At 56.4% G+C, this 64,317-nt stretch overlaps 2 protein-coding genes and 1 long non-coding RNA gene across 3 annotated transcripts; 1 reads left to right on the forward strand and 2 right to left on the reverse strand.

Moving 5' to 3' along the window:
• The first annotated feature begins 8,155 nt into the window (after positions 1-8,155).
• LOC143828213 (uncharacterized) lies at positions 8,156-8,889 on the forward strand. The gene is made up of 2 exons (XR_013227562.1): positions 8,156-8,311; positions 8,437-8,889. It is a non-coding gene; the product is annotated as an uncharacterized LOC143828213 (long non-coding RNA).
• Positions 8,437-18,093, reverse strand: ZFP36 (ZFP36 ring finger protein). Its single transcript, XM_077318482.1, has 2 exons — positions 17,931-18,093; positions 8,437-11,291 (listed from the first exon to the last, which is right to left on the reverse strand). Exons 1-2 carry the CDS (start codon positions 17,964-17,966, stop codon positions 10,311-10,313), a joined length of 1,017 nt encoding a protein of 338 aa, XP_077174597.1. The 5' UTR covers positions 17,967-18,093; the 3' UTR covers positions 8,437-10,310.
• A 23,917-nt stretch (positions 18,094-42,010) lies between these two features.
• Positions 42,011-53,501, reverse strand: LOC143828244 (uncharacterized). The gene is made up of 4 exons (XM_077318522.1): positions 53,425-53,501; positions 44,007-45,923; positions 42,536-42,624; positions 42,011-42,297 (listed from the first exon to the last, which is right to left on the reverse strand). The coding sequence occupies exons 1-2, from the start codon at positions 53,499-53,501 to the stop codon at positions 44,447-44,449; spliced, it is 1,554 nt and encodes a 517-aa protein (XP_077174637.1). The 3' UTR covers positions 42,011-42,297; positions 42,536-42,624; positions 44,007-44,446.
• Positions 53,502-64,317: the final 10,816 nt, after the last annotated feature.

The raw sequence follows: 64,317 nt of genomic DNA on the forward strand, positions 1-64,317 counted from the left end.
CGCTGGGCTCAGGCTTGCTCCAGGCCTCTGTTCTGTGACTTGTTTGCAGGAACCCAAGTGCTTCTACCCGGTGCTAGATCCGTGGGTCCAGAGGCCGGGGCATGGGGAGATCATTCCAGCTCTTTATTGGGACCGCAGCAGGATGGCCCAAAGAGGCAAAAACTGAACCAAAACTGAACTCAAAAAGCCCAACTTTTAGAACATGGTATAGGTCAGTCAGTGTCGCTTTCACCTGGCTGGGTCAGGCTGTTGGACCGCCCTGGTAAATTGCAGTGTAGGATTAGGATCCTGCCTCTGACCTCACGCAGGCCAACAGACCCAGAATCAGCACCCAGCAGAATTAAATTTTGTTCTATAACTTGGTGTGCCTGCCCAGGAAAGGTGCTCCTGGGATCAAACTTTGTCCCGTACCCCTGTGTTTATGCACCCAAAAGCTCCTCTCCAGAATTAAGCTGTGCCAGACTTTGAGGTGCCCCAGGACTCAGACTTGGTTCTGCGGCTCCAGCCAAACACGGTCACCACCTGAACCTTTCTTCATGGAAGAAGGTTATTTAGTCACTTCATTGCACCCCCTCCTTTCTTTTCAGTGGGGACCCAGAGCAGTTTAAGTCATTCTCCTCTGGCTCGTTCTCACAACAACCCTGTAAGGCAGGCTAGGCTGAGAGAAGGGGGACTGGCCCAAGGTCACCCAGCTGGGTCTCTCGATTCATGCTCCGGGGCTCAAAGAGCAAGGCCATGCTGGCTCAGGGTTCCAGCTCTGGATCTGGGAGTCCGAAACACACAACACGGAGCTGAGCAAGGAGAACAAAACAGGACAAAACAGGACAATTGCAGGTAACTGCACTCCTTTACCTGTTGCATAGCACACCTTCACAAAAGTTTCTTTGTAACAAACCATGTTTAAATGGAGACACGATGATCCCACTCATTTAATCCATGGAGGGCAGACTCTGGGAAAGAGAGGGGCCTCCGTGGGGTACGATGCCATAAAGCACATCTTCCAGTTTGGTGTAGTGGTTAGGAGTGCAGACTTCTAATCTGGCGAGCTGGGTTTGAATCTGCATTCCCCGACATGCAGCCTGCTGGGTGACCCTGGGCTCGCCACGGCACTGATAGAGCTGTTCTGACTGAGCAGGAATATCGGGGCTCTCTCAGCCTCACCCACCCCACAGGGTGTCTGTTGTGGGGAGAGGAATGGGAAGGCGATTGGAACCATTTGGAGACTCCTTCGGGTAGAGAAAAGCAGCATATAAGAATCAACTCTTCTCCTTCAGTAATCTCAGGGCTCTCTCAGCCTCACCCACCCCACAGGGTGTCTGTTGTGGGGAAAGGAATGAGAAGGCGACTGGAAGCCACTTTGAGACTCCTTCGGGGAGAGAAAAGCGGCATATAAGAACCAACTCTTTTTCTTCTTCTTCCTCCTCCTCCTCCCCAGCAGCCGTCCTCTCCAGGGGAGCTGATCTGGACTGGCAAGGCAGCAAGAATGACAAGGGAGAGAAAATTGCTCAAGCTCACAGGCCAACTTTGATGGGCTTCAGCTGATGTTATTGCCCCAAGGAGGACGTGGGCCATGTGGGCAAGAGGGCAAAGTGTCCAGCAGTTTTTTGGAAACACAGTTGAATAAGCGGGACTGTTGATAAGGGGGTGGGGTGAGGGGAACTATTTTTCAGAAGCTCATTTTTGCCAAGTCTACAGAAAGCCGCAAGTGCAGGATATATTTATACCTGACATCATGTGCTTATACGGATATAAAGGAAGGTTGGATGCGAGGTCTGAAAGAAATCCTCACGCGTCTAAAAGTTGTTTGTCACATTATAAAAAAGGTTTTCGCTAGCAAGTTCTCGAGCCTGCCACCGAGATCCCTTTTATTGCAGGAAATTCTAATTCTGCAGTAACCATCTCTGTCAACTGGAGATCAGCCGAAATTCTGGGGGATCTCCAGGCACTGACAGAAGGTTGGCAACCTACTCCAGCAGAGAGAGAGAGAGACACACACACACACATAACCTCGTTCATACAATGCAAGGTGCCCATGCTGCAACATTCCCACACAAAACTCACAAAGATGCCTGGGCACCACAGCAGAAAGGGGAGAGGCCCTATTGTTTTAAAGGTCAGACTCAGGGTCAAAACCACCCCCCACCCCAGCAATGTGGCTGGTGAAAGCAATTAGGCCTTACTCTGAGGAGCTCTGTATGCCTGAGGGAGGGGGTTTAATTACGGGGGGGGGGGAGAGAAGAGACTCTGATTGTCCACATTTTAAATCAGGGGTAGTCAAACTGCGGCCCTCCAGATGTCCATGGACTACAATTCCCAGGAGCCCCCTGCCAGCGAACGCTGGCAGGGGGCTCCTGGGAATTGTAGTCCATGGACATCTGGAGTTCCGCAGTTTGACTACCCCTGATTTAAATCATAGCTGTCAGTCCCATTCTCCCATCTGGTAACTCAGGTACATTTTTTGCAAAACCCCAGGTGGGCGGAGTGAGCATAGAGAAAGTGCCTGTAAGAAACCTGGAAAGCCAACTGTGTGTGTGTGTGTACTTTATCCTGTCCTCCTTCCTTCTCCCCAGAAAACAAAAGATGCAGGTTTGAGTGTGTGTGTGTGCAGAAATAGGTCGCTTGGGTCCACTGGTTGCAAACCACTTACCCTCCCCCCCCCGTTTATCCTCACAACAACCTTGTGAGGGAGGTCAGGTGGAGAAAACAAATGAGTGGTCGTCGAGGAGAGAGGAGCAAGAATTCGAACTCGAGTCTCCCCAATACAAGCCTAACCTCTAGTCACTCCAGCATGGCAGGTCTCCTGTGATGCCATTGATGGTCAGACTCACAGCGGGCTCATAAGGCTGTGTGGGTGAGGAACGGGCAGAGCTGTGGGGCTGGCATCAGCGACCGGGGTCTCCCTGGGTAGTCCCAAGCCCATTTCTCAGATTCACTCGGCCGCCCTCAGGTAGTCAGCTGGCCCAGCAAGATGAACTCATCCAGCCTTTTATGACAGGAGCGAAGTTTCCGCGGAGGCAGAAATCCTCTGCCCAGATCTGAGAGCTAAACAGGCGATGAAAAGCACGGCGGCCTTGGCCAGCTGAATCCTAGAATCCTAGAGCTGGAAGGGACCTCCTGGGTCATCTAGTCCAACCCCCTGCACTATGCAGGACACTCCCAAACCCTCTCGCTCATCCACTGTCACCTGCCACCCCCTTGAGCCTTCACAGAATCAGCCTCTCTGTCAGATGGCTCTCCAGCCTCTGCTTAAAAATCTCCAAAGAAGGAGAACCCACCACCTCCAGAGGAAACCTGTTCCACTGAGAAACCACTCTGACTGTCAGGAACTTCTTCCGGATGTTTAGATGGAATTTCTTTTGAATTAATTTCATCCCATTCATTCTGGTCTGTCCCTTTGGGGCAAGAGAGAACAATTCTGCTCCATCCTCCATATGGCAGCCTTTTAAATACTTGAAGATGGTTCTCAGATCCCCTCTCAGTCGTCTCCTCTCTCGGCTAAACAGACCAAGCTCCCCAACCTTTCTTCATGAACTGTTGGCTGCTTCCACCAGCCTCTTCGGAGGCCTGCTTTGCCCTTCTCAGGCGTCCACAGAGAGTGTCCGAAATTGACTCTGTGTGTCTGCAGGCTGTGGGGAGCCTCTTCCTGCAGGCAGGCTGGTGCCTGAGAGCCCCACGGATTCCTCCACCGGCACGGTCCCCCCTCCCCGACCGCCCTTTCCGTCTGGACAGCTGACACATTTCCTCCCCGTGATGCAATCTGCTTTGTGGCAAACAGCTTCCGCCCACAGCGAGATAAGGGCTCGATTGCACCCTTCCCCTAGCAATAAAGGGAAGATTGGTACAGGCCCACCCGGAAGGGCTGTTGTTAGGCCATGGCAGAGTCATTTTGAAGACGCTCTGTTTTATCAAATGTGGCAATCATGATGAGCTAAGCCAGGGGGAGTCAACCTGTGGTCCTCCAGATGTCCATGGACTACAATTCCCATGAGCCCCTGCCAGCAAACGCTGGCAGGGGCTCATGGGGATTGTAGTCCATGGACATCTGGAGGACCACGGGTTGACTACCACTGATCTAAGCCATATTCCCACCCCCTCCCTGCATTATCCCCCTCCCCTGGCTGTTCAGTTCCTGTTTAACGATGGGAAGTCAGCGTTCCCCACAACCAGCTGTTCTAAGAAAGGGGATTGCCGCCTCTGGTTCCCTCTGGCCTTTGGGAGAAGCAGAACAAGGGAAGGTTTGTCATTTGCAAGGCCCTAGAGTAGCCCCTTTTGGGGGAGCCGTTCGGGGATGGGGGGTCTGGCCTGCTGGACTAAACGCGGGGATTTGGCTGCCTTGTTCAGCCATCCAGCTCGATGCTCAGCCAATTCCGGTCAGGCTGGATTTCTGAGAGCGCTTTGGAGACAGAGGCCCTTTCAAGGAACAGGGAAGGAGCTCAAGGGGAGGGGGGGGGACAGTCCTTGTCAGGGGCCCTTGACCTTCTTGAGCCTATGAGCACCTCCGGCATTTGGACCCAGGGGGATGGGAGGAAGAGTTGGCCACAACCGCAGCAAAAGCCCAAGCGCAGAGGACAGGAAAGGAACATATTTTAAAAATACCCTGAGAAAGATGAGTCAGAGAGAGAATAAAACCCTCCCTGTAATGTCAGCCGTTGGCAGAGCCAAACAGACACACACAAACAACCGGGGGAACTTCAGCCTGGACAGAAAGAATGAGGAGATACTGGGAAGAATGCCAGGGGTGTCCCTCCTAGCCACGTGATGGGGCAGAGCCTGTGGGACTGCCTGGCATTAGGGCTAAGGAGAAGGGCAAACCGCCATGGACGTGTATCCCTACGTGGTGTGCCTTTTGTTCCCAAGTGTCTGACACCTCAGTAGAGCATCTCCCTATTGTTGAGGGCAAAGGGCTTCTGAACATATGGTGAGACCTTGAGCTGCGCTACCCCTCCACTGAAATGATTATTGTGGGTGATTTTAATGCTAGGATAGGCAAAGATGACTTTGCACTGACGACGGCACTTAATTTGGATCCTGATGAATCTTTACCAAATTTCTTCTCATTTGAGAGGCACTCGAAAGACTTAAATATAAATTATGCAGGCATTCTATTTTCAAAGTATTGCATGCAACATGACAGGTTAATAATGAATGGCCTTCCTTATTATGACCCTTTAGGTGAGTTTACCTTTATTTCTTTAAGAGGTAATAGTGTTATAGACTATATATTAATTTCTCCTTCCCTGAAGAATAATGTAGTGGATTTTCGTGTTGGTGGCCGGACAGATAGTGACCATCTACCACTCCTATTAACCATCAATATTGAATGCCAACATAAATTGACCAAACCACTATTAATCTCAGAAGAAGATACAGTTACTTTACCCAGAATCCCATGGTCCCATAATATTAATCAAAAAGCTGGCAACCTTTTAGCATCAGACCTGTTTAGCAAGATATGGTGAGTATTTTCCCTTCTGAAATAGCACCGTCCAGCCTAATACAATTTGTGTCAGGGGAGAAGCTTGCATGAGAGATGGATTGCTTCTTCCGATGCAACTAGGAAATGAGTCCATCTGCCTTTCTATCTTGGGGGGTGGGATCTCAGGAACTGAATAGCAGGCAAATGACAACAGCCGTAAATGACAGTCGCAGAGGTGATTGGATTGGGCGTGATATGCAGATGGTTGGCAGGTGTGGAGAAATCAACATTGTTATTGAGACAGGAAACCTACGTCTTGATTAAGTCCAGGAAGGTGCATCATCTCGAGCTTCGTTATGAGTTGCAGTTCAGCAGTCTCTCTTGCTAATCTCCCTTTGAAATGCCTTTGCAAAGGAACTGCACCTCTTAGGTCAGCAACTGAATGCCCTGGAAGGTTAAAATGTTCCCCTACTGGTTTGGGGAGGTTGTGGTCAGATTCCTTCTCAGGGATCCTTTGAAAGGAATGAGTCTCTGGCAGAGCCTCTCAGTTTAGCACTCCACAGCCACAGTCCTCCAGATGGAGAGTTGTCCTGTGACCACACAAAATAGGCTTGGCCCATGACAACCCTGCCAAGAACTTCGGAAGGTCTCTGTCAGAGCCTTCCCTTTGTGTCTCCAGAGGTGGAGCGGCTTTTGCACCCAAGACAGAGCTGTTTACCAAAGGCAGGGTCGAGCCAGAGGGACCAGCAACCCACCCAGCAGGTTCTTCCAGTCTGGGCAGAGTCGGGGTGATTAAACGGGCGTTCCCTGTGCAGGTGCCAGTGGCTGGTGGAATGCTTGGGCAGCGCCCTGTGCCGCGTCAGCATGACGCAGGTCCAAATCGTACACCACCAGGTGTTCTCGGATGGCTCCGAAGGACGGAGGGACGCAGGGCAGGTGTTCCGGCCCTCTGGTGTGCAAAAAGGCATGCGCAAACCCCAGTCGCATGGAGACCTCGGATCCAAGAACCTGCCCAGGTGAACCCCAGCCAAAGAGCAAGCCAAAAAAGGATGGGAAGGGAGGACCTCATAGCCACACGCAACATGCTGGCTGCTGTCAGATCAGCTCCTTGGTCCATCAATGCCGGTATTGCCTGTGCAGAATGGCAGCTCTTCCCCAGGTGATGCATCCAAAGTCTTTCACATCACCTCCTGCCAAACCTTTTAACCAGAGCTGGGGATTGAACCTGGGACCTTCTGCGTATAAAGCAGCTGTTCTTCCACTGCGCCATTATCCCCCAATGAATCACTCACTCGGCACCAGTGTGGAAAGATCTACAGAAATACGAAGGATGTTAAATGTTAAGGGATGATCTAGCCCAGGGGTAGTCAAACTGTGGCCCTCCAGATGTCCATGGACTACAATTCCCAGAAGCCCCTGCCAGCGAATGCTGGACATCTGGAGGGCCGCAGTTTGACTACCCCTGATCTAGCCCATGGCTATTTCCCAAACGACCGGGTCCTTGTGGTCTTGACCCTGGAAAGACCCACCCACCCACTTGCGGTCCATTGCAGAAGGGAACTTTTGTCATGCATTTCCTCTGACCTCTTAAAGATACACAAAAACAGGAACAAAGTGTCACAAGAGAGCAAGGACAGGTTCCTCTTTTGGGGAGCCGCGCAGGGCAGCTGGGCAAGGACGGATGGGGTGTTTTTGTGAACTCCCTCTCAGCCTTAGACGTTCATTACAATCTGGGGGGGGGGGGAAATCACTGTATGGTCCTACCTTATAAGGACGTTGCAAAGATGACAAGTGTACCTGCGAATTTTGAAACTTGACAGCCCTGTATAAAGGCTGAGGGAGATGTGTACAGCGTTGAGTCTAATTTGTGCCGTAAAAGCAGAAATTAGCTTTGTGCACTCCCTCCTCCTCGCCCACGGTGAAAATCCTGACCAATCATGAAGTTGTCACATAGTCTGCATTCTGTTCCTAAAGCTGCCAGTGTCTCTATGCAAAAGACCCTGAAGTTTTTAAATTTCAGATGCTACAGAAATAGTGGAATTAGTCTCTCAGTGTGTGCAGGGGAAAATGGAGCACCAGTGAACAGAAGAGAAAAATCAATCACAATTAGAACCAAGCCATCTGATCTCTGACATTTCTTTATTTTAATAAAAATTATCAGTCGAACCATTAATAGGATTTGTTTTTCTGAGATTCAGAACAGAAATACTATAACAAAGAAAATAGCAAACGTCTTTTAAAAAAAACAATTTTAGCACAGGTGTTGTTTTTTTTGCAATTTTTCCCAACACGAGAAAAATATATATATTATATATTATTTTGGAATATTACAAAAAAAGATAAATATCATATAAAATTCTGTTTTGAATAAATAAGAGTCTATAAATAGTTTTCTGCTTTTTTGGTTTGCATTATTACAAGGTAAACGTTGAGGGCCTCTTTGAAAAAACACACACACACACACACCACAATCAACACAACAGGACAGTTAAATGCAGGTGGTTAGCATAAAGGTTGATTTAGGAAAGTGATCTGCCCCAGACCCCATTTTCTCTCATCTACCCCCCCTCTCCCCAGATTCTCTCTGTTAGTCACCATCTTTACCACTGCGTGAAACAGCAAAGCACACCACAATTGACCCCTGCAGACTTTGGATGAATTTTAGCAAATAACACGAGAGAGTTTCGGCATTTTTTAAGTCGCAGTTGGGCCTCTGGCTGTGGGCACCAAGAATCAACACCCCTCTTTAAAAAACTGAACAAAAAAATCGCAGATCCTGCTCTGTCTGTGGAATCAGGGCGTTTCGATTTTAATTTCCGACTTTGCCATGGTGTCGATAGCCCCTCTCTCATACAGTTGGGCCTTTGATTAACTCCCCAATGGTGTAAACCAGGGGTAGTCAAACTGCGGCCCTCCAGATGTCCATGGACAGCGAATGCTGGCAGGGGCTCATGGGAATTGTAGTCCATGGACATCTGGAGGGCCGCAGTTTGACTACCCCTGGTGTAAACAAACCAGAGTCCAAAGAGATGATGAGAACTGATCCTGCCAAATAAGTCTTGGGAGAAACAAAAGAGGATTATTCAGTCTTGGACTTTCGAGCCATACCAGAGTCCAGCTCCAACCAAATCCCTTCCGAGCCAAGTCCACCGGGGACCTTTAGCTGGTTTGGGCCAAGATTGTCTCGATTCTCCCCCTGGAAAGTTTCAGAACCAGAGCTTCCCTGTCGGTCTACTTAAAGCCACTCCGTGTGGGAAACTGAGGAAAGAAGAGGCCAGAAAGCGGGTTCTCCCATGGAGGAAAGCCGAGTCAGACCGTGGACTGTTTCAATTTTTAAAAAGATGTTCGGCATCGTTTCATGGGATAATGATCTCAGATGCCACCAATCGATCCTGCCTTCATGGAGAAATTAACCCAGCCTTTAGAATAGTCGAGGGCAGCGTGGGAATCAAGGAAAACGCCGCCCGCACGCCCACCAGAAGGATCGGCCTCTTCTTTCCCCGGGGGTATTTCACAGTATTGAGTCAAGAAACGAGATGGTCTTCGATGGGAAAGGGAGACATTAAATAAAACGGCAACCCAGCTCTCAGTCAAGCCTGTCCTGTGTGTCCCACCCCACCAAAAAAGATTCCTCTGCTACAAGAATTGCCCATCTCCCACCCTCAGAGGCCTCTGCAACTAAGGACAGGTTGGTGGCGAAGGTCGAGGCATGGGATGGTCGCTCTCCCACCAAAAGAGGCAACAGGTTTGCCCCCCGCCCAGACATGACTGAAGACTTTGGTGAAATGGGGAGCGGGGGTGGAGGGGCAGATAGGGGCCCTGCCCCTAGACACTCCTCTGGGAAGCCCATCCCAGGAAGCAGCAGGTGCCTTTAATACTGGTGGGCTTGTCTCGAGGGAAGGAACCTGGCTGGGTGCCTCTCGACGCTTGGCTTACGGGGAGGAGACGGAGGGTGGATGGTTCAGCCTTGCTGGTGTCTGGGGGTTTCGTCTCCACTCAGCCTAAAATGGCACTCCTGATAACAAGGCATGGCCTTCTCTTTCTTCACCTCGGGGTGACATGATGTAAGGCAAGAGACCCCGGGGCAGGTTGCTAGCCGAACCCGCCTTATAAAGTGACCGTGGCTACCGAACTCCCCCCCTCTCCCCTTCCCCAAACCTCTTCTATCCCTGTCTCCACCCGCTTCGGCCCTCCACACACACTCAGTTTGTGACAGAGAAGAAGGTTATCGGCCTGCAGTCCTCCTCCGGCTTCCAACTTTTCACTGAAGAGAACAAGAAGCTATCGGATCCGTGTCTCCGTTCCGGGGTCTTGCCCGGATGGAGGGGGAAGGAGGCAGGGAGCTCACGTCCAGCCGGGTTTGGGGCAGAGGGACACGCACACGAGATGCTGGCAAAGGGAATTCGAACTCTCTGGAAACCTTGTTGGTCTTTAAGGTGCTACTGGACTTGAATCCGGGTCTTCTCCGGCCCACAATCTACACGAGGAAGCCCAGAGAGTCTTGGGTTATTGTCCCAGTGTAAAAGCACCCCTCGGTCACCCTACTTTTCTCCCTGCTGACCGCACAAATTCTGTTCGTCCTTAACGGTGGGCCCCTTTCCAGGGCGTTGTGGTGGAGGGGGCCCAGTAACAAACTGGAATAAAATTTGGGTTCTCGGGAAGCGACCGCTTCAGGCACAGTCGGGTGGAATAAGGCAGAAACGAGGTGGGGGGGAGAAGGAGTCCTCTGCCCCGTTGGGCTCATCTGCACCTCGGGAGGAGACCGTCCAGGCTGCCCCTGCTTGGAAGAGCCAGGCCTTAGGTCAGTGGGTGCATTAGCCCCTCCCCACACCGTAGGGCCGTCTTACAGACAGACGTTGAGAAATCCCCCCCCCCTGTTCCGAGTCCCCGCTGCTCAGTCAGAGACAGAAAGCCGGTTGAAGATGGGCAGCCTGTGGGCGCTCCCCCCGGTCCCGCCATGGGGGGGCACCTCGAAGACAGGCGAGTCAGAGCCGCTGGAACTCCCCAGGTCGGAGAGGGAGCTGTCGGAGGGGGTCCGGGGCAGAGCAGAGGAGACCGGAGTCCCGGGGGCAGCGGAGAAGTAGAACGGGCTGACCAGGGCCGAGGATTGTCCGCAGCGGCAAGACAGGCACACGCGGGGGCCGGACGTGGCCTCGCTCAGGGCGGAATTGCGATGGACGGGCTCCGAGTTCAGGCGGCCGAAAGTCGGGGAAAGGAGGTCGGGGGGCGGCGAGGTGGACGGCGCCCTGGCAAAGGAGGCCGGGTCGGGGAAACTGGGCAAGGGCGATGTCCGGCGGGCAGCCGGCCCCTCGGAATAGCTGAGGCTCTGCCGCAGGAGCTGGGGCGAGGAGCCGGCCGAGTGGAAGCGGGCCTCGTCCGGGTAGTGGATGAAGTGGCACCGGGACCCGTAGGGGCAGTCCCCGTGCTGGAAGAACTTGTGGCACAGCACCGTCTTGTACTTGGGGTGGCGCGTCACGGTGCGCAGCTCCGTGGGGCCGTGGGCGAACTGGCACTTGGCCCCGTACTTGCACTTGCCCGTCTCGCTGAAGGTGCGGCACAGCTCCGTCTTGTAGCGCGAGGACAGGGCCTGCGCCTGGGCGCTCGGCTTGAGGGGCGGGAAGCCCGGCGGAGGGGGGGGCAGGGCCTTGCCCTCAATGAGGCTGACCGAGCGGTCGGGGCGCAGAGGGGGGCGCCGGGACTCCTCGGCCATGGGCAGCAGCTGTTCGGCGCTGGGGCTCCAGGGGCCGCGCAGGGGCCAGAGCAGAGAGGAGTCCCCGCTGCTGTAGGGCGTGTCGGAGGAGCAGGCCGAATGCCGCCGGGAGAGGTGCGGTCCACAGGCATCGTGCTCTTCGCTCAGCGATAGGTTGAGCAGGTTCTGGGGGAAAGAAGACAGAAAAGACGGGTTTAGCCACAAGATGCGAAAAAACCCCGGAACGAGCGGCCGTCTCTCTCGTCCACTCCGGACACAAACAGCCGGTAGGGGCACAGAGAGCCCATTCACACACACACAAACACACAGAAGTAAGCCGGTTTGTGTGTGTGAATCAGCATGCCCGAGATTATCCAAAATATATCTGGACCGTAGGAGTAGCATCGACCGTCCTGATCGCTCAGTCTCTTTCTCTGGGGGGGGGAGGTTGTTGTCCCCCTCTTCTTTGCCCTGTTGAGGTTCTGATCTTGCGGGTCAGGCCTTCGGATGGGCAGGAAACGAAGGAGGAAACGGAGCGGCTCAAAAAGCAAACCAGGCGTTGCTGCCCAGCTGAGGGGTGACGTCAGGGTGTTTGAGACGCTCTCAGGAGGTGGGGCCTGAGCTATTTTTAAAACAAATTGGGGCTGCGCCAGAGGGAAGCAGCTGCTATGCGACAGTAGAGGGGGGAGGACTGGGGGGCATCACTGTTGGCATCCGTAACACCCCCTCCCCATCCCCTTTGCAGCTCTTTTGATGCAAAAAATTTTTGCATCATATTCCACACAATCACAGCTCCGAAGGGCCAGGCTGCTGAGAAATTTTTTACCCAACCCTCACGAGAACCCGTCCTTTGTAATCATTCCTATTTGCCTCCTCTGGGCCAGGGAACTTTCCGGCCTGCTCCCAAACTTTTCGTGGTCCGTAATCATTCAGTATCCCCGCCTCTCTGACACGGTTTGATCACTTAGATGCAAACCAATCGCTCGCCTTTCCTAACTGCAAAAGACGCACACAGAAAATACACCTGAAGCAGCGAATAAACTCCACAATGGCCTCCTTGCAGTCCTTGGAGCCAGGCGGCCTACCTGGGCGATTTCTCGCTTTGCAAAATTAAGAATTATGGAGCAAGGTTGAAGGCAGGATGGAAAGCTGCCTTGGTTTCCCTCTCTTGCAAGCGCTTCTGAGCACGGAGCAGGACCAAGGGCCAAGGGCCAAGGCCTCTGCCCCGGAACTTATTGGTCAAGGAGACATATTGGCTAAGACAGGTCGGGAGAGGAATCCAGAGGAGCCGGAAAGGGACCAAGTAGGCAGAGGAGATGTCAGCACAATGGAGCAAAGGGGGGGGGGGGTCAAGGGCAGGCTAACAAAAGGAGGGGCTTAATTTGGGGCGAATGAGTGGCAAGCCAGGGGAGGAGAGGGAGGGAGGTGGGAGAGAGCTGGCCGCCTGTTTGCGTGCTCCCTTTGGGCCCTGCCCTTCCTGCCACGGACGCTGGGCGCCAGGTGCAACGTTCCCCTCCCCCGCCGTCTCCTTGCCCAACAACCCTGCGAGGCAGATGAGACGGGAAGATAAAAAGGCGAGCCGCCTGTGGGCCGGGTCCTCCCCAGCCCCGCTCCGAAACTCTGGCCAGCAGACTGGGCTTTCGGAAGGTGGAGGACCAGGAACTTGGGAAACAAAGCCAATCGGGAAATTACCGCCCAGAGATTGGGGAACCACCATCAAGATGCTTCCCGACCCATTCAGAGCAGAGTTCCCCCCTCCTAGCCCCACTGACTACAAGGGGGGGGGTTGCCAGATCCAGCCTGGGGAACTGCTGCAGATTTGGGGAAAGAGGTTGTGGGGGACAGGGACCTCAGTGGGGCACAATGCCACCCTCCAAAGCAGGGGTAGTCAAACTGCAGGCCTCCAGATGTCCATGGACTACAATTCCCATGAGCCCCTGCCAGCGAATGCTGGCAGGGGCTCATGGGAATTGTAGTCCATGGACATCTGGAGGCCTGCAGTTTGACTACCCCTGCTCCAAAGCATACGTTTCCTACAGGGGAACTGGGTTTTGTAGTCTGGAGAGGAGGTGGAATTCCAGGCTGGCACCCCTGAACCTCAGAGGGGCCCAATGGCACAGAGTCCCCCTCCCTCCCAAGCAGCCTTCTCCTCCAGGGGAGCTGACCTCTGTTGTCTGGAGATGACAGACAACTTCACACCCTCCCTCCCAGGTTTCATTAATTTTTTTTCTGCAAACCCAGTTCTTTTTGGCAACACCTCACCCGGGCAAGCCTCAGCCACAGATCCAGGGGTTGCATGCAAACCCCCCCCTCTCCCCAACCCCGTGGTTTTCAAAGGCGATGAGGAAGGAGGGGCCTGGGGGGTCCCAGGGTTTGAGACTTCATCACCCGGGCAAGAGAGATGCCTTTCCCCCCCATTTGCACAAACATCCTGCCACACAGAGAGAGGTGTGAACGCAGGAAAGGAATGACTAGATCAAGCTGGCCGCACACAAAAACACACACACACACACACACAAACACACACGGACGCAGGGCACCCACTTCCTGGAGAGTGTGTGTTTGTGTGTGTGGGGAGAAACTGTGCCCTCCTCTGCTGCTTCGCAAGGGATGGGCCTAGCAATGACTGGGCAGCCCCTTTGCCCAGAACGCAGGACCCCTCACAGGCCCATCCTGCAAGGGTGATCGTCTTGTAGGCCCAGGATCATTCCGATGGACACTTTGGGGTCAGGAAGAAATTTTCCTCCAGGCCAGATTGCCCCTCACGTGTACCTTCCGGCTCCTGGTTTTATCGTAAGAATGATGCAGATGGCTAGATCAAGGTCTCCTTTGCAGGAGGCTTCAGTTTTTGAGGGAAGTTAGAAAATAAAATTAAAAAAGGGGGGGGGGGACTCAAGTACATTTGAAACCACAGAGAAAGAGATGATGTTAGAAAGGAATGTGGCTCCGGGGTGAAGCAGGAAAGAGCGAAGAAGGAAAAGTCTGTCAGTGGCTACTAGCCACGGTGACGGAGTGGAACCTCCATGTTCAGAGGCACTAAAGCTCTGAATCCCAGAGCCAGGAGGCAACAGCAGGGGACGACCTTGGTCTCTATGCCCTGTTGTTGCCTGTCTGGATGAACTGGTTGGTTGGCCCCTGTGTGAAATGGGAGGCTGGGTTGGATGGGCCCTCCCTGGTCTGACCCAGCAGGGCTCTCCTGAGGTTCTTCAGCCTCTCTGCCCTGTGACTGGCCCTCCAGGGGAACTGGCTGCCCCCTGAGTGAGATGGGAGGCTGGGTTGGATGGACCCTCCCTGGTCTGACCCAGCAGGGCTCTCCTGATGTCCTTAGGAAGGCCTCGGCCTCCCTGCCCTGTGTCTGGCCCTCCAGGGGAACTGGCTGCCCCCTGGGTGAGATGGGAGGCTGGACTGGATGGGCCCTCCCTGGTCTGACCCAGCAGGGCTCCCCTGATGTCCTTAGGAAGGCCTCGGCCTCCCTGCCCTGTGGCTGGCCCTGCAGAGGAACTGGCTGGCCCCTCGGTGAGAGGGGAGGCTGGACTGGATGGGCCCTCCCTGGTCTGACCCAGCAGGGCTCCCCTGATGTCCTTAGGAGGGCCTCGGCCTCCCTGCCCTGTGGCTGGCCCTCCAGAGGAACTGGCTGGCCCCGGGGTGAGACGGGAGGCTGGACTGGATGGGCCCTCCCTGGCCTGACCCAGCAGGGCTCCCCTGATGTCCTTAGGAGGGCCTCGGCCTCCCTGCCCTGTGGCTGGCCCTGCGGGGGAACTGGCTGGCCCCGGGGTGAGACGGGAGGCTGGACCTTCCCTGGTCTGACCCCTCAGGGCTCTCCTGAGGATCTCATGAAGGCCCTCCAGAAGAACAGCCTCTCTATAAACCTCTGCAACCCGACCAAAACCAAGATCTGATTTCTCCCAGTGAGGACTAGAGCCTTCAATACCCCACTGCGATTTGTCCTTTGCTAATCCAGCTGTTTGCATGCCGTTCACCTCCAACCTCCTTTCCTGAAAGTCCAGAAACTTCTCTGGCGCTGGGAGATTCCAGAGACAGCCCCTCCCACCCGCCAGCCGAATCCGGGGCCCTGAGATAAACGGCAGTCTGTCGAGATAATGCAGGGGAAGGGCGGGGCTTTCCCTGGGGCACTAGTTCGGTGGCATGGACTGGGAGAGGCTTACTGGAAACAGGCTGGAGAAATCCTCCACTGGCACTTTGCACAGCCCCGATAAATCACAAGCCTTTAATATACGCCGGCCGGCCCGGCCAGCCAGCCAACCAGCCTCTCCTCCTCCAGCTGTCTGTCGGGAAGGGCCTGCTCTATATAAACAAGGATTAGGGTTTCTAGGCCACGGAGACAGAGGCAAGCCCCACCACATCAGGGCAGACTGACACGGCAGCACATTTTAAGAAAGGGGGATTTTTTTATGGAGAAAAAGAGAAGATTCTGCTTGCAGCCCACACCGCGGACTTTTTAAAAAGTTTGAGAACGAGGGGAGCCTCTTCCGGTCTAGAGGCAAGCCAGGTGCTCTCTGGAACGCCAAACCGAAGCAGAGTATTTTTACCTCCCTGCTTCTATCTGGGCTCCGAAATAGTTACACTCTTGTGCAACTCTGAATCATGCGCACCGGTTGGTTTGGTTCCCCGGGGGTCTTGCGCAAGAGTTTGCGGCGGGGCTAGCCTGTATTTCCAAGTCCTTGAAAACACCAGCTTCTCTTCTGGTTACGTTGCGAGCCACCTTGAGTTCCACACAAGGGAGAAAGGCAGCTAAGGAAACTTTAAAACGAGTAAAATAAAATAAAAACAAACCGATTTCCTCTTGGGCGGCTGGATGAGGCTGGCGGAACAAACAAAGTCACCGGCAGCAGGAATGAATCCCGGCCCCCCTTCACTCTCTCGATCTTTCGGAGGCCGTTTGGGGGGAGATGGCTTTTCTCATGTTGGCCCTAAATCTACCTACATGCACCTGGTGATTGTCTCCACCTCTTGCCAGGTTGGGGAGGGCGCAGGGCTGGCCTGAGAACTAAAAATCCTCCGACGGAAAGAGCCAATTTTAAATCTCTGGACCAGGGGTAGACAAACTGCGGCCCTCCAGATGTCCATGGACTACAATTCCCAGGAGCCCCTGCCAGCGAATGCTGGCAGGGGCTTCTGGGAATTGTAGTCCATGGACATCTGGAGGGCCGCAGTTTGACTACCCCTGTTGCTTCTTCCCATGTCCAGGGCGCATAGCAGACTGGCCTCCCAGGTCTGGCTCAATCGGTTTAACATCTGGTCCCCCCCCCCTCTCCCTACACCCTCCTACAACCTTTCCAAGACATTAAAAGGAAGACAGACTGAAATGTATGGCCCAGTCCCAGATAGCAGGGCCACAGGGAGGGGCATGGAGACCTCAGTTGTGAAATCCTGGCCGAAGAGTTTGTACAGAGAGGGCCCAAGGCCAGCTTGATTCTTCTAGCCCAGGGGGAAGGGGAAGGAGAGGAACAGTTCCCAAACCGGGGGAGATAAAGTTGTTTGATCCAGGAAGTAGGTCATCTACCTCCCCCGCCATCACCGAAAAAACAGGTCTTGTTTCCCCCCCCCCCTCTTCTCTGAAGTTTCAGGTTTGCAAAGAACAGGGAAACAGACAGTGCGGGAATAAAAGCTGCCATTTTTGTTTAAGTTTCCTTTTGCTTCAAGAAGATCCCTTCGAGGAACTGAACAGATCCCAGCTAGTTTTCCGTCTGACCAGTAACCACCACCTTCTGGAGCCTGAACAAACACCTCCCTCCTCCAATAAGGTTGCTTTGTCTTTACCTTCCAGGGAAGGACATGGCCTGAAGCCCTTCCACACTTCCCCCCACCCCACAAAACTCAGAAAAAGTTCATCCCACTGGGCAGCTACTCGACCCTACAAAGAGACGTGTGTTCTTAGCCAGGTTGCCTTCCGCCCCATTCAAAACAAGGCGTTTTTCATTGGTTTGGGCCCGGGATATTGGAATTGCTCCCGGAAGCTGCCTTGAACACGGAGGAAAGGTATTTCAATACGTAAAGAAAACCCTGTGAGTCCAGCTTTCTTGGGAGTCACCAGATCCCAGGAAGTTAAGGAGAAGTTTTATAAACACCATCCCCAAGAGGACATGACAATTTTGCTGGTACAAAGAAGGCGCAAAACCGCTCAATTAAAAAACAACAACAACTGGTTGAAAGCAAGAGCCAGTGATGGGGGGCTCTGTGTAACTCCAAACCTTGCCCATTCCTACTAAAGACACCGGCCAAAGGAAAGCTCTACGATCACCCCGAGGCATCCACATCCTCCAAGGCCAACTGCGGCTTCTCACCGAAAGGCGTGGCAAGGCTCTGGGGGCGGAAATCTCGCTGTGGGGGGTGGGGGGGTTGGCAGACCCAACCTGGGAAACTCCTGGAGATTTGGGGACGGGGCCTGGGGAGGGAAGGGGTCCCCCTTTCCAAAGCAGCCCTTTCCTCTAAGGGAGCCGATCTCTGTGGTCCGGAGAGGCGCTGTGATGCCGGGCGATCCCCAGGCCTGACCTGGAGGCTGGCACCCTTAGTGGGTGGGTGGGTGGGTGGGTGGGGGCGGTGAGCCACGGAGGGGGCGCCCAGCGGTGCCCTCTCCAAGTCAGCCGGAGCCCGGCGGCCGGGAGGGCTGCGCCCCAGCGCAAGGAGTCCCGGGCGCGACCGAAGAGCGCAGCGCAGCCCCGGAGCCCGCCCGCCGCAAGGGTCCCCTGGGGGAGGCCAGCTGGACCCCCCCCCCCCGACCAATCTGGGGAAGGCGGCGGGGCGGGGGCGGGGGCGGTCCCAGGGGGATCGGCGCAACCCGCACGGGATGGCGGCGGCCCGTACCTCGTAGAGAGTGTTCACGTCCAGGATGGAGCTCATGGCCGGGCCGGCTGGGCGCTCCGTCGGCGGCGTCGGGGGCTTCGGCTCGGGCCCTCCGGCTGGGCAAGCGGCGCAAGGGCAGCGGCGCAGATCTGGGAGGCCCGCGCCGGCCGCCCGCTTAAGAAGCCGCCGCCGCCGCCGCGCCCCGCCCTCGATGAGCTCATCCCGCCCGCCCGCCCCGCCCGCCCCGGGAGGCAGCGCGCAAGCCAGCCAACGAGGCACCTGCCTGCAGCGGGGGGAGGCAGGCAGACAGGCAGGCAGGCGGGGAAACTGAGGCACGCACGCACGCAGCGCCGCGCCCCCGCTCCTGCCCCCCCGAGGCTCCGGCGCACTGCGGGCCGCCAACCTCCCGGCGGGGCCTGGAGATCTCCCGGAAGGTCTCCGGAGCTCGGTTCCCCTGGAGGAAAGGGAAGGTGCGCTCCGAGGCAAGGCACCCTGTATGGCGTTGGATCCTGCCGAGGTCTCGCCCTTCCCCAGCGCCAGTCTCCAGATTCCTCCCGACCCAAAGCTGGCAACCCGAGAGGCACCGCGCCCTCTTTTCCGGACTCTTCCGCACGTCATCGGAACGGAGGCTTGCCAACCTCCAGGTGGGGCGGGGAAAGCTCCCGGAATTACGAGCAATCTCCAGAGGGCAGGAATCAGACCCTCCTCCCCCCTCCGTGGAAATGGCCGCTTTGCAGGGGGGACGCCCGGCCTGAGACCCCATCTGACAGCCCAGGGCCTGGCCGGGCCGTTTGGGAATCGTTGGCCTCGAGGGCAGCACCCAAACACAGTGACCACTAGGCTGGGAAACCTCTTCTAAAACTGGCTCCCCCTCCCCAACCCCCACTCCTCCTCCAGAAATGTAGTACTAAAGAGAGATTAAGATGCAGAATTCAGTGCTTGAGGGGACTGGAGAGATTCCCGGAGGAGAAATCTTATCAGTGGCTGATAGCCAAGATGAACCTCCACATTCAGTGGTACTAATCCTCAGGGGAACACCTCCCTGCCCTGTGGCTGGCCCTCCGGGGAACTGGCTGCCCCCCCCTCCGGTGAGACAGGAGGCTAGACTGGATGGACCTCCCTGGTCTGACCCAGCAGGGCTCCCCTGATGTCCTTAGGAAGACCTCGGCCTCTCTGCCCGGTGGCTGGCCCTCCAGAGGAACTGGCTGGCCCCTGGGTGAGACGGGAGGCTGGACTGGATGGGCCCTCCCAGGTCTGACCCAGCAGGGCTCCCCTGATGTCCTTAGGAAGGCCTTGGCCTCCCTGCCCTGTGACTGGCCCTCCAGAGGAACTGGCTGGCCCCTGGGTGAGACGGGAGGCTGGACTGGAGGGACCCTCCCTGGCCTGACCCAGCAGGGCTCTTCTGAGGGTCTTCTCAGGCGAAGGCCTCGGCCTCTCTGCCCTGTGGCTGGCCCTGCAGACGAACGGGCTGGCCCCTGTGTGAGACAGGAGGCTAGACTGGATGGGCCCTCCCTGGTCTGACCTAGCAGGGCTCCCCTGATGTCCTTAGGAAGGCCTCGGCCTCCCGGCCCTGTGGCTGGCCCTCGAGAGGAATTGGTTGGCCCCTGGGTGAGACGGGAGGCTGGACTGGATGGGCCCTCCCTGGTCTGACCCAGCAGGGCTCTCCTGATGTCCTTAGGAAGGCCTCGGCCTCTCTGCCCTGTGGCTGGCCCTGCAGAGGAACTGGCTGGCCCCTGGGTGAGACGGGAGGCTGGACTGGATGGGCCCTCCCTGGCCTGACCCAGCAGGGCTGCCCGGATGTCCTTAGGAAGGCCTTGGCCTCCCTGCCCTGTGGCTGGCCCTCCAGAGGAACTGGCTGGCCCCTGGGTGAGACGGGAGGCTGGACTGGATGGGCCCTCCCTGGTCTGACCCAGCAGGGCTCCCCTGATGTCCTTTGGAAGGCCTCGGCCTCCCTGCCCTGTGGCTGGCCCTGCAGAGGAACCGGTTGGCCCCTGGGTGAGAGGGGAGGCTGGACTGGATGGGCCCTCCCTGGTCTGTCCCAGCAGGGCTCTTCTGGTGTCCTTAGGAAGGCCTCGGCCTCCCTGCCCTGTGGCTGGCCCTCCAGAGGAACTGGCTGGCCCCTGGGTGAGAGGGGAGGCTGGACTGGATGGGCCCTCCCTGGTCTGACCCAGCAGGGCTCCCCTGATGTCCTTAGGAAGGCCTCAGCCTCCCTGCCCTGTGTTCTGTCTGAGAGAGAAATGTGTTCTGTCAAATTCCGTCTCAACAGGGGATCCAAGCAAGATCTGTTGCCTCCAGCTCACAGGATAGCCAGTCTGTTTTTAAAAAGGCCTTTTGATGTCGGGGGGGGGGGTGCCCTCTCCTTGCTCCTGGGTGGGTGATGCTGGAAAGTCCCTTTCACCTCCTGGCATCCTTGGGGGCCCTTCAGCGGGAGGGAGTCCTTTTTGAAATCGAAAGCGCACCTTCACAGGTACAAAGTTTACACTGGCATCACAAACTGGTTTCAGGCCAAACAGATGGGTGTAAAAACACCAGGGGTGGAAGTTCCGGGTTCGGGGGGGGGGGGAGGATGTCCCTGCCCTGAAGGGCTGGAGCGGAGGCTGGCTGAGATCCAGGCCTTGGCAGACCTCCCCCCCCCCCCAGATCAGGGCAGGGAAATGGCGATAAGACAGACCCAGGAGAGAAGGCACCAGGGAAGCAGGGGGCAGAGGGAGCCATTTCCGGTAGGTCTTCAAGGGCCGCCCCACAAGGAGGACACTTTGCAGTCATCCAGCGGAGAAACTGGCCCACCTCATCTGATCTCCAGAGTGAAGCAGAGTCGGCCCTGGTTGGTACTTGGCTGGGATTCCACCAAGGAAGTTCAGGGTCACTACGAAGAGCGCGTCTTGCTTTGAAAGGCCTGTGGGATTGCCACAGGTTGGCTACAACTCACAGGTAACCTAGGAAGGCCAGAGTTTGGGGGGCGGGAGAGACCTCAGTGGGGTATGCCGTCATAGGGTCCGCCCCCTCTTCGGGAGGGATGGATAACGTTCGGCCGGAGATCTGCTGTCATTCCCTGCTCCCCCCGGGGATTGGCACGCCCCCTCGCCCAGGAGCTGGGAGCACTTTCAGTTTTGAAACCTGGCAGTCTGTGTTTTGATTTCTCCGCTCTCAGGTGGCTGAGCCGTGAGTCACCTCGGCGGCTGCTGCTGCTGGCCGGAGGGTTCCTGTAAGGTCCCTGTCGAGCAGTGGAAGGAGGAGGGCGTCTCGGGAACCTTCCCTTTCTCCGGGGAATGGCTGTGCGGAGGGGAAACGGAAAGTGCTGGTCCCAGGCCCCAGTCAGAAGCCCCGGACACGGCGAGCTCTTTCAGCACCACGACGGGGTTTCTGGCGGCCCTGCAAGGGGGGAGAGACCCGGAAGGGTGACTCATCCCTGCTTACCCTCTGCCATGAGATGGGGCGGGGAGGGGAATTCTGCTCTCTGTTTGAAAACAAGCCTCTTTTGAGAAATTATATTTGGGTGATTTCTGTTTGTGCCTCTGGCCTCCGCCGTGGGTCGCGTGAGAGAGAGATCGAAATCCGAGACGCCTCTGCGGGTGGCGAGCGTGAGGCTGCGTTTACTGTCTGTGCGCTCAGCAGGCGTGACATCCATCTTTGACACCTCCGCCACCACGGACGGGATCTGGGTTCTTATTTAGCCCTTTATTTACTGGTTTCATTTGTGACCCGCTTTCCCCCTGGCGGGGATCCAAAGCGGGTTTCTCGTGCTCCTCCATTTCCTCTCCACAACGACCTTGCGAGGTAGGCTAGGCTAAGAGGCTGTGATTGGCCACAGGCCACCCTGCAAACATCTGTGGCAGAGGGGAGATTTGAACTTGGGATCTCCCGGATTATAATCCATAGCTGTACTGCCCTGCGCCTTTCCTAGGCCTAGGTTCAGCTGGTGTGATCAGGGAAAATTCCAACTTGTCTGTGTGTGCATTTAACCAAGCAACTAGTTGATTAAAAACCCAGGCAAGTTAACAGATTAAATAATGGCCAGCAAGTTAAATATCCATCCTATTTTTAGCAATTTCAGAGGGGAGCGAGGTTCATTGAAGGTCTCCCTTGTACCCCTCAAGAGTTAAACTGCAAACAGCCCATGTGGTGGAAGCCAGTGGGCCTCAGAAAAAGGCAGGGGTCAAAGGGCCGCCCTCCTTTAAGCTACAGGGATTTGCGTCGCTGCTTAACGTGCTCTGCCTGGGACGGAGGCCCCTTTAGCTGTTGGTCGAGAGCAGAATATTCGAGGCGCAAAGACCTCCAGCGTGCTTGTGTGTGTGTTTGTGTCTGTCCCTTGCCCTGTTGGGGCTCCTTCCGCCTGTCGAAATGTTTGGAACATGACGTCGACTGTCTCTTGCATCACTGCAAATTCCTGGCTGAAGGCAGCCTTACATGGGTTTGCTGCTGAGCCCCTCCAACAAGAAACCAATGAAGCCGCTTACAGGGAAGTGAGCCCTCCGGCACATCTGCACAGGACCAGCAGAGTCCCGAGAGAGAAACAAGCCCTGCAGAGAGGCTGTTGCGGGAGGGAAAGAGGGATGCCCCCCCCAGACTCCACCTTTCCCTGGGGCTCCCAAAGGTGAACGTGGCGGGGTCAAAGCCCATTGGCCATGTGCACAGCCAGGAGCGCAGGGTGGGCCGCGCAGAGGAGGTGGGAGAGGTGGGAAGCCACCGAAACGTGAGTCTCGAGAAGGCCGAAGGGTCTTGGCGGTCAGAGCGCATGTTCAAATAAAAACAGATCCTGCAAAACATCTCTTTCTCTGTGCTGCGGCAGACTCATGTGGCTTTCCTGCTGGGTTTTGTTCTGCCCCAAAAGACCCCAAAAAACACGAGAGCAGAGTTTTCCAAGGATTAGGTCAAGGGCCTGTTTAAGCCAGCCTCCAGATTCTGACCGCGGCCAGCCAGGTACCTTCAGGAGCCCACGGGAGGGCATCAATACCCCCCCACACACACACCACCCAGAGTCTCAATTCCTAGGGGATAATTCGGGTGTGAGGGGGAGGAGGTGAAGGGTTCAATCCTCCCGGTTTGGTTTGGCAGATGCAGGAAAGGCTGGCCCACAATCTTCTGGGGCAGAGTTTGGCACCCCGACCAACCAGTGGCCTTTCTGGATGATTTGGGGGAGGATCGAGCGGGGGGGGGGGAGAGGGGAAAAGGCGAGACGCCGTCCCTCCCGTCCCAGAAGTCTTGATGCAGGGGTGGCTGCCCTTTGCAACTGGAGAGCAAAAGGCATCTTCGACTTCAGCTGAATTCTGAGTCAAGGCCGGGCCATGGAGGGTGACTCACCGCAGCACTTCTGTGGAATTGGATCGCTCTTTGCCCTCCAGGACGGAAAATCCCTACTGAATCACGGCAGATTATTGTTCTAGCTGAGCCTGGCAAACAGTTTCTGGCTCTCTTGGATTGCTGAGCCCAGCGGGCAGCTGGCGGCACTCCAGGTGGAACGGTGGCTGGTGGAGTCCCAGCTGTGAATCTTGAGGCAGTGAGTTCTAATGGTCCAAAGCAGGGGTAGTCAACCTGTGGTCCTCCAGATGTCCATGGACTACAATTCCCACAAGCCCCTGCCAGCAAACGCTGGCAGGGGCTCATGGGAATTGTAGTCCATGGACATCTGGAGGACCACAGGTTGACTACTGCTGGTCCAAAGACTAAAACACCTTCAAATCAACAACTCATTAAGAGACTTGTATCCTTCTCCTCTTCTCCAAATTATCATCACAACGACCCTGTGGAGTAGGCTAGGCTCAGGAGATGTGACTTGCCCAAGGTCTCCCATGGTGGAGTGGACAGATTCGCACCTGGGTCTACAAGAGCCTAGTCAGATTCTGTAAGCCCTGCACCAGACTGGTTTTCTGTGTGTTTTGGGAGAGTGTTAGATGTGTACCATAGCTGGCTGTAGGTGCTTATGCATATGTCTAATCTTAGCCAGTGTGGGAGAGTGCGTAAGAGCAGTGGCCTTTGCAGAATCTTCCACATGCAGTCTCCTGGGTGACCTTGGACCAGTCTCAGTTCTCTCAGAGCTCTCTCAGCCCCACCTACCTCACAGGGGGAGGGGAGAGGAAGGGGAAGCTTCCATGAACGGGTTAGTCTGCCCGTATTGGGATATCCTTGTGGCTTTACAGCTAAATTACATCTGGGGTCCCCCTTTCACTGGCTAAAACCACATCAGGCTGTGGGTCCATCTCACTCAGAATGAGAGGTCTTAAACAAAGGGTCTTTCTAACAGCTTGGAGAAGCCGACCATGGACTCCTCACCAAATGGTCTTAGTTCCTGGTGGAGTTCCCTCCCCCCCAGGGCCACCCTTGTCACAAAGAGGACATCTGAGCATGTGCAAGCACCTTTCCCTTCCCACACAGGGACCAGAAAATCAGAAGAAGGAGAGCTGGGCGGGGGGGGGGGGAGTTATACCCCACTTTTCTCTCTGTTAAGAAGTCTCAGTAGAAAAGTTCCATTGTCCTGGAACACCTTCAAGGCCAGGGGGTTTTTCTTCTGATAAGGAGCCTCAAAGCAGCTGACAATTGCCTCCCCTTCTTCTCCCCACAGCTGACGCATTCGGTCCGTGGGGCCGAAGGAGTTCTGAGACGGGCTCAAGGTCGCCCTGCAGGGTTCCTGGGGAGGAGGGGTGGGGGATCCAACTCTGCTTTCCTGATTAGAGTCTGCCACTGTGAGCCACGATACCAACCTGGCTCAGATCACCAATTTATCCAACTTGCCTACACAGTGTGGGGGTGACCGTTAGGCTCGTTTTAAAATTGGGATTAGACAAATTCCTGGAAGTTTGTGAGCATCTATCAGAATGAGCAGGCCTTCGGAAGGCGGCCAGCTGACACACCAGCTCAGCCTTCCCTGTTGATTACCTCAGGAGATTGACTAGTCCTAACAAAACTCCCTCCAGCTTTCAGATCCAGATTTTTCAGGCAAGCGCTGGCAGCATGGCGAGATCTGCTGCTGCTGTTTGCTTCCAGTTTTCATTTCCCAAAGAGGAGGCTGGCAGGTGTGAGTGTTTCTCAGAAGGCATCGACCTGATATGTGCATCATCCAACCAAAATACTTAGCCCACATGGGCACCAGACGGCATCATCTCTGATTGGTGTTTCTGTGCCCAGAGATTCTCCTGCTGGCCCAATGGCATGGAGAGGGATCATAGGCTGGTTAAACAGATGTTCCTGGTCTTTGCTTTTGGGCAGCTGTGAGTAGACGAAGGTTTAATTTGTACCTTCAGGGAGACGTCAGGGCATGTGGCGAGGAGACAGAATCAGAGATCTTTGCCTTCAGGCAACACAGATCTGTTCACTCAGGGGAAATAGTGTTTCGGAAGGCAGACTCTAGCGCGTGATAACCCATTGAAGCCCCTCCCCTCCCAAGCCCTGTCCTCCTCTGGCTCCACCCCCAACATTTATTTTAAATGCCACAGCCTCTGCGAGATTAGTCTATGCTAGGTATGGGAAAGGAACGTAACTCCCATATAAACAGGAATTGTTGGAGAACCGAATAACATCTGTACGAATTGTTTATTGAGCCAAAGATGGACTTGTAAAGCTTTATACTGGTATTTTATGGAAGAATACTTAAGTTTTTTGTTTGTTTGTTTGTTTGTTTGTTATAAAACTAAAAGAAACCCACTCCTCCCACTCCTCTCTCAAGACGGGCCATTGTGGCAAGAAGGCATCTGTGATAAAACAACAAGGGCCCAAGCACAATCAAATGCCAGTTTGGTGTCGTGGTTAGGAGTGCGGACTTCTAATCTGGCATGCCGGGTTCGATTCTGCACTCCCCCACCTGCAGCCAGCTGGGTGACCTTGGGCTCGCCACGGCACTGATAAAACTGTTCTGACTGAGCAGTGATATCAGGGCTCTCTCAGCCTCACCCGCCCCACAGGGTGTCTGTTGTGGGGAGAGGAAAGGGAAGGCGATTGGAAGCCGCTTTGAGACTCCTTCGGGTAGAGAAAAGCGGCATATAAAAACCAACTCTCCTCCTCCTCCTCCTGCTCCTCCTCCTCCTCTCTTTTTGCTTCATGTCTTCTTCTTCTTCTTCTTCCTCCTTCTTCTTCTTCCTCCTTCTTTCTTCTTCTTTTCTTCTTCTTCTTCTTCTTCTCCTCCTCCTTCTTCTTCTTCTTCTTCTTCTCCTCCTCCTCCTCCTCCTTCTTCTTCTTCTTCCTCTTCTTCTTATTCTTCTTCTTCTTCTTCTTCTTCTTCTTCCTCCTTCTTCCTCCTTCTTTCTTCTTCTTTTCTTCTTCCTCTTCCTCTTCCTCTTCTTCTTCTTGTCATCACACCCCTCACCAATGGGAGCAGCGGCTTGGAGGACTCCCTCCGTGTTCAGTGGCAGCCCACCTCTGGCCATCCATCGCCAGGCCGCAGACCCAGGGCAGGGTCTTTCTGGTCCAGGGTCTGATCAGCCACTTGGGGAAGAGGGAATCTCCCTCCAGGCCGGCCAAAAGATCCTCCTTGTTCAGACAAACAGGATCGGGAGTTGGAGCACCTGAGAGGGGGTGTGACTTCCCAGCCGAGTTTCGGCATCTTTCCGCTGGAATTTCGGAGCTCCTCTCCCGCTGCTCCGGCTCCAGCCAGCAACCCCCTCTGGGTTCCTAAAGAATCCCCAAAAAGTCCCCTCCCCCCTCCCCGTTCATTCCCGCCTGCCAAGCCAATGATGCAGATCTGTCTATTTATCTTTCCTAACCGGGAGGAATTTGAGCCTTGGCTCTGCTGACCGACTCTGGGGCCAAAGGATGACTCGTTTTCCAGGGATTGTTCAAAACTCTTTTGTGAATTAGCAGCGGAACAAACGTTAGAGCCGTGGGAGGGGCACGGCGGGGGCTGCTCAGGGCCAGCTGGGTGGAGCGGCCAGGAGGGCGGACTTCTAATCTGGCGAACTGGGTTCGATTCTGCCCTCCCCCACAGGCAGCCAGCTGGGTGACCTTGGGCTAGTCACAGCACTGATAAAACTGTTCTGACCGAGCAGGAATATCAGGGCTCTCTCGGACTCACCCACCTCACAGGGTGTCTGTTGTGGGGAGAGGAAAGGGAAGGCCAATGTAAGCCCCTTTGAGACTCCTTCGGGGAGAGAAAAGCAGCATATAAGAACCAACTCTTCTTCTTCTTCTTCAGTAATCTCAGGGCTCTCTCAGCCTCATCCACCTCACAGGGTGTCTGTTGTGGGGAGAGGAAAGGGAAGGCAATTGGAAGCCCCTTTGAGCCTCCTTTGGGTAGAGAAAAGCGGTATATGAGAACCAACTCCCCTCCTCCTCCTCCTCCTCCTCCTCCTCCTCTCTTTTTGCTTCATATCTGCTTTAAAATCTTATTTCCACCCCAATAAAGGATGGAGCCACAGCGTAGGACTCTCCGGACCCAGGCAGAAGACGCCTAAGTAAAGTCACTTGAATGAGCAATCCCCCGAGACCACTGCTGTAGTGAAATCCAAAAGGAATATTTATTCAGCAGACTAATACAAGAAGGCATCAACAGGAAAAGTTCGATGAACAAACTCTTTGGCAGAGACAACAAATCAATAGTCCCCATGGGGGGTTTTATACCTGAGGGTGAATAAGGGAGGGGGACGAGGGATACATCAGGCGGGAATTACAATAGTTCTCAGGAGAGCCATCTGGCATCTACTTTGATCTAAAAAGTTACAAGTGTTGAGACTTCACTAGCTAGCAAGGCCAGGAAGCCAGGAGGGGTCCTGGCAGAGAGACTCTTTGGAACGCAAAAGGGAGGGAAAGGACCAAAAGGTGATTTATGGGTTTAGTGCTTTATAGCCAACTGTCCGGGAGTGTCCGGGAGAACAAAGGCGAAACAGGGGTCAGGAACCGGGGTTCATGACAAGGACAGGGATCCCCAAATTGGTACCCGTAGGGTCCATATTGCCCACTGCCCCCTTTCCTGGTTCAGAGGAGGACTTCTGATTGGCTGCTGGAGATGAAAAGGCGTTTGGTTAAACCGAGTATATGTCCGAAATCTTCGGAAGCTATTATTAGAGTGGGGTTCCCATATTTTGAAAGCAATAAAGAAGACATATTTCCTGGATGACTATTTCAAGCAAGTGGTCACTGGGACAAATCTAACTGTGAGTAGCCCTGCATTTGAGGCTGCAGTAATTGCTACTAACTCAGAATATTCCCGACCTTCCAACTTTTAAAGAGGACGTTTTCATCATTTTTTTTAAAGGAGCCCCAAAGACAACAGACACCAAAAAAAAAAAAAAAAAAAAAGAGGACATTTTGTGGCTGGCTCCTCCTCCTGCAGCAGCCATTTTGTGGCTGGCTCCTCCTCCTGCAGCAGCCATTTTGTGGCTGGCTCCTCCTCCTGCAGCAGCCATTTTGGGGTGGCACCCCCTGCCCAGTGTCAGAAAGCCAAACTCGGAGAGACTTTTTGGGAAATAAATTGCCAAAGGTAGCGCCGTAATGGAAAGAATTTAACAAATCCATGGCTTCTGGTCTTCCAAAGCCAAAAAGCCATTCAGAAATTCAGAATAACTCTTCCAGCCTCACCCGGTCTTGGCACGAGCTCTCCGCGTGTAAACAACCGTGCCTCTAGGCACAAACAGAGCCCTCCGCCCGTTACCGATGAGAAACCGCAGCCTGGTGACTTCACCCCCTGGTACATTTTGGCCTGGGAACACCGCAACCCCGTGGCGATGTTCCCGCTGTGGCCTGGGCATGTTCACACAGGGCCCACATTCGGCTGTCCTGGACAGGCACACGGTGCAATCCCAAAGGCGACCCAATCCCCAATCTTTGGTGGCCTTGCGGGGGCTGTCGGGCCTGCTGCCTTGGGGAGGGGGGGGCAGTCAGCGGCCCAAAGGACCCAAACCACTGTCCTCACGTGTGTTTTCATGCCCAAAGAATGTACATTCTCAACCACACGTCCATGTTGCGCTTCTCCTGCTTGGTTGCTCGCCACTGCTGCAAGGGGCTGGATGCTACAGAGAATCGCTCCCTCTCGGTTGAAGGAAACATCGACCCACAAGGAGCTAGCAAAGCCAGGACGCAGAACGCGGTTTTGAAAACAGGCCGCCAACAAACACCCCCACACTGCAAGCGGGACGAAGGTCACAGGCACCCGGAGTCAGACCCATCAGCACCTTTGGGTGCCCGGCCTCTGCGATGTCACGTTCCGCCCGTCACTCGCGGAGGGTTATAATTAGCTCCTGGCAGCAGCCCCCCACCCCCGCCCCATCCCGCCCGGCCCGCCTGCTCTGCCGGATGTGCTATTCTTAACTCCCCCACAAAGAGGTGACGCTTCTGGCCTCGGACGGCACCCGTGGGTGGGTCACCTGGTTCTCCCACTGCCGCTCCCCAGCTCAAGAGGACGGGCCTGACCACAAAGGTCAGGTGGCGGCTCCCGGCCCCAGGTGGCTGTTCTCACCCGGGGCTCGACTTCCTCTCCGCTGGCAGAAACCTCTGGCCTAGATTACCTGCTCCCATGATGAAAGGGAGGCACGAGGGGGCCAGGTGTGAGTGTGGGGGGAAGAGGCTGGCGTAGGCAAGGCGATTTGTTCCCCTCGGGCTGCAGAGCCCTCAACAGGGAAACGCTGCCTGGATCCCCAGCGGGGCGCCCACCAAGGAGTGTTTTTAGAAAGAAGGTGGGGGTGGGGGTTGCCAGCTCCAAGTTGGGAAACACCTGGAGGGCCAGCTTGGTGGAGTGGTTAGGAGTGCGGACTTCTAATCAGGCATGCCGGGTTCGATTCCCCGCTCCCCCACATGCAGCCGGCTGGGTGACCTTGGGCTCGCCACGGCACTGAGAAAGCTGTTCTGACCAGCAGGAATCTCAGGGCTCTCTCAGCCTCACCCACCCCACAGGGTGTCTGTTGTGGGGAGAGGAAGGGAAGGCGACTGTAAGCCGCTTTGAGACTCCTTTGGGTAGAGAAAAGCAGCATAAATAATAATATAAGAACCAACTCTTCTTCTTCTTCAGTAATATCAGGGCTCTCTCAGCCTGCCTCTCTGTTGTGGGGAGAGGAAGGTGATTGGAAGCCGCTTTGAGCCTCTTTCGGGTTGAGAAAAGCGGCATCTAAGAACCAATTCCTCCAACTCCTCCTTGCTTGGTGGAAGGATCTTTGGTATTTCGTCTGCAACCAGGCTGCGTTTGACGTTTTGTGCTGCTGCGAACTATAATTCCAAATTTCCCAGTCCCCGGATGGAGGGGGTGGCCTATTCGGGAACCAGTTTCCCTTCTCACCTGGAAGTAACAGCTAGACGGGGAGAGACGGGGGCGTCACACAGCCTCTGATGGAGTTGCCCACCTCCTCAGGTGCTCCTTGAATCCCAACCAGTCTCTGGCTTCAGAGATCTGTTCCCCTGGAGAAAATGGCCCCTTTGGGGAGGGGGGGATCTATGACACTATCCCCCACTGAGCTGGCTCCCTCCCTCTCCCAGGCCTGCTTTGACCAGGAGTAGCGCGGAGCTGACGGAGTGGGACCAAAGTCCCAAGATCATCAGGGGATGGGGCGGGGAAATGCAGATGAACCACAGGCACCCCCCTCCCCAGTGGGGGAACATCTCTTGCGCACTAACCCACATGAGCCCAGCTTTTGAGTGAGAGGATATCGCTTATGACACAGACGGAGTCTCTTCCATGCTCGAGCCCCTTGAAGGACACCCAAATCCCCTGGTGACGTCTGGCCTTTGTCCCAAGGCCGAGGGTTGCTCGTCCCCCCCCCTCCCCACACACACTTTCCTCCTCAGAATGAGTTGATGTTTCCAAAGACCAGGGGTAGTCAAACTGCGGCCTTCCAGATGTCCATGGACTACAATTCCCAGAAGCCCCTGCCAGCGAACGCTGGCAGGGGCTTCTGGGAATTGTAGTCCATGGACATCTGGAGGGCCGCAGTTTGACTACCCCTGGACTAACCTGTTCCGGGACCCCACGTCTTACAAGCTGCCTGGCAAATCAGCTGCCTGCAGTACAAGCGCTCAGGAGACAAAGCTCGGTCAGGGGAGAGGGACGGGACCTCACAGGGTTGCCAGCTTCCAGGCGGCAGCTGGAGATTCCCCCAATATCCCCTCGATATCTGCAAACATCTGGAGGGCAGTTTGGTGATCCAAGGAACTCAGCATGGATTTGTCTCCTGGGAATTGTAGTCCATGGGCATCTGGAGGGCCGCAGTTTGACTTCCCCTGGTGTAAGGTAAGCATTTCACTACATTTAACGGGTGTGGAAATCCGGAAGTGTGCTCAAAGGAGGAGGAAGTCTCCAATTGAGCCAACCAGGATACAGAACGTGATTATTTGAGAAACAACCAGAAGTTCCTGCTCTTGCTATGCTACCAGCACCTCTCCCCCAGAGTCCCCTGCTGGGTATTCTTCAGAGACGCTGTTGAATGATGCACATTACTACCAGCCTCCAGGAGGTAATGGCTGTTTTGCAGGGTGGCCTTTAGGCCTCAGGCCCCTCTGAGGTCCCTCCCCTCCCCAAATCCCACCCTCCCCGGGCTCCACGTCCCAGATTTCCAGGTACTTCCCCAGCTGGAGCTGGCAGCCTTCGATTTCTGGCGGCCGGGAAGTCCCCTGGTGTGAAGCTAAGGCCTGGCTGACAGCCAGGTGCTCAGAGGTGTTGAAGGTTTGCTTTGCTGTGTGTCGGTGCCTGAGCTGCTGCTGATCCCGGAAACGGCTGGCCTCTCCGGCGTGCAAACAAGGCCCCGGAGGAAGAGCCAAGCGTAGCCCTTCCAAGGCAGAGCCGCCTGCAAAAGCCATCCTCTGCTGGCTGGGAGAACCAGGCCGTCTCCCGTCTGGAGGGACCTGGAGTAGAGTCCGGCTCAAGCTGCCAACCTCCCGGTCAAAGAGGAGAAGAAAGCTAGTCAAACAGGGCATCTGTATCTTCCTGGAGATGAAAGGCCAAAGCCCAAATGTGGTCTGGGATCCCTTACAGAGGCAGTTTGTTGCCACATTGATCCCACTTCTGGAACACTAGACTGGAGGCCCTTTGGATACGCTCCAGCTGCATAGTCTTTGTAGCTGATTATGAATTTACTAGCTTCAAAGCCCGTTCCTAAGAATGGGCCTTGAAAGGGTCCTCTCCCCTGGCCCCCGGCCAGGCAGCTTAAAGTGGCTTTGGGCCGCAGCTGGCAGCAGGCAGTCAGCAGGCCAAGAGGCCCTCGTTAGCAGGCCCTCCACCACGACCCTTTGCCCAGGGCCTCTCCCCTTACCTGCTTCTGGCTCCAGGCACTGAGGCGCATTTGAGAGCAAAGAGGCTAGAGTCCAGGGACGGAGGGTGAGAACTGCAGGGGTAGGGCCAATCAGGGTGCAGCCAGGTTTGCTGGCTGCACCCTGATTGGCCCTATTCCAACTTGGACAGCCGGACACGTCCCACCCCTTAGGCTGTTTCACAAATATATAGAGGAACCATGGATAAGGATTCCTTGAAGCGTTGAAACCTAAGAGGCAGGAGCCGCTAAGGAAGAGGCGTCCCCTTGAAAACAAGTTATGTATCAGCCTCTTTTTGGCTTTCATTTTCAAGAATTAAGAAAAGTCTCAGTTTGACCGTACCCATTTTGTCAGCTCTCTTCTCTTCTTCAGTCTCTGCTGGGGGCTGGATCTCCTCTTTTTGTGCTCAACCTCCAGGTGATGGAAAGAGATCCCCGGGGAATATAACTGCTCTCCAGCCGACATAGATCAAATTACTGGAAGGAATTGGGTGCTTTGGAAGGTGAACTCCTCAACAACGTCGCCCACTGAAGCCCCTCCCCTTTCCTCCCCTCCCCAAATCCTGCACTCTCCAGGTTTCAACCCCCCTCCTCCTGCCGGAAAAAATCTCCAGGTATTTCTGAACCGAGAGGTCTCCCAGAAGTCTCTCTGATTTCCGGATTGCAGTGTTCCCTTCCCCCAGGGGAAATGGCTGCTCTGGGGCATTGCACCCCACTGAGGTCCTTCCTGGTCCACATAGCCCACTCCCAAATCTCCAAGAATCCCCCCACCCAGCCTTAGCAACCGTGTTGAGTTGCAGTGTTTGGAAGGTGTTTTTATCACTACCGTTATGGTCCCCTAGTGGTGGGGACTTCCAGGGGCAGCGCTTCTGGGTTTTGGTTTCCTTTGCACAAGAGTGCCCGGGAGACGTACGGTAGCTTAGAGATAATCACCTTGTGTACAAATAAGCAAGAACACGGGGCGATCTGTATCTGTCGTATATATATCTGATGGTGAACGAATGCTTCGGCCGGAAAGAAAATCAACTTTTTAATCTCTAAGATGTGCAAAAACTCCTTTTTCATCGCTGTTGATTGGGGCTAACATCGATATTCCCCTGGCATTTGTTTGCTGCAGCCTGCACATTCACCCTGCCAGGTAGACCAAGATAATTATCCCCATGGGAGGCTGAGAGAGCCGTGTGTTGACGCAGGCCCCCCAAGAGAGTGGGTCACTGTGGAGGTGTGAACTGTTTGTGGCCGAAGCATGGCATTGACCCTTGGCCTGTGACAATTTAAAAGAAGGGGTTCTGCTCATGGTCAGAGGCACTTAGGTGGAGAATCTCTCCAGCCAGCCCTCCAGTGAATAAAATAACACACACAAGTAAATTAAAAAGCACATGCCTCTCTAGGCCCTTGAGTTGAAGGGATGAATGCATTTTAACCTGACTGCTCCGTTCTTGGACACATTTCTCCAGAGCATCCACAGGATCACATGAGTCATAAAAGAAACAATTCTGCTGAATCTCTGAAATGCCACAAAGAGACCAAAGGTTGATAAACTCCCAGCAGGCCCTGGAGATCTCTTGAAATGACAACATCTCTCTGGACAATCGAGGTTGGTTCCCCTGGTTGCTCTGGAGGGTGGGCTGTACAGCACAGGGATGGCCATCCTGTGACTCTGAGATCCAGGGACTACAATTCCCATGAGCCCCTGCCATGGACCTCTGGAGAGTCACAGGTTGGTCACCTCTGGTACAGCATTATACCATACTGCAGGGGTGGGCAAACTGTGGCCCTCCAGATGTCCATGGACTACAATTCCCATGAGCCCCTGCCAGCAAATGCTGGCAGGGGCTCATGGGAATTGTAGTCCATGGACATCTGGAGGGCCACAGTTTGCCCACCCCTGCCCTACTGAGGTCCCTTCCCTCCCCAAACCCCACCCACCCCAGGATTCTCCAGCTTGGAGTTGGCAGCTCTACCTCACAGTAAGGGGCTTGATATCTATACTGTCCCCTCCCTCAAATCTCAATTCCCTGGTTAAGGTGCCCCCTTACTCAACAGCCCCACAGGTTCACACCCTTCCCAGAATCCGGACTGGAAACGAGAACCATGCATTCCCATCTTCCCATTGTCCTGTCCTCTTTCCTCTCCCCAAAACAGAATTTCAACTGTTTCCCATTAGGAATTTCCGGATCTGTGTCATGTTAAGAAAAGGGGAAAACTCCAAAACTAATAAAGTACGTTGACAGCTGCTTGGCTGAGCCGCACAGATTTGTTTCTTTGTTTGAAATGTGCTCTCTCTCGCACACACGCACACGCACACACACACACACAGAGTGTTGTGGGGTGGAGAATCCCGTTTCTAAAAAATGAATCCTGGAGCGGGCCCAAGCCCTTCCTGAACTAGCGGGAACATTCTTCCAGCCCCTTAAAACCTCGAAGCTTCTTCGTGACATTTCCCCAGCCGGTCGGGGATTGTGCAATGCAAGAGTTCTCCTAGGAGACGGCCTCCAAACAGACTCAGTCACCTGGTGCGTCACCTGCTGTTCTGTTTGGAGCTCATTATCTTGTTGACTTCAGGAAACCCCAAGCAAGCTCTTTGCTGTAACCACTCTGCTGCCCCACCAAGGAAAGGGCCTTTTTTGGTGCATTGGCTGGTGCAGAGCCAGTGCAGTGTCGCGGTTATGGACTCTAATCTGGAGAACCAGGTTTGATTCGCTGCTCCTCCTCCAGATGCAGCCAGCTGGGTGAGCTTGAGCCAGTCACAATTCTCTTAGACCTGTGCTTGCAAAGCAGTTCTCTCAGGGCTCTCTCAGCCTCACCGACCTCACAGGATGTCTTTTGTGGGGAGAGGAAGGGAAAGGTGTTTTGTTAGCTGTTTTAGGACTCCTGCGTGTAGTGAAAAGTGGAATATGAAAACCAACTTCTTCTCCTTTTTCTGAGCATGGACAAAGGGGTCATTCTTGTTAACACCCAGGATGAACCTCCAGATGAGTTCCCCTGAAGAAAGTGGGTCTGGAGGGTGTATTTATTCTATGGCTCTGCAGAGGCCTTCTGTCCCCCAAATCCTCCCCTCTCCGGTGCCAAATCTCCAGACTGGAGCCGCAGCACCTGGGTTCATATCTCCACTTGGCCTACCCTGCAATGTTGTTGTGAGGCTCAAAATAAGCCACTTTGGTTCCCAGTTGGGAAGCAAAGTGGGGGAGAAGGGAAGGATGTTAATAATCTGCTCGGCTGACTGAGCCTTCCTGGAGTGAAACCAGAAAGTGAGCAATGGGGGGGCACTAATGGGGGGGGGTGAATATCTCAAGCGATGCAGCCAAGTTGGGGAAAGAAGGAACGGCTCTGGAAACCGGCTCTGGAGGGGGAAACGGTTCCCCCCCAAAAGAGACATCTTGTTCTCTCTCTGGATAGTTCTGGGGTGAATCAGAGACTGTCCTCAAATTAGGCCGAAGAAGAAGACTCGGCAGCAGAGGAATTGGGGGAAAGGAAGAGAGGGATGGGCCTGGAAGGAAGGAAGGTGGAAACTCCTTACTCAGCATAAGCCAAATATATCTTGGTGACTCTGAAAACTCTCCCTCTTCCCGTTACGGCCAGGCACGTGACGGGGCTCTGCCAGCGAGGTTGTCCGGGGGGATTTTTGTGTTGCTGGGGCTGTTTTGGAACAGGGAAGAGCAGCTTTCTGTGTGTGGCGGCAGCAGGGGGGGATCTGCAAAGGGCTTTCGGAGAAATGACCCCAGAAGGGAACATGCCACCCGAAAGGAAGACCACAGGACGGGAAAGGAGATCTCGCCAGGAAGGTGTTTCATAAAGTCCTAGAAAAGTCACACCCACCAGCCTGCCCTCCCCCTGGTGTGCAGGCCTGGGCGATGGTGACCCCTCAGCAATGAGAAAGCACTCTGTCCATGCTCACGACAACTCCTTCTTCAAGTCAGGACTCAGCTTGCATCCTAACAGGGTCAGGACGGGCATGGAAGCTCAGATCAAATCCAGAGGACATCCGAGACCCGTTCGCTTTAGCAAGTCACTTGGGGGCTACCTCCAGGCTTGTGAATATTGGAATATTTTGGGGGGTGGGCCCTGAGGAGGGTGGGGTTTGGGGAGGGGAGGGACTTTATTGGGGTGTAATGCCAAGGAGCACCTTCCAAAGCAGCCGTTTTCTCCACAAGAACGGATCTCTGTCACGTGGAGATCAGTGGTCAGCCCAGGAGTTCTCCAGCTCCCACCTGGAGTTTGGCAACACTACAAGTAGCTCAGTCTTCATAGCTGGGGTCTTAAGGCACCCAGCCTCTAACTGGGGCTGGAATCTCCTGGAATTACCACCAATCTCCAGACCACAAAAGTAGTTTATCATTCATTCATTCATTCATTCATTCATTCATTCATTCATTCATTCATTCATTCATTCATTCATTCATTCATAAAATAAATACAGAGAAAAGCTTTGGAAGGTGGACTTTGGTGCTGGAGACCCTCCCAAGGCCCTGCTCCCCCCCACCCTCAGATCTCCGATCCCTCTGAACCAGGAGAGAGACCAATTTTTTCCCCGAAAACCCTTTTTGCTGATTTGTCAACGGCGTCTCAAACCCTCAAAAGGGATCACGGTTTCCCAGAGCACTTGGCCCACACTCACGGCTCTTTCTCAGCTTTGCCTGTTCTTTGGGTTAGTTATTTATTTTGAGCATTTCTGCGCCCGCCCCGCGCATGACTCAGGGGAGCGCTCAAGGTAGCTCAGAGCTCAGGGCCTTGCCAAGCAAACATACCTGCGCTGCCAATGGGGCATGTTCCCCCCCCCACACACACACACACACCGCTGAAATGGTTCCCTCCTCCTCTTCCCCACACAGATCCCAAAACAAAGGACACATAGTGGTCATGTGCAGCAGTCAGACAGCCCCTTTTGGGCACCCAAGGAGCAAGGGTCTCTAGAGGGAATCAGCTGGTGGGCTATCTCCCCCCCCCCCTCGCCACAGAGCTCTGCTCCAGTGATTTAGCAGGAGTAGACATCGCTTCTCCCAGGCAGGGGTAGTCAAACTGCGGCCCTCCAGATGTCCATGGACTACAATTCCCATGAGCCCCTGCCAGTGAATGCTGGCAGGGGCTCATGGGAATTGTAGTCCATGGACATCTGGAGGGCCGCAGTTTGACTACCCCTGTCCCAGGGTTTCCTATTTAGCATTGTGATCCTACCCTTGTTGCCAGTGTAAAACAGGTGGGTTTGTAGGAAGAACACCAGGCTACTGGGCCCACAAACAGCTCTTTATTGGAGATCTCAGCACCGAGTAGATGTTGAAGGAAGCAGCAACAAGACTAACCCCCCCCCCAAGAAATCCCCAACTTATATACAGACTACAAACAAAAGAATCTCCCGCAGCTGAGGGCAATTGGGTCAGTTGGGCTTGCTTGATTTAAAGGGATTGGCTCCCGCATTGGTGCATTGGTGCTGGTTCTGCATCTGGTTGGATCCTGCCTCCTACCTCAAGCTCAGTCCTCCCCAAATCTGCAAACACAACAAGCCTCCTCCAGCCCTCCCCCCCCCCCCGAGGGTAAATTCTAGGCCTTCCAGTGAAGAACACTGACCTATAAGTTCTCCAGCTCTGGGTTGGGAAAAACCCACAAATTGGGGGGGAAGTGAGGCCTGTGGGGGGAAACCTCAGTGGGGTATAATGCCATAGAGGCCACCTTCCGAATCAGCCCTTTTCTCTGGAGGAAGCGGATCCCTGTCACCTGGAGATCAACTGCAACAGCGAGAGATCTCCAGCTGAAAACTGCAGGCTGGCAACTCCACCCGTTCAGCTTGCTTAGAGAAGCCCACCGTCCCTCTCTGCAGAAGAGCTAAGCTCTTACAGAGTCCTCTGGTGCATGTTAAAAACTCCTCACCAGGAGGGAAATCAGCTCCCGGAAATTAAATTGCAGAGGAGCTAAGCTCTTGCAAGGCTCTTAAACGGCAGAGGAGCTAAATCCTTGCAAAGTGCTTTGACTGGATCCGTTAAACAGCGAAGAGCATCTCGTGGGGAAACTCCCACGGAATTCTCCCTTGCAACCCGGCAGTGGGCAGAGTCACTCACTGGCTGGGAACAGGGTATGGGATTGCTCTCTGTTGCAAGAAGCCAGCCCAGGGGTCATGGTGTGTCAGCAGAAAGGCCAGGACAGGATGAGTCATCGTGGGGGTGGGCGGGGCAGGGAGCTGTGTCACGCTCCTGCAGGGGGAAAGTTCCCAGGGACATGGAGGGGCCCGTGTGGTGCGTGTGAGCCCGGACAGAACCCCTTCTAATATCGAGGGTACCCCAGATTTGCATGGAAAGCCCACCCACACCCCAGGGGGGGATATTCCACAATACTTTTGTATCAAGAACCAAGGTGGGGACTGGGGAGCCCAGGTGCAATTTCCCACACTGCCACGGAAGCTGGTAGGCAGACCTGGTGCCAGACCTACCTCAGAGGGCTGTTGTAAGGATAAAACGGAGGAGGGAAGGACATTGTGGGCCACTTTTGGCACCATTGGAGAAGGGAGGGAGGGAGGGAGGGAGGGAGAGTTCAGAGGCACCTTTAAGACCAACAGGGTTAAATCTCTTGCGTAACCAGCCAAGGAGTAAGAAGCGTTTGGGTGCCTGCACACCAAATCACCGAACAAACCTCTAGAACAGCCTCTGAGTGCAGGGCCACCTCGAGGACCAGCCCACTTTCATCCTGGGCAGAAGCTTTGGTGAGGAGGCCCACGTCCCTGGCTGGACCGGAGTGCTCCAAGCACAGCCCTTCGACCGAGGCCGACAGGAGACAGGGGCCGGGCCCTCGGGGGCCTTGGCGGGCAGTGCGGGTGGCAGAAGGGCCGCGGAGGGCACCAGGAAGCCAAGGTGCCGCAGGATGCCCGTCGTTGCCAAGGCCTGGCCGCCTGCCAGGTCACCTCAGCCTGCCACTTCCCGATCGACGGGCCCACGTGGACTGGCACACCTGTGTCGCGGAGGCCCTGGCACCCAAACCGGTTCGGGCCGGGCCTGGCTGGGAAGGGCGAGGCTGCAGCCCGCTCAGGAGGGCGCCTCACGAGGAAGGGAAGCCACCGATGGCCTCGTTTCACAGCCCCGCTGCGGGGACCGAGAGTCGCAGCTGGAAGGAATCCCACAGGTGGTTTGGAAGGCTTGCCAACCTCCAGGGGGGCCCTGGAAAATTCCTGGGGCTAGAACCACTTTCCGGGCAACAGAGATCAGGGAAAGGCAGATTCTAGGGCAGGGGTAGTCAAACTGCGGCCCTCCAGATGTCCATGGACTACAATTCCCAGGAGCCCCTGCCAGCGTTCGCTGGCAGGGGCTCCTGGGAATTGTAGTCCATGGACATCTGGAGGGCCGCAGTTTGACTACCCCTGTTCTAGGACATGAGACCCCATTGGTCCCCCCACCCCTTCTCAGGCTTCACTCCACAAATCTCCAGCCATTTTACAACCCAGAATTGGCAGCCCCATGGCGATGGGAAGGGCGGGGGGCGGGGGGGGGCGGGAGATGAAAGCTTGGCCCTCTCCAAGCAGCCGACAGACTCGGAGGCACTGCTCTTGGTGCTAGCAAGCCATCCCTGGTGTAAAATGATCAATGATTGGCCAAGGAGAACCTCCAAAGTCAGAGGCAGTTTTGTCAACAAGTTCCAGAAGCTGTTCCTTTCTGGACCCTTCTTGGGGGAAGGGGGGGTCGCTGTAGGGATGCCAATCTCCAGGTGAGACCCAGGGATCCCCCAGAATTGCCGCTCATCTTCGGACAACCGAGATCAGTTCCCTGGAGGAAAGGGCTGCTTTGGAGGGGGGACTGCAAGACGTTTTACCCCACTGAGGTCCCTGTCTTCACAGGCCACATCCCCAAATCCCCCAAATCTCCAGGTGTTTCCCAGGAAGGGTCCGGTAACCCTGGCTGGGGGCCTGGACAAACACTGCACAGTGTGGCCTCAGAAACAGCTGCAGCCATTCCAGTTCTGTATTCAAATCATCGTTGCAAGAAAAGCTTCCTGGCGTAACCCAAATAGAAGCTGGTGGTACCAGAACCAGTCTTTGGTCGGCCTTCTTGCAGGGGAGAGTCCCTAGACTGTGGGTCTGTGTGAAGATTGTTTTGGGGGGCAGCTCGGCTCCAGTGTCTGCATGTGGGAGTGTAGGATTTGTGGCAGTCCAAACCTTATTCCAGGGTTCAGAGCATTTAAATTATCCCCCTTTTTCTGATGGGACTCACCAAAGAGGTCTGAGGAAATGTGGAGAAGGAACCGGGAAAAATGGCTTACACCTCGTTCCTAGCAGGAAGAAGAGCTGTTTTTTTAACACCCCACTTTTCACTACTGTTCTCAATCCAAGCATGACCTGACAACGGCCAGGAGGCCAGGAGTCCTGAGTGTCGTTCTCAGGTTTCTAGTAGTTATGCAGGATCCGAACCCTGTGCCTGCAGCATCCTCTGGTTGCCACCAGGGCAGGCCTCTTGGCATAGCACATGGGCACCCTTGGTCCCAGATGGTCCCCTCTTGATCAGCCCTTTTATTTCCTCCATGGGAACCTAGGAATAGCAAGCAGAATGGTCTCCCTAAGGGCCATCTAGTCCAACCCCCCTGAACAGTTCAGGAAATTCACAATTCCCTTCCCTTACCACTCCTGCAGTGACCCCTGCTCGCTGCCCAGAGGAAGGCAAAAGAGGCTCCAGGATCCCTGGAGGGAAATTTCTCCCTGAACCCAAAGTGGGGACCAGCATTGCCTTGGGTATGTTAGAAGGGGCCACAGTAGCCAAACTCTGAGATCCAGCGTGGTGTCGTCGTGAAGAGCAGTGGCCTCTAATCTGGAGAACTGGGTTTGATTCCCAGTTCCTCCTCCTCCACCACACACAGCCAGCTGAGTGACCTTGGGCTAGTCACAGTCCTGTCAGAGCAGTTCTCTCTGAGCTCTCTCAGCCCCACCTACCTCTCTAGGTGTCTGTTGTGCAGATAGGAGGGGAAGACCATTGGAAGCCACTTTGAGACTTCTCAAAAGCAGGATACAAAAACCCAGCTTCTGCTTCTTCACCTCTTCCTGCCCACCCACTCAAGATATGCCTAAATTCACAGAATCAGCATGGCTCGCCGATGACTGTCTAGCTTTCTTCCTGATGATTAGCTGATAACTCTTTGGATTTAATCTCAAACTCTTGGTTCTGGCATCAGTGAGGTTTCTGTGCCTCAGATGGAGCAAACCGTGCCTGAGGCCAGTGTGTGTGTGTGTGTGTGTGTGTGTGTGTGTGTGTGTGTGTGTTTGAAACATCTGGCAAAATTCTGGCTGGAGGCACCAGGTCCCAAGAATGCTCAGGGGGGCACAACACCTTACTCTGCCAGACTTCCTTGGGTGGATCGCAGTGTGCCTGTCTGCAAAACATACAGAAGGCCAAGCAGAATGACAGAAAGAACCCACCAGCTTAGCCCTGCAGCCGTGGCAGCACAAACAGAAAGCAGCAGAAGGCCAAAACGGGAAGATCTTAAAATACTTTTGCAACAAACAGGAAAACAAGGTTTCTCAGTGGAACAGGCTTCCTCAGGAGGTGGTGGGTTCTCCATCTTTGAAGCATTTTACATATAGGCTGGATAGAATCATAGAATCATAGGGCCATTCCGCATTCGTCCAAAATAGCACAATGGTTACTAATTGAAATCGCTACAGTTTTGCCATTATGTACAACGTCGTTGACAATCTGCAACACTCCTGAAACCGATCTGCAACACTATCGGGAAAGTTCTGTGCGTTACCATTGTTGTGGTTTCTGCAAAGTCCCTCCCCCTGGCTCTCTCCTCTGATCTTCCAGCGAAGCGAAGCGATCGCCATATTTTTTTCTCCGAGTGAGCGGAGATCAACGCACCAGCGAGCCTTCATTTACCCAGCGAGGCTTCCCTGGCTGCAGCCCCTCTGTTTAAAGTCACCAAGCACAAGCATCGCAGAGGCCCGTTTGCTGGTTTATTTTCCCTTTATTTTTCACACTGTTTTCGGCCGAAAATCGGGGGGGGGGGATTTTTTTTTCCACTCAGGGGGAGCGTGGCAACGATGAAACGGCAGCTCAAACACCACCTGCTAGCGGGATGGGTCTCTCCTTTGCAACGAATCGTTGCAATGGGTGTGTGTTTTTTTTAAAAAAAACCTTCCTTAAAGGGAAAGGGGCTGTTTGGGAGCATGATAACGGCTGCTCATTGGCTGCTTGACGGCCAGGGGCGGGACACAGCTTAGCAATAGCGCTTCCTGGCTAGCGATTTTTGCAGAGACCGGAACCCTGTGGGAAACGATAGAAACGCAACTGGATTCCACTACAAAGGCAGGTATGCATAACGACGAATTCCACTATTTTAAATGGCGATTTTTCATTCCGCAAACAATTTGCTACATGGATCCCAGTGCGGAATGGCCCATAGAGTTGGAAGGGGCCATGCAGGCCATCTAGTCCAACCCCCTGCTCAACGCAGGATCAGCCCAAAGCATCCTAAAGCATCCAAGAAAAGTGTGTATCCAACCTTTGCTTGAAGACGGCATTCGCTGGCAGGGGCTCATGGGAATTGTAGTCCATGGACATCTGGAAGGCCGCAGTTTGACTACCCCTGAACTAGAGTAAAACAGGGGAAAGATGAGGAGGGGCCGGGAGACACAATAATGTTAGCACAATGCCATCTGACGGGGCTTGTGGCCAAAGCCTGAGACAAGAGACAGAGGGGACCAAACCCATCCCGAACTGGAGGGGCCAAAGAACAGCCAGGGGGCCCCCTCATCAGGCCCCCCTGCCTGGAATTCTCCAAAGGGGCGGGAAAGGGGCAGACAGGGACTGGAGCCCCTTCCTGGTGAGGAATTTGCGGCTTTTTTGCTTAGGGATGACTAAACCGGCGGTGATAACAGAAGAGGCTGAGCCGCCATCCCCAAGGAGGCGAAGGAAGAAAAACATTTGCTGTCTCTGACACGATATTTATTTTCGTCTGGATTGCTTTATCTGACCCCGAGGCTCACATCCGCCTCCTGTCCCCCATTTCATCCTCACAAGAACCCTGCAAAGTGGACCAGGCGGCCATTGAACCAAGGACACACAGTGGGCTTTTGTGGCAGAAGTGGGGATTCGAACCTGGGTCCCCCGAATCCTCGCCTGAGACTCTGCTATCATGAGATTCCTAGGACAGCATAAGATTCATAGGACAGCAAGCAGGAGAGAGGGCGTTTCCTTCATTCAACCCCACACTTCGCTTTTCAAATTAAGTTATCAGAGATGGGACCTGGCAGGGTTTTTCCACAGAAGGAGACAAATCCATGGAAGAATGCAGCTTTGATGGATTAGTGCAGGGGTAGTCAAACTGCGGCCCTCCAGAATGCTGGCAGGGGCTTGTGGGAATTGTAGTCCGTGGACATCTGGAGGGCCGCAGTTTGACTACCCCTGGATTAGTGGAACCGCCTTGCTCAGAGGCAGTGTACCTTGTAGTGTACCAGACACTGGAGGTCAACTAAGGGCAGCTCGACCCTTCTCGACCTCTGGGTGACCAAAGAAAGGTCAAGGTGCAGAGTCCTCAGATCGAATGAAGAAATGCTGAACGGCCACGAGTCTGGGGTCCTTCATCAACCATCCTTGTCCAGGGCTGAGACGGAAACCTAGAACTTACGGGGTCATTGTGGTGGGAGAGGACACTCTGAATGTCAGCCCAGCCCCTGAATGTCAGCCCAGAAAGGCTGCATCTTCAGCCTGGTTGGTGTCAGAATACAGTTGTCAGGTTCTCCTAGCAGCAAGGGATAGGGCATAGGGTTACCAGCTCCAGGCAGGGAAAGCCCTGGAGATTTGGGGATGGGCCCTGGGGAGAAGAGGGGGGGCTCAGTGGGGTGCAAGGCCAGAGGGTCCACCCTCCAAAGCAGCCCTTTCCTCCAAGGGGACTGTGTAGTTCAACATATCCATAAATGATTTGGGTGAGGGAATGGAGGGGGTGCTTGTTAAATTTGCAGATGATACTCAACTGGGAGGGACAGCAAAGACAGCAGAAGACAGAATCAGGATCCAGGATGATCTTGACAGCTTGGAAAACTGGGCTACAATGAATAAAATGAATAGCGATAAATGTAAAGTTCTGCATTTGGTAGGAAAAATCAAAAGCATCCCTATAGGATGGGTGAGACTTGTCTTGGCAGAAGTAGCGGGAAAAGGATCTCGGGGTTTTAGTAGACCAGACACTAAACATGAGTCAGCAGTGGGACTCGGTGGCTAAAAAGGCAAACAGGATTTGGGGCTGTGTTAAAAGAAGTATAGTGTCCAGAGCACACAAGGTGATGTTACCACTTTACTCCGCTCTGGTTAGACCTCACTTGCAGTGTTCAGTTTTGGGCACCACAACTGAAGAAAGATGGAGAGAAACTGGAGCGTGTCCAGAGGAGGGCTACGAAGATGGGGAGGGGTTTGGTCACCAAGCTGTATTGAATGCCTTGGCCTCTCTGCCCTCCAGAGGAACTGGCTGGCTCCTGGGTGAGACGGGAGGCTGGACGGGATGGGCCCTCCCTGGTTTGACCCAGCAGGGCTCCCCTGATGTCCTTAGGAAGGCCTCGGCCTCCCTGCCCTGTGGCTGGCCCTCCAGAGGAACTGGCTGGCCCCTGGGTGAGACGGGAGGCTGGACTGGAGGGACCCTCCCTGGTCTGACCCAGCAGGGCTCCCCTGATGTCCTTAGGAAGGCCTCGGCCTCCCTGCCCTGTGGCTGGCCCTCCAGAGGAACTGGCTGGCCCCTGGGTGAGACGGTAGGCTGGACTGGATGGGCCCTCCCTGGTCTGACCCAGCAGGGCTCCCCTGATGTCCTTAGGAAGGCCTCGGCCTCCCTGCCCTGTGGCTGGCCCTCCAGAGGAACTGGCTGGCCCCTGGGTGAGACGGGAGGCTGGACTGGATGGGCCCTCCCTGGTCTGACCCAGCAGGGCTCCCCTGATGTCCTTAGGAAGGCCTCGGCCTCCCTTCCCTGTGGCTGGACCTCCAGAGGAACTGGCTGGCCCCTGGGTGAGACGGGAGGCTGGACTGGATGGGCCCTCCCTGGTCTGACCCAGCAGGGCTCCCCTGATGTCCTTAGGAAGGCCTCGGCCTCCCTGCCCTGTGGCTGGCCCTCCAGAGGAAATGGCTGGCCCCTGGGTGGGACGGGAGGCTGGACTGGATGGGCCCTCCCTGGTCTGACCCAGCAGGGCTCCCCTGATGTCCTTAGGAAGGCCTCGGCCTCCCTGCCCTGTGGCTGGCCCTCCAGAGGAACTGGCTGGCCCCTGGGTGAGACGGGAGGCTGGACTGGATGGGCCCTCCCTGGTCTGACCCAGCAGGGCTCCCCTGATGTCCTTAGGAAGGCCTCGGCCTCCCTGCCCTGTGGCTGGCCCTCCAGAGGAACTGGCTGGCCCCTGGGTGGGACGGGAGGCTGGACTGGATGGGCCCTCCCTGGTCTGACCCAGCTGGGCTCCCCTGATGTCCTTAGGAAGGCCTCGGCCTCCCTGCCCTGTGGCTGGCCCTCCAGGGGAACTGGCTGGCCCCTGGGTGAGACGGGAGCCTGGACTGGATGGGCCCTCCCTGGTCTGACCCAGCAGGGCTCCCCTGATGTCCTTAGGAAGGCCTCGGCCTCCCTGCCCTGTGGCTGGCCCTCCAGAGGAACTGGCTGGACCCTGGGTGAGACGGGAGGCTGGACTGGATGGGCCCTCCCTGGTCTGACCCAGCAGGGCTCCCCTGATGTCCTTAGGAAGGTCTCGGCCTCCCTGCCCTGTGGCTGGCCCTGCAGGGGAACTGGCCGGCCCCTGGGTGAGACGGGAGGCTGGACTGGATGGGCCCTCCCTGGTCTGACCCAGCAGGGCTCTCCTGATGTCCTTAGGAAGGCCTCGGCCTCTCTGCCCTGTGGCTGGCCCTGCAGAGGAACTGGCTGGCCCCTGCGTGAGACGGGAGGCTGGACTGGATGGGCCCTCCCTGGTCTGACCCAGCAGGGCTCCCCTGATGTCCTTAGGAAGGCCTCGGCCTCCCTGCCCTGTGGCTGGCCCTGCAGAGGAACTGGCTGGCCCCTGGGTGAGACGGGAGGCTGGACTGGATGGGCCCTCCCTGGTCTGACCCAGCAGGGCTCTCCTGATGTCCTTAGGAAGGCCTCGGCCTCTCTGCCCTGTGGCTGGCCCTGCAGAGGAACTGGCTGGCCCCTGGGTGAGACGGGAGGCTGGACTGGATGGGCCCTCCCTGGTCTGACCCAGCAGGGCTCTCCTGATGTCCTTAGGAAGGCCTCGGCCTCTCTGCCCTGTGGCTGGCCCTGCAGAGGAACTGGCTGGCCCCTGGGTGAGACGGGAGGCTGGACTGGATGGGCCCTCCCTGGTCTGGCCCAGCAGGGCACTTCCGATGTTCTCCTGTGACTCACAGGCCATCTGTGCCCTAGAGGGAGCTGCCAGACTGGCCTGGCATGCTTGCGCGGGAAAGATGCCTCACACTCCCTCTGCCCGCCGAGACAGATGCGCACCTTGCCCGCAAGTGCCTCCACCCGCCCGCCGTCTCCCTGGTTCCCACGTTGAACGGGTCCCCTGGCTCCGGGGTGCTGCCCTGGGAGCGTTGGTGTGTGTGTGTGTGTTGCCATTGGTCCTGGGGGAGGGCGAGACAGGAGACATGTGAGCATGATGTCACCGGCCATGTGGGAAGGCTCCGGCTGCTCCCTCGGCGGTGGGTTATGTAACTCAGCGGTGCCCGGCCTCTTCCAGGAACCGACCTGCCCGCCTTCCCCCGCCCCCTCTGCCGCCAGCCTGCAGCTACCAGGGATCCTCCTGGAGAGAGTTTTGCATTTTTTCAGACCTGTCCTCATTTGTCCCCAGATGCCATTTCTAAGCAGGTGTGGCTGTGCGGGATCCCTCGTCCGGGTCTCATGCACAGCTGTTGCAGGTGCCTAAATCAGGGGTCCCCAACATGGTGCCGCCAGGCGCCCAGGGAGACCCTTCCTAGCACCCCCAAAGCGCTTTCAGAATATAGGTGGGGCCAAAAGGTCTTCTGATTGGCCTTGGAAGATGGGACGGGCTGTGCGGATGTGTTTTTGGCAGCAGCTGCCTGCACAGTGCGACTGAAGGTGAGCCGTTTTGGGACTGTCTCTGCCGTCTGGGGCACCCATTTGGGGACTGCCATTTTTGCGGAGGGGCCCACCACACTGTGTCGCCATTCCAAAGGTGTCTACAGACTGAAAAAAACTGGAGGCCATAGTCAGAATTATGACAGAATACTGGCCTCCTGTTGAAAGAGGCTTCCCTGCATCTTGAAAGCTAGGGTGGCAGGGTGAGAAGTTAGAGCCATTCCGCACTCGTTCAAAATTGCACAATGGTTGCAAATTGAAATCGCTACTGATTTGCTGTTATGCACAACATCGTTGACAATCTGCAACACTCCTGAAACCGATCCGCAAAAAGCGGTTTGTTGTAGCGCTTTCAGGGAAATCCCAAAAAGTGGATTCACCCTCCGGAAAGCGCTACACTCTTGCAACCTTCTGCAACACTAGCGGGAAAGTTCTGTGCGTTACCATTGTTGCGGTTTCTGCAAAGTCCCTCCCCCTGGCTCTCTCCTCTGATCTTCCGGCAAAGTGATCACCATTTTTTTTTCTCGGAGCGAGCGGAGATCAATGCACCGGCGAGCCTTCGTTTACCCAGCGAGGCTTCCCCGGCTGCAGTCCCTCCCCAGAGCTGTTTTAAGTCACCAAGCACGAAACAACACACCGTCCCGTTTGCTGGTTTATTTTCCCTTTTCACTGCATTTTCGGCCGAAAATCGCGCCCGTGGGGGGGGGGGTATTTTTTTTTTCACTCGGGGGGAGCGTGGCAACGATGAAACGGCAGCTCAAACACCACCTGCTAGCTAGAAGGGTCTCTCCGTTGCAACGAATGAACTCAGATTCGTTGCAACGTGTGTTTTTTTTTTAAAAACCCTTCCTTAAAGGGAAAGGGGCTTTTCGGGAGCATGATAACGGCCGCCCATTGGCTGCTCGTTTGATTGACGGCCAGGGGCGGGACGAGCTTGGCAATAGCGCTTCCTGGCTAGCGATTTTTGCAGAGACCGGAACCCTGTGGGAAACGATAGAAACGCAACTGGATTCCACTACAAAGGCAGGTATGCATAAGGACCAATTCCACTATTTAAAATGGCGATTTTTCATCCCGCAACCAATTTGCTACATAGATCCTGGTGCGGAATGGCCCTTACTTTTCTACATGCAGGGGGTTGACTTTTGTGCATGGAAGAGGATTCTACTACGTGGGCCCTCACTTGCAGTCAAAGCCCTCACCTGCTGTGAACTTGGCCCTGTAGTTCAAGAGGTGCAGCTTGTTGCTGTCCCCCCCCCCTTTTTATGCTGAGAATGAAGCACAGGGACACATTCTGAGTGGGGCCGGGGCCGGGGTCAAGCCTGCTGGGAGGTGACAATCTCTGAAAGCTGTGGTGACTGGCTACGGTTCTCCGGCCATCAGGGACCACACTCTCAACATCCTCAAGATATACTATGCTCAGAGACACTCTTGCCTTCACGGGCCTCTTCTGGGGCAAGTCTTCTGGCAAGCTGGGCTCATTTTCCTCTGCCACAGATTGAGTCCCCAAAGTGCACGTGATAACCAAGGTTGCTGGGAAATACCTGGAGATTTTTGGGTCGGGCCCTGGGGCTGGCAGGGAGCGGAAGGGACCTCAAGAAAGAAGGCAGCCCAGGCGTCATTTTGCCCAGAGGAACTGATCTCTCCCACTTGGAGACTGATGGGAAAGGCAGGAGATCACCAGGCCACACCTGCAGACTGGCAGCACCAAGTTCTAGCTGAGGCCAGGCCTATAGCAAGAGGCAGAGGCCTTCTCCCACCCTGCCACAAAGCGGTGGCCCCGGGACAATCCCCCCCACACATTTCGCCCCAGTGGTCTCTCCGCGACACCCCTTTGAAACCGGCTTCTTGTTCCCAAATTTGCCACAGAGGAGACGGAGACGCGAATGGTGCAGGCAGGCAGGCAGGCAGGCAAGGGGCAGGCAGGCAGGCAGGCAGGCGCACCGTGGGAAGTGCCCAGATGGCCGGGGCGATGTGGCCAGTTGCATCATTCCCACCACCTCTCGGGAGCCAGCCACAACCGCGGCTCCTAAACCCACGCCGGCACATTGTGCAATTCTGGCAAAGCTGCAGAATGACCAAAGGAACCGGGGGGGGGGGCAATCTGGGCTCATTTTCCTCAATGGAGCCGTGGTTGGCAGCTCTGGGTTAAAAAAGAACTGGAGATCTGAGGGGGGGGAGACTGAAGGGGGCGAGGGGGGAGACCCCGGCAGAACATATAGCCCTCGAGTCCCTCTGCCCACGCGGCCGTCGCCCTCCAGGGGAACATTCCTTGGCCATATGGAGACCCGTTGTGAGTCCAGCCGCCGCCTGGAGGCTGGCAACCCTAATTTAAGAGCTGCTGCCGGGTGGTCTCAGCCTGGCAGAAGTGGAGACGAAGGACAAGGGACTCGGCCTTCTTAAAGTTTTCATGAATTCACATCTGGATTGAAGGAAGCGGCGCATGGCTGCAGAAAGAGGCTCCTGGGCATTTTGGGGCCAGGACGTCCCCCCAAGAGGCCAGGTGTGAGTTGCCTGCAGGGCAATCTCCCCCGGACAGGAGGATCTCCCCCGGACAGGATTGCGGCAAGGGCTGCCCTCTCGAGATGCCCGTCGCTGTGGGCAGGCCAGCGCCAGCTCTGCCCACCATCCCTGCTCCTCATGGTTGCTACGCGACCAGATGTTTGTTGCTAGCCGTGCACGCTCGTCCAGCAGGGAGAGAGGCCCGGCTCCGACAGGTTTTTCGCGAGGGATGAAAATCCCTGGAGCACCGTCAGCGGTGACGACGCAGAAAGCAGCTTAGCTGAGTCGAGCGCACAGGATGCCACCCCACCCCACAGACGGCCCTGATGGGTCCAGACAGGTTTGCCCAACCAGGGATTTCACTGTGGCAAGGACCCAGCCCACAGAAGGTCTATCCTGAACCCAGCAACACCGTGCCCTGGGAGCATGGCTGGTGCGCTCGGATCTCTGGCTCCAAGGACGGAGGCACTGTTTTTGCCCTTTATGGATTTGTATGCCACTTTTCTTCCCCCTGTTGGGATGCAAAGTTGTTTACAACAATGTTCTCCCCTCCTTGGCTTTCTAAACAACAATCCTGCAACATGGGTCAGGCCAAAAGTTTCTGATGGGACCAGCGAACTTCCACAGTCAAAGTGGAGATTTGCATCTGGGTTGCCCAGGGAGGCCCACAGTGCAGTGCGCGTGGCCACAAAATGGCTGCCCCAAAATGGCTGCTGCAGGAGGCGGGGCTATCTGCAAAATGGCTGCCACACTTTACCTCAGCCACACAATGAAGACCTTTGTGCTTTGTCCGCAGTGGCCAATCAGAAGTCTTCCCACTTCCTAAAAAGGCTTGGTGGGTATCAGGTCTAGCTTGGAAAATACCTGGTGATTTTGGGGGTGAGCCCGAGGAGGGTGGCGTTAGGGACGGGCAGGACTTCAGGGGGGCACAGTCCTGTAGAGATCCCCACCGGCCATTTCTCTCCGTCGTCTGGAAGATCTCCAGTCACCACCTGGAGTCTGGCAACCAAGCACTAGGGAAAGTTGGCACTACGATACCCATGGAGACCACCTTGGAGACCCCCGCTTTAGATGGTAACACCTACTTCAATTGGGGAGAGCCCAGCTGGATGGGTTGTCTGCAAGGGCTCGTCCCCCTTTCCCTAGAGCACGGGTAGTCAAACTGCGGCCCTCCAGATGTCCATGGACTACATTCGCTGGCAGGGGCTCATGGGAATTGTAGTCCATGGACATCTGGAGGGCTGCCGTTTGACTGCCCCTGCCCTAAAGGCTGTAGAGCCCCTCCGGAATTGCTCAGAAGTAAACCCTGCAGGGCTCTAAAGAGGGCCAGCTTGCTACTGACTGAACTCTGGACTGCAGACCCTGAGCTTCCGTTCCCGTGGGCACTGCCAATCCCCCAAAACAAAGCCCTGAGAACACAGATGATTTCTGGGAAAAGGAGAGAGGAGTGGCACGGGGACAGGGACGGGGCGGGGGGGGGGAGAAAGCCCACGCTTGCCCTGCCTGCTCTGGATGGGCAGGTTTTGGCCTTCCAGCCCAGGAAGGGGGTTGCTCTTTTGCCAGGAATTGACGCCGGAGAAAGGAAAGGCGCTTCTTATGCGGAGCCCAAGGCCTGCAAGCGCTGGGGAAATCCCCTGGCAGGGAAGGCTGTGGGGGAGAGGCCAGGCCAGGCTGGGCGGGTGGAAATACCCCCAGGAAGGAGGCCGGGCGGCCCGAGGCGATTCATAGGGTGTTGCTGCCCTGGGCAGCCACACTGAGATGTCTTCTGGCAGGAAAACAGGGGGGGGGACCCTCTTGGGCTCGGGGCAGAGGCTACCATTGTGCTAGTGGAAAGTTTCCAAGCTGTTCCTCATGGATGGGGATGTCAGCCTGCAGGTGGGACCTTTGGGACCCCCCTGGAATTGCAGCTCCTCTGCAGACTGAAGAGGGGAAATGTCTGCTTTTTTTTGGGGGGGGGGTTCTCGGGCCTTGTACCCCACTGGGCCCCTGTCCTCCTCTCCTCCACCCCCAAACTTCGCACCCTGGAGTCGGCAGCCCTAACTGGGATCTGCAAAGATGCGCCCGGCAGAGAAAGGGCCGACAAGGCAGGGAAGGGCGGCAGCCCGGCAGGAGAGTTCTTGCTGATTAATCCTCCGCTTGGCAGTTTGTCGTTTGCTTAAATTAAAAACACATTTGCATGTCACCTGCCAAGGCCTCGGCTGAGCTCTCCCCATCTCAGAGGCAAATGTTTTCTAAAGCGGCTCCGGCATCCGCCTTGGGGATTCGCTGGCTCCATGCAAATGCCGGCCGACACGCTTTCACGGTCTCGGCCGAGGCGCCTTCCTGGCACGGTTAGGAAAGTACAAGACGTCCTCCTCGTGATGACACCGGAAGTGACCGGCCCTGCGGAGAGGAGGAAGAGGTGACTTCCAAAATGTTCGGGCCAGGCCCTTCGTTTCAAACCAGAACTGAAATGTCCTTGTGCAATTAAACACCCATGCAAGCCGCTGAACTAAAATTGGCACGCATCAGTTCTTGGTTTTGAAGGAATTCATGGCTGGACATCTTAGGAGCACTGAGACCAGTCTAGACCAGGGGTGGGCAAACTGTGGTCCTCCAGAGGTCCATGGACTACAATTCCCATGAGTCCCTGCCAGCATTCGCTGGCAGGGGCTCATGGGAATTGTAGTCCATGGACCTCTGGAGGACCACAGTTTGCCCACCCCTGGTCTGGAACTGGCGTACTCAACATGTTGCCCGTGGGCACCATGTAAATTGCCAACCTCCATAGTGCAGGGGGTTGGACTGGATGACCCAGGAAGTCCCTTCCAACTCTGTGATTCTATGATTCTATGATCTGTAGTTTCAGCGCCCAGAAGAAGAAGAGTTGGACTGTATACCCTGCTTTTCACTGCCCAAAGTCGCTTACAATCACTTTCCCATTCTCTCCCCCACAACAGGCACCCTGTGAGGTAGGCGGGGCTGAGAGAGCTCTGAGAGAAACTGCTCTGTGAGAACAACTCTAACTGGACTGTGACTAGCCCAAGATTACCCAGCTGGCTGCATGTGGAGGAAGAGTGAGGATTCTAACCCAGCTCCCCAGATTAAAAGCTGCCACTCTTAACCAGTTCATATACCAGCATGAGTTCATATACCAGCATGATGGTCCAAAAAGGCAAGAACTGAACGAAGAAACCCACCCCCACCCCCAACTTTCATCCAGAATCCCCATGACGGACCTTCCTGCCAGGGCGCGCTATTGGTCAGTCTCACTTTAATCTGACCGGATCTGGCAAGCGGGATCTAGCCGTGCCTTGGCCAATTGCAGTGCAGGCTGACGATCCTTCCTCGGACCTCAAGCTGGGTCCTTGGCAGAACGACGCCCACAGTAGTGGGCACGTCCACAGAATGGCTGCCCCAAGAGGCGGAGCCACCCACCAAATGGCCGCCACAGCTGTGCTGCCACTCAGATCTCCAATGGCCAATCAGAAGCCTTGCTGGGCAGAATCCCCACCTGGCCCTGCCCGCTTACCAAAAACACTTGGGGGGTGGGGTGGGAACGGTGCTTGCGGGCGGCACGTTGGGCTGGTGCTAAAACGAAACGCGGAATGCCGGAGGTGGTCTGGGCATTGCTCGGAGGATTCTGGGAAGGGAATTTTGGGCTCGGAGGATCCTGGGAAGGAAAAGGCCCGGCTAGCCGGTCCGGCAGGGCCACGGGTGGGAAACGGGCTCTTTTGGTTCCTCAGCACATCCCGGCCGACTTCTCATTTCTGGTGCTTGCACAAGGGCCTCTAAATAGAGGGGAGGGGGGCAGGAGGAGGGAATCTCCCACCCCGAGATTGTTGACTTCTTCTCACAGGCACTGAGGAAGTTGCTCGTCACACACAGGAAATTGCGCTTGCGGTGGCGTGAACATGCACGTGTGCATCAGCATCCCGCTAACGCTCATTGGTCCTTGGAAACGCAGCCGCAAACTGGCCCACCCTTCGGAACAAAACAAACTCACCCGGTTTCTAAGTGTTTGTGGGGGGCGGCGGGCGGGGGCTGAGGTGGCACAATGGCTACAGGCTGGAGCTGCTGTGGGGATCTTTGGTCCACGTTTTATCACGGCCACAGATGTGCAGGGAGGATGTTATCGCGCGTAGCCCCGCACAGCGGGCAAACTGAGACACAAAAATTCATTCTTTTCCCCCCAATGTCTCCTGTGTCCTGGTTTCTAGGGCGGGTTGAGAAGCTTGAAACATAACGCGGGGGTCCCCAACGCAGTGCCCAGGGGCGCCACAGCACCCACAAACAGCTCTCATAGTGCTTCCAGGGGTAGTCAAACTGCGGCTGCATTTGCTGGCAGGGGCTCGTGGGAATTGCAGTCCATGAACATCTGGAGGGCCACAGGTTGACTACCCTTGCTCTGCAAGATCCCACCATGGCAATCCCCTTCTCACTCCCCTGTTCGAGCCACGGTGGGAAAACACAGCCTGTCCTTTCTTGGCCAGACTCGGCCTCCCTGAGACACGACTGACTCATCGCGCCCCCCTTGGCTGGCGGAGATGGGGCTGCCGGGGGAAATGGTGCTCTTCTGGCGACATGTTTTGATGGGAATGGAGCCGGGCAGTGAGAGGTGGGGGGGAGGGAGGGAGTTCACCCACCTGCGTGATGGAAACGGCCTCATTCCCACAAGAGAGTCCCCAACGGTCACAGCAAGGATTCAAGGCCACTTTAGCGGCCGGCTCCCAACTCGCCTTCCTCCTCCTCCTCCTCCTCCTCCTCCTCCTCCTCCTCTCTTCTGGCCTCACCTGTGAGAATGCCAACCATCTTTATGGATCTTGACTCCAAGTTCAAGAATGAGGGAGGCACCCCAAGAAGATCCCATCACATCACAAAGGATGAAGCAGGATTCGAAGGTGGCAGCCAAAGAGTATTGCCAAATGGAACCTCCATGTTCAGAGGCAGCATACCTTTGGCTGTTGGTGGCTGTTGCCTCCATGCCTTCCTTGTGAGCTCCCCAGCGGGATCTGTGCGAGATGGACTTTTGATCCCCACCCAGCAGGACTCCTCATTAGCTCTTTGTCTTTCCCTCTGCCTTTTGACCAGGGGTCCATGGACTACAATCCTGCCTGCTGGCAGGGGCCCATGGGAACTGATAGCTGCATTTAACAATTCCCATTGATATCTGCAATTAACACCTGTTTCGTGCCAAGAACAGCAATGGCATTGCTAGACCTGAGGAACATTGCTAGACCTGAGGAACAAGATTCAGCAACATTGATCTTAACTGCTCTAGGCTGGATGAAGAAGGGGGGTTTGCTCCTTTCCTTGGCGGCAACCAAGGGCGGCTTCAGGCACGTCCACAAAAGCCAAAGTGTGCAACTCCCGCAGCTGCCACACGTTCCCCTCATTCCCAGGCCTGCCTTCCCTTTCCCCGCGGTCACTCTTCTCCTCCAGCAATTGATATTTAGGTTCCTGGGGCAGAGACCCTCCTGGTCCTGTAATTTTGGAAAGCACCTTCGCTGCAGCCCTCAGACAAGGCCCATGGGGCATGCTGATACCCCAAAGAAGCACCAAGAACAGGCTCCGTGTTGCTATTACATCTAGGCTGGACTACTGCAACGGGCTCCTTCTTGGGGCTGCCCTTGAAGAGTGCTCAGAAGCTGTTTGGTGAGAGCCAGTTTGGTGTAGTGGTTAGGAGTGTGGACTTCTAATCTGGCATGCCGGGTTCGATTCTGCGCTCCCTCATGTGCAGCCAGCTGGGTGACCTTGGGCTCGCCACGGCACTGATAAAACTGTTCTGACCAGGCAGTGATATCAGGGCTCTCTCAGCCTCACCCACCCCACAGGGTGTCTGTTGTGGGGAGAGGAAAGGGAAGGCGACTGTAAGCCGCTTTGAGCCTCCTTTGGGTAGGGAAAAGCGGCATATAAGAACCAATTCTTCTTCTTCTTCTTCTTCTTCTTCTTCTTCTTCTTCTTCTTCTTCTTCTTCTTCTTCTTCGGCTAGGGCTAAACTGTTGTTTAGGGCCAGTTACTAGAACAGCAAATACACTGTTGGTTTGGCTTGGACAGGGGCGTCTGAAGGACATCTTCTCCCGTCTCTTCCTGTGTGGGAACTAAGACCATCCCATCCATTCCAGAAGCCCCTTTGGTAGGTCCATGAGGCAGGGCCTTTTGAGTGGCGTCCCCGCAACTCTGGAACCATCTCTCCGGAGCGGTGCACCTGGCCCCCTCTCTTTCCATCTTCCAGAAACAGTTGAAGTCATTTGAATTTAGGACTGCATTCAGCTGATTGGTTTTTTAAAAATAAATTATTGGTAATCTAAATTGGGGGTTTAAAATCGTGGCTTTTAGAATGGTGCCTTTTTTTTATCGCTGTGCTTAAAAACAACTTTATTGATGCTGCAGGCTGCCCTGATTTCTGCCCGGGAGAACTGCAGCGTAGACGTGTTTCCGATAACGAAATAATCCCAAGGGACGCGGGAATGTTGGGAGCGCCTGAGCGGCTGAGAGACGGAGCGTGAAAAAGCCGGTGCCATAAAGATGGTTTCAGGACACGGAATTGCTGGCCCCAGGTTGGGGGGAGTCACGTTCTTGCAGTGTGTAGCTGTTGACTCATCCCGGCCGGTATCAAGAAACAAACAGAGGGGCCGGGGGAGCCGGGGAGCGTGCAGAGGGGCCGGGGAGTCTGACGGCCTCTGACTCAGAAGAAGAGGTCCCAGCCCACGCGGGCCAGGCCTGCCGAAGTGGGGGCGGGTGGTGTGTGTGTGGGGGGGAGGAATTCGACCGCTTGTGCCCAGTCGACAATTTTGCTTTGTGTGTGTGTGTGTGTTTTTTTAAATCTTTTGTTTTTAAAGCTGGTTGCTAATTTCCAAATCAGGACGTGCAGAAGAGCTCGTGCAGCCATCCCGGAAATTGCATCGTGGCCAGGCCCTGACTCAATAAAGGAAAGCCCTCTGCACGGGCTCAGAGGAGAGAGCTTCATGGGTTTGGGGAATGAGCCCTGGAAAGGAAAACAGGGCAGGGCGAATTCAAGTTTTGAGAGCTTGCGTGGGGTTGCCAATCCCCAGCCGGTGCCTGGAGATTCAATGGAATCACAACTGATCCCTAGACCAGGGGTAGTCAACCTGTGGCCCTCCAGATGTCCATGGACTACAATTCCCATGAGCCCCTGCCAGTGAATGCTGGCAGGGGCTCATGGGAATTGTAGTCCATGGACATCTGGAGGGCCACAGGTTGACTACCGCTGCCCTAGACTACCGAGGTGACTTCCCTGGAGAAAAAGGCTTCCTGGGAGGGGGGCTCACAGTCTTGTCTCTTGCTCTTTGGATCAACAAGCTCCCTCCCCAAATGCTGCTGTCACCCCCAAATCTCCAGGGTCTCGCAACCTGGAGTTGGCACCCCTGTCCCTGACGCTTCCCGGCTTGGAAACTTGACGTGCGAAGCTCAGATGCCAACTCCAGGTTGGACAATTCCTGGAGATCTGGCTAGAGGGACCTCAGCAGGGTCACGTGCCAGACAGCCCACCCCCAAGCAGCCCTTTTCTCCAGGGGAACCGATCTCTGTCGGCTGGAGAACAGTCAAAATTCTGGGAGATCTGGTCACTGGCAGGCCCCCTTGGGCCCCACTTCCCTCCTCGGTAACCCTATTCCTTGATCTGTGCCCCGGTCTTCTCTCCACCAAGAGTGATGCTGCCGCGTTCCACCGAAATCCTCGCTTCCCTCTCCCTGCTCGGAAGCAGAAGTGGGGAATCGGCTTCCCGGACACGGGGCCCAAACGAGTTCTTCCGTGCCGCCGTGCGTCTCCCCAACCTGAGGACCAGTCCCCCGAGCATGTCAAGAGGGCCTCTCCGGGGACGGGAGCGGCTCCCGGGGAGGGCTCCGCGAGAGCAAGGAAGGCAGCCCCCCGAGGCCGCTGACCCAGTTTGAAGAAGCAGGGCGCCGCCAGCTCACGCGCCCACATCAAGTGGCGCACTCTCACGGCCTTCCTGGAAACAGGCATGGCGCATTGATTTATGGCATTCGCTTTTGGTATTACGAACGGCTTGTTATTAAATTACTAATTATTATGGCAATGGTGGCCCCGGTTACATAACTAGGGCACTGAGTTTATAGGCACCACAGGGGCCCGCCCACATTTCTCCCATGCTGACGCGGCAGGCCGGCACATCTCCACTGACTCGTCAAGACAAATTCCTTCCTCCTGCTAATGAGGAAGTGCTCAGGGAAAGAACCGAGTGTCCTCGAGGGGGTGGGGGCCGCTCTGGCCTGCCCGGAGCCCCTGCCGCGAGACAAGCGCCCTGCCGGAAGCAGAGGTTGGCCTCCTCTGACCATGCACAAAGTACTGTTTCTTGACCACTGCTGCTCCAGCGTCCTTCACAGCTGTAGTGTTCTCCCGACGTGAAAGGGGCGTGTAAAACGAAGCCAGCCTGTCTGCCGTCCTGCCCACGCTCACCCCACCCCGCTTGCAAGAAGCTCAGTGCCGTGGAAGGCAATTTTCCTTCCCATTCTGTCCTAACGACAACCCTGTGAGGCTGTTTAGGCTGCATATGTGTCACTCAGAGAGTGTCGCAAGGATTGGATCCCAGATCCTTTGCTTCGTGGCTTGCTGCTGTAAACCACTGCATCTCAGCCCAACTTGTCTTTCCAGGAACATCTGCTGTTTTTAGTCCTGTCATCAGCACGACCCTGCAAGGTAGGCCAGGAAGGAGAAAAAGAATGATTGACTCAACAGCACCCAGCAAGTGGGGACTTTAACTTGGGTCTCCTTGATCCTCACTGGACACGGCTTCTCCACTCGCCCCGTGCCTACCTTGCAGGACAGCAGGTAATAGCAGATATTGTTATTATGATTGCTATTTAGATTTATTAGCTGCTAGTTTCGGCAGAGCCGGCTCATGGCAGGTTGCGAGGTAAAAACAATACATCCCCTAAAAGCCCCTAAAACCAATAATTAAAAATACAGACCAGCAGAAAACGGCGGCAACCAGCCCCCCTACCTGCTGGGGACCAGGAGAACAGCTGACCACCACAGAGGGAACGTGGCGGAGGACACCTCCTTTGGGGGGGGGGCATAGATCTCCTCTTTGTCCGGGTCAGGGACAAGGGCAGCCCAGTATAGAGCAAGCGACAGAAATGCATCCTGGAGGTGACCGTCGCAAGGATCACCATGGCCAGGTGCTCTAGGGACAGGTAGGGCACTAGTAGCTTTGCGTGGCGAAGATGGAAGAATGCCTGGCGGGATACCTTCTTCACCTGCGCCTTCATGGATAATGAGGCATCCAACGTCACACCAAGATTCCTGGCCTGGGGCGTGGCGGTCAGTTGCGTCCCACCCAGGGTGGGCCAATGCACTACCCGGTCTGCCCCCTTCCTACCCAGCCTTAGGACCTCCGTCTTGGAGGGGATGATGTCCAGTTCAACAGGCCAAGCTCCCACTCCTTGAGTTGAAGCCCTTCCGAATTGTATTCAGCCTCCCCTCCCAAAGCCAAGGGGGTCCCACCTGGCCAGCCAGAGGTTTCCTGCAAATCAGCCATGCAGGCCTTGACAGCTCCCGTGCTGCCCCCTGCAGGGCAAAAGAGAATATGCCCTCTGATGCACAAGGACCTGAAAAGGCAGCATGGCTTGGCCCTTTGGATCTCGCTTGTTGGGACCAAGACGGGTACCTGAAACCCAGCAGGGCTCCCCTGATGTCCTTAGGAAGGCCTCGGTTTCCCTGCCCTGTGGCTGGCCCTGCAGAGGAACTGGCCGGCCCTGGGTGAGACGGGAGGCTGGACTGGATGGGCCCTCCCTGGTCTGACCCAGCAGGGCTCCCCTGATGTCTTTAGGAAGGCCTCGGCCTCCCTGCCCTATGGCTGGCCCTCCAGAGGAACTGGCTGGCCCCTGGGTGAGACGGGAGGCTGGACTGGATGGGCCCTCCCTGGTCTGACCCAGCAGGGCTCCCCTGATGTCCTTAGGAAGGCCTCGGCCTCCCTGCCCTGTGGCTGGCCCTGCAGAGGAAGTGGCTGGCCCCTGGGTGAGACGGGAGGCTGGACTGGATGGGCCCTCCCTGGTCTGGCCCAGCAGGGCTCCCCTGATGTCCTTAGGAAGGCCTCGGCCTCCCTGCCCTGTGGCTGGCCCTGCAGAGGAAGTGGCTGGCCCCTGGGTGAGATGGGAGGCTGGACTGGATGGGCCCTCCCTGGTCTGACCCAGCAGGGCTCCCCTGATGTCCTTAGGAAGGCCTCGGCCTCCCTGCCCTGTGGCTGGCCCTGCAGAGGAAGTGGCTGGCCCCTGGGTGAGATGGGAGGCTGGACTGGATGGGCCCTCCCTGGTCTGACCCAGCAGGGCTCCCCTGATGTCCTTAGGAAGGCCTCGACCTCCCTGCCCTGTGCCTGGCCCTGCAGAGGAACTGGTGGCCCCTGGGTGAGACGGGAGGCTGGACTGGATGGGCCCTCCCTGGTCTGACCCAGCAGGGCTCCCCTGATGTCCTTAGGAAGGCCTCGGCCTCCCTGCCCTGTGGCTGGCCCTGCAGAGGAACTGGCTGGCCCCTGTGTGAGAGGGGAGGCTGGACTGGATGGGCCCTCTCTGGTCTGACCCAGCAGGGCTCCCCTGATGTCCTTAGGAAGGCCTCGGCCTCCCTGCCCTGTGGCTGGCCCTCCAGACGAACGGGCTGGCCCCTGGGTGTGACGGGAGGCAGGACTGGATGGGCCCTCCCTGGCCTGACCCAGCAGGGCTCCCCTGATGTCCTTAGGAAGGCCTCGGCCTCTCTGCCCTGTGGCTGGCCCTGCAGACGAACTGGCTGGTCCCTGTGTGAGAGGGGAGGCTGGACTGGATGGGCCCTCCCTGGTCTGACCCAGCAGGGCTCTTCTGAGGGTCTTATAGGGGAAGGCCTCGGCCTCCCTGCCCTGTTGCTGGCCCTGCAGAGGAACTGGCTGGCCCCTGGGTGAGAAGGGAGGCTGGACTGGATGGGCCCTCCCTGGTCTGATCCAGCAGGGCTCCCCTGATGTCCTTAGGAAGGCCTCGGCCTCCCTGCCCTGTGGCTGGCCCTGCAGAGGAACTGGCTGGCCCCTGGGTGAGAGGGGAGGCTGGACTGGATGGACCCCTGGTCTGACCCAGCAGGGCTCCCCTGATGTCCTTAGGAAGGCCTCGGCCTCCCTGCCCTGTGGCTGGCCCTGCAGAGGAACTGGCTGGCCCCTGGGTGAGACGGGAGGCTGGACTGGATGGGCCCTCCCTGGTCTGGCCCAGCAGGGCTCCCCTGATGTCCTTAGGAAGGCCTCGGCCTCCCTGCCCTGTGGCTGGCCCTGCAGAGGAAGTGGCTGGCCCCTGGGTGAGATGGGAGGCTGGACTGGATGGGCCCTCCCTGGTCTGACCCAGCAGGGCTCCCCTGATGTCCTTAGGAAGGCCTCGGCCTCCCTGCCCTGTGGCTGGCCCTGCAGAGGAAGTGGCTGGCCCCTGGGTGAGATGGGAGGCTGGACTGGATGGGCCCTCCCTGGCCTGACCCAGCAGGGCTCCCCTGATGTCCTTAGGAAAGCCTCGGCCTCCCTGCCCTGTGGCTGGCCCTGCAGAGGAACTGGTGGCCCCTGGGTGAGACGGGAGGCTGGACTGGATGGGCCCTTCCTGGCCTGACCCAGCAGGGCTCTCCTGATGTCCTTAGGAAGGCCTCGACCTCCCTGCCCTGTGCCTGGCCCTGCAGAGGAACTGGTGGCCCCTGGGTGAGACGGGAGGCTGGACTGGATGGGCCCTCCCTGGTCTGACCCAGCAGGGCTCCCCTGATGTCCTTAGGAAGGCCTCGACCTCCCTGCCCTGTGCCTGGCCCTGCAGAGGAACTGGTGGCCCCTGGGTGAGACGGGAGGCTGGACTGGATGGGCCCTCCCTGGTCTGACCCAGCAGGGCTCCCCTGATGTCCTTAGGAAGGCCTCGGCCTCCCTGCCCTGTGGCTGGCCCTGCAGAGGAACTGGTGGCCCCTGGGTGAGACGGGAGGCTGGACTGGATGGGCCCTTCCTGGCCTGACCCAGCAGGGCTCCCCTGATGTCCTTAGGAAGGCCTCGACCTCCCTGCCCTGTGCCTGGCCCTGCAGAGGAACTGGTGGCCCCTGGGTGAGACGGGAGGCTGGACTGGATGGGCCCTCCCTGGACTGACCCAGCAGGGCTCCCCTGATGTCCTTAGGAAGGCCTCGGCCTCCCTGCCCTGTGGCTGGCCCTGCAGAGGAACTGGTGGCCCCTGGGTGAGACGGGAGGCTGGACTGGATGGGCCCTCCCTGGTCTGACCCAGCAGGGCTCCCCTGATGTCCTTAGGAAGGCCTCGGCCTCCCTGCCCTGTGGCTGGCCCTGCAGAGGAACTGGCTGGCCCCTATGTGAGAGGGGAGGCTGGACTGGATGGGCCCTCTCTGGTCTGACCCAGCAGGGCTCCCCTGATGTCCTTAGGAAGGCCTCGGCCTCCCTGCCCTGTGGCTGGCCCTCCAGACGAACGGGCTGGCCCCTGGGTGTGACGGGAGGCAGGACTGGATGGGCCCTCCCTGGCCTGACCCAGCAGGGCTCCCCTGATGTCCTTAGGAAGGCCTCGGCCTCTCTGCCCTGTGGCTGGCCCTGCAGACGAACTGGCTGGTCCCTGTGTGAGAGGGGAGGCTGGACTGGATGGGCCCTCCCTGGTCTGACCCAGCAGGGCTTTTCTGAGGGTCTTATAGGGGAAGGCCTCGGCCTCCCTGCCCTGTTGCTGGCCCTGCAGAGGAACTGGCTGGCCCCTGGGTGAGAAGGGAGGCTGGACTGGATGGGCCCTCCCTGGCCTGATCCAGCAGGGCTCCCCTGATGTCCTTAGGAAGGCCTCGGCCTCCCTGCCCTGTGGCTGGCCCTGCAGAGGAACTGGCTGGCCCCTGGGTGAGAGGGGAGGCTGGACTGGATGGACCCCTGGTCTGACCCAGCAGGGCTCCCCTGATGTCCTTCGGAAGGCCTCGGCCTCCCTGCCCTGTGGCTGGCCCTGCAGAGGAAGTGGCTGGCCCCTGGGTGAGACGGGAGGCTGGACTGGATGGGCCCTCCCTGGTCTGACCCAGCAGGGCTCCCCTGATGTCCTTAGGAAGGCCTCGGCCTCCCTGCCCTGTGGCTGGCCCTGCAGAGGAAGTGGCTGGCCCCTGGGTGAGATGGGAGGCTGGACTGGATGGGCCCTCCCTGGCCTGACCCAGCAGGGCTCCCCTGATGTCCTTAGGAAAGCCTCGGCCTCCCTGCCCTGTGGCTGGCCCTGCAGAGGAACTGGTGGCCCCTGGGTGAGACGGGAGGCTGGACTGGATGGGCCCTTCCTGGCCTGACCCAGCAGGGCTCTCCTGATGTCCTTAGGAAGGCCTCGACCTCCCTGCCCTGTGCCTGGCCCTGCAGAGGAACTGGTGGCCCCTGGGTGAGACGGGAGGCTGGACTGGATGGGCCCTCCCTGGTCTGACCCAGCAGGGCTCCCCTGATGTCCTTAGGAAGGCCTCGGCCTCCCTGCCCTGTGGCTGGCCCTGCAGAGGAACTGGTGGCCCCTGGGTGAGACGGGAGGCTGGACTGGATGGGCCCTCCCTGGTCTGACCCAGCAGGGCTCCCCTGATGTCCTTAGGAAGGCCTCGGCCTCCCTGCCCTGTGGCTGGCCCTGCAGAGGAACTGGTGGCCCCTGGGTGAGATGGGAGGCTGGACTGGATGGGCCCTCCCTGGTCTGACCCAGCAGGGCTCCCCTGATGTCCTTAGGAAGGCCTCGGCCTCCCTGCCCTGTGGCTGGCCCTGCAGAGGAACTGGCTGGCCCCTGTGTGAGAGGGGAGGCTGGACTGGATGGGCCCTCTCTGGTCTGACCCAGCAGGGCTCCCCTGATGTCCTTAGGAAGGCCTCGGCCTCCCTGCCCTGTGGCTGGCCCTCCAGACGAACGGGCTGGCCCCTGGGTGTGACGGGAGGCAGGACTGGATGGGCCCTCCCTGGCCTGACCCAGCAGGGCTCCCCTGATGTCCTTAGGAAGGCCTCGGCCTCTCTGCCCTGTGGCTGGCCCTGCAGAGGAACTGGCTGGTCCCTGTGTGAGAGGGGAGGCTGGACTGGATGGGCCCTCCCTGGTCTGACCCAGCAGGGCTCTTCTGAGGGTCTTATAGGGGAAGGCCTCGGCCTCCCTGCCCTGTTGCTGGCCCTGCAGAGGAACTGGCTGGCCCCTGGGTGAGAAGGGAGGCTGGACTGGATGGGCCCTCCCTGGTCTGATCCAGCAGGGCTCCCCTGATGTCCTTAGGAAGGCCTCGGCCTCCCTGCCCTGTGGCTGGCCCTGCAGAGGAACTGGCTGGCCCCTGGGTGAGAGGGGAGGCTGGACTGGATGGACCCCTGGTCTGACCCAGCAGGGCTCCCCTGATGTCCTTAGGAAGGCCTCGGCCTCCCTGCCCTGTGGCTGGCCCTGCAGAGGAACTGGCTGGCCCCTGGGTGAGACGGGAGGCTGGACTGGATGGGCCCTCCCTGGTCTGACCCAGCAGGGCTCCCCTGATGTCCTTAGGAAGGCCTCGGCCTCCCTGCCCTGTGGCTGGCCCTGCAGAGGAACTGGCTGGCCCCTGGGTGAGACGGGAGGCTGGACTGGATGGGCCCTCCCTGGTCTGACCCAGCAGGGCTCCCCTGATGTCCTTAGGAAGGCCTCGGCCTCCCTGCCCTGTGGCTGGCCCTGCAGAGGAACTGGCTGGCCCCTGGGTGAGACGGGAGGCTGGACTGGATGGGCCCTCCCTGGTCTGGCCCAGCAGGGCTCCCCTGATGTCCTTAGGAAGGCCTCGGCCTCCCTGCCCTGTGGCTGGCCCTGCAGAGGAAG

This window comes from Paroedura picta, unplaced genomic scaffold (assembly GCF_049243985.1).
Source record: "Paroedura picta isolate Pp20150507F unplaced genomic scaffold, Ppicta_v3.0 Ppicta_v3_sca21, whole genome shotgun sequence".
NCBI classification, from domain to species: Eukaryota; Metazoa; Chordata; class Lepidosauria; order Squamata; family Gekkonidae; genus Paroedura; species Paroedura picta.

Bases quoted from the DNA above. Each gene is read 5' to 3' on its own strand.
- ZFP36 (XM_077318482.1), bottom strand. From the start codon at position 17,966: ATGAGCTCCATCCTGGACGTGAACACTCTCTACGAG. The intron at 11,292-17,930 runs GTACGGGCCGCC...TCTTTCCCCCAG, and splicing joins ACGTGAACACTCTCTACGAG to AACCTGCTCAACCTATCGCT.
- LOC143828244 (XM_077318522.1), bottom strand. From the start codon at position 53,501: ATGCTGATGCACACGTGCATGTTCACGCCACCGCAAGCGCAATTTCCT. The intron at 45,924-53,424 runs GTGAGAAGAAGT...CGTCTCACGCAG, and splicing joins GAGCAACTTCCTCAGTGCCT to GGGCCAGCCAGTTCCTCTGC.